The 60,948-nt window shown below is 32.9% G+C and overlaps 2 protein-coding genes across 2 annotated transcripts; one reads left to right on the forward strand and one right to left on the reverse strand.

Annotated features, from left to right (window-relative positions):
• Positions 1-32,213: 32,213 nt before the first annotated feature.
• LOC134710800 (collagen alpha-1(XIV) chain-like) lies at positions 32,214-41,053 on the forward strand. The gene is made up of 6 exons (XM_063571198.1): positions 32,214-32,283; positions 34,435-34,995; positions 37,642-37,758; positions 38,319-38,369; positions 40,002-40,115; positions 41,019-41,053. Exons 1-6 carry the CDS (start codon positions 32,217-32,219, stop codon positions 41,051-41,053), a joined length of 945 nt encoding a protein of 314 aa, XP_063427268.1. The 5' UTR covers positions 32,214-32,216.
• A 4,792-nt stretch (positions 41,054-45,845) lies between these two features.
• On the reverse strand, positions 45,846-57,674 carry LOC134711526 (acetylcholine receptor subunit delta-like). Its single transcript, XM_063572157.1, has 6 exons — positions 57,505-57,674; positions 55,590-55,765; positions 51,441-51,485; positions 49,928-50,052; positions 48,587-49,122; positions 45,846-47,962 (listed from the first exon to the last, which is right to left on the reverse strand). Exons 1-6 carry the CDS (start codon positions 57,542-57,544, stop codon positions 47,643-47,645), a joined length of 1,242 nt encoding a protein of 413 aa, XP_063428227.1. The 5' UTR covers positions 57,545-57,674; the 3' UTR covers positions 45,846-47,642.
• Between the last annotated feature and the right edge of the window lie 3,274 nt (positions 57,675-60,948).

Raw genomic sequence — 60,948 nt, forward strand, 5'->3', positions numbered from 1 at the left:
CCTAAATTTGGCCAAAGCATTTAAAGCTCGTTGATAAGCTTGAATTGTATTAGGAGCACGCGAACAATTAATTAATCTGTTTGTTTCAAACTCAATATCAAATCTCTGAACTCTTCTGGGTTGTTTTCTGGAATCGACTCGGCCCCGGGTGCTAGTTCCCGGAATCTCTTCAACTGAAAACGAGAAATCGAGTCTGCAATTTCTTTTTACAGCCATCAATATGTTGTGCTTTAAACTGAATATTGTGCTGCATTGTAAAAAGAACAAGGGGGCGAATAAATGCCATCACACGCTTCGACTTGGCAGTTCTTTTATTGATAAGGCTAACTAATGCCATATTGTCAATTCGAAATAAAATCTTTCGATTTTGGAAATTTGATGCCCATATAAACATAGCTAAATCAATTGGAACTAACTCTAAAAAAGTAATGTTCCTCATGATTGGCATATTTGACCATGCTTCCGGCCATTTATATTGTGCCCATTTACCATCAAAATATGCACCACAACCTAAATCAGAGTTACCACAGCTGTCAGTGTACAAATGCAACGTTTCATTTGTTATCCACGTGTTTTCTGATAGATAACAATCTCCGTTAAAATGTTCCAGAAAAATCAGCCAAATTTTTGCATCTTCTCTGAGATAATTATTTATTCTAATTGAATAAAAAAGCTTTTTATTTTTTATAGACCCTATGACATCATTAAACCTGCGAAGGAAAGCCAGAGACGAAGTAATCGCCCTTGAACAGAAAGCCATCAAACCCACTACTGATTCTAAGTCCTTGTGTGTAATCTTTTTATTCAAAAAAATCGGTTCAAGTAAGGACTTTAGCTTTAACAATTTGTCTTGTGGTATTCTGATAACCATTTCAACAGTGTCAATGACCAATCCTAAAAAATTCAAAGATGTTACAGGTCCAACTTATTTTTCCGAAGCAATCGGAACACCTAGTTCCTCACAAATATCTAAAAAAGTGTCTAGCATCATTTGACATACAGGTGTATCCTCAGGGCCTCCAAATAAAAAATCATCCAAATAATGCACAAGTGATTTCACTCCACTCCGTTCAACTAGTAACCAGTGTTAAAAAGTCGAAAACGTATTGAATACATTACATGAAATTGAACATCCCATAGCCATACTTTTATTTACAAAGAACTTTTCATCAAAATAAATCCCTAACAGTTCAAAATCTGATGGGTGCACTGGCAGCAAACGAAAAGCGGACTTTATGTCCCGTACCCCAATCAATGCAGACTTTCCGAGTGAGCTGACCATTTGTATAACTTCATCAAAAGATGCATATTGAACGGAACATTCATCGCGATCAATAAAATCGTTGACCCGGAACCTTCCGGATATGATAAATGAGATATTAACCTCCAACCTTTCTCTTTTGGTACTAGACCGATAGGAGAATTCCTAATAGTAGAAATCTGCTTTTCTAAAAAAAAAAAAAAAGGACCAGCCATCCTACCCGCTTTTACCTCCTGATCTAATTTATCCAACGTTTCAACTTTATGACAATTTGCCGACTGTAAATTTTTGGAAATAAAAGAAATTCTCGGACCTGAATATTTCAAACGAAAACAACATAAAAATCCTTCATATAATTCTTTTGCTACACCTGCATGCGGATATGCTCTCAGCATATTTTTCAAAACACCAATCTTATAGGGGTTCTACCAAGTCGCCATAGTTCTGATATTTGGTCTAGATCTTGCTTGTCTGAACTGTGTGGCATTTCTTGGGGGAAAATCTGACTCTTGACTCGGCGATCCTTGAGCGAAATTGAAACTGGGGCCCTGCTCTATACTGAGCCCCGGGTGCCCGAAACTGAAAGCCTGTGTTGTTTTGTGTATTACCAACATGTGGTCTCACATTTCCCAGTTGTCTTTGACAGTTTATAATTGGATGTGAACCATTACACCTTAAACACAAATGGCTATAAAAGCAAGGTGTTTTCCAACAGCTTCCCTCATAGTTATAACTATAGCATTTGTTCCCATGACCACTACTGTCCTGAATATTACTATTAGATACATTTAAGGACACATTTGAGATAGTATTCACTGGTTGCATATATAACAACCAAAGCTCATTGTCTATATTACTCCATAAACTGGATGGTTCATGAGCTTTTCTTAGTCTATATTGCTCATCGTAATTTTTCTAACCCATACCTTGGTTTCTTTGAGCCTCAAGGCGTATTGTGTGCATGTATTTTAACAATTCCTTAAATCGGTTAACGTGCACAGCACAATAAATATAAATAAAAATGATCAAAGCATCTGTCCACTTTTCAATATTTGTAATTTTTTATTGTTGAGGAATGGGTTGTAAAATGAATTCCCCTTGAGCCCATGTCAACTTTTGTTTCTCAGAACCCGTGTTGACTGAATTATTTAATAGACAAGCTAAATCTATGAATTCCCCTTTCAATATTTTTTCTTTAATTGACTGTGTTACATTTATGCCTAGATTCTCATGAACACTTTCAATTCTATTGGGAATTTGTACATAATCATTATTGGTCACATTACCTGTTTGTTACACAAACTGTGTGTTATCAACAGTTGCCAGGGGTCTATTGCTCGTCTTGGTTGCCATGGTTACATGTCCGGAATGTGGACGGAGTTGTCTGATTGCTAGAAAATGTTGGCATCAACATTCTTGTCGTTGATACTGTTGCAGTTGATGGTATGGCAGCGCCGTCATGTCCAGAAGTTGTATAGATAGCCTCAGGCCTTGTAACCGTCATAGATGATTGTACTGACGCTCGTGACGAAACCCCCTTCGACACCACCGGGGTCCTTCTTACTCCAGCTCTCGCTGATGCTGTACGCTTCCTGGTACCTCTTCTCAACATACTGAAACTCACAATTAGATTTATTTATTCATTTATTTTTATTAAATTTATTTATTTACTAATTTCAAATTTATTCGTTTTGTTTGTGTGTGTAACCAAAAGTCTTTAATCAATGACAATATATCTTAAAACTGTAGCCGTTCAAACGATGTATTATCGTTTTTGTTGAATTGATAGTATGTCGTGTTCTACGAAGTAATTACTTCCGCAGCAGAATCACTGGGTGAATTATTCACCAAATATAAAGTCACCACAAAAATATCATTTCTTTAACTTAAGTCGTATTGTGATTAAATAATTTTTCTTTTATTTCATATTTGGCACCACGTGGCGGCTACGCCGTCTCGAAATTCAACAATTTCTAACTATTTACAATTTTTTTATTAATTTTTTTTTTAGTATTATCCATATATCTCTCTTTGCCTATTATACATATATAAAATACCAACTTTAATATCCACTATAGTAATTCAACTTGATTTTCAAAATACTTCTCTCTGTATTGTAATTATACACGTCTGTTCACTTGCAGCTCAAATTTAAAAAGAACGCTAACGTCAAATTGACGTCACCACTATACATCTTATCGACAACATATGAATTTATAAAGGAAAGCACTGCAACGGACGAGATTAAAACTTACCACTAGAATAACCGAATTTATGTATATTACATAAATTCTATTGTGTTGTTGTGTTATTGTTAAACAGTTTGTACTCTTGTCTTTCATTTTCGCTAAAACGCTTTGTCTATTTGCCTTTAAGAGTTTCTTTAATACATATGACGTGGTTAGGTACTTACACATCCCGTCTTATGTAGTTAGTTTAAATATTCGTCTTTGTTACATATTAGAACACAAAATCTGCTATACCAGAAAGACATATCACTATCCTAAATAAGCTTGGATGTCCCATCATTGTCTGAACGCAGTCTCAACAGAGTCCCATTGATCCGGAATGAAGAGCATTAAGAACAAGACACTTTTTGAACAATTCCTGATTGTTGCTTTGATTACTTATTTGTTAATAAAAAAAAATCATAATTGTCCAGTTCAACGTCTAAAGTCCATATTTATCCGATTGTTTTAAGAAGTGTTTTTGTGGGAAGGATGATTACAAAAATTCTGAATGTAACGCAGTCTGTGCTTTTGTTAGATTCCTATTTCTATTTGTATCCTTCTAATTAATTAAGCCTTTTTCGACTGACTTTTATAGTTGGTTCTTATGCTGTACTGTTACACTACTGTCCCATTATAGGGGAGGGTTGGGATCCTTATAACATGTTCAACCCCGCGACATTCTGTATGTATGTGCCTGTCCCAAGTCAGAAGCCTGTAATTCAGGGGTAGTCGTTTGTTAATGTGTAACATATTTAATTTTCGGTCATTTTTTGTACATGAATAGGTCTAGTTTGAATTGTTTTACATTTGTAATTTCCGGGCCTTTTATAGCTTAGTATGCGCTTTGCTCACTGTTGAAGGTCGAACGATCGTTGTTAATTTCTGTGTTATTTGGTCTCTTTCGGATAGTTGTCTTATTTGCAATTATATCACATCTTCTTTTTTCTCATTAGAGATCAAACCGTATCGTTCAATTTTTTTTACTACATATTTTTTTCATATTTTAGCTAATTCCCCAAATGTTTAAGAAATGAGAAAAAGCGTTGTTAAAGTTGTTAAAAATGTCTGTTTTTTCAAAAGTTCCCGGATGTTGATCTTTAATTGTATCCATTTAAAACTGTATAAAATCGAATACCAAATAACATACATTATCATACCTAATTCTACCTAACCCCTCATATAAAAATACCCTGAGGCAAACATTTAGGTAAACAGACACAGCCAATTCAAATTAAGACTTTCTTTTTTTTCTAAAAGTACACTTCTAAAATTTTAAAACCAAAGGCAACTGATGCAATATCATAATGCCTTTGTACTTAAAGAATAGTGTACTCTTAAAGATAAAAAAAAAAAAGCTCAAAATAACCTGTAATAAAGATACAGGACATACATTTTCATTCATAAACAAAAAGTTAATTTATATTTACCTACTTACTTAGTCAATATTCAAATCGCAACTTACAAACACAACAATAAAAGCCCGATGCAAAAAGCTAAGAAAGTAAATTTTATGATTTGGTAAAGTAAAAGGTTTAAAAAAAATGACTAATTTGTGAATGCATTATTGTTATTATATTATGTTATTCTTTTATGTTTTAATTCTATTAACTAGACTTCAAACTTTAATGTTAGATATATAGATATTCTTTTGAAGTGAGTGCATGAATTCATACACTTACACGTATTGGTCACTGACGAATGTATTCGGTTAAACTCGATTGTTTATTACTTTACAGGATTTGATTTTTTTTTTACCGTTCCTGTTCTTTCATTGGTGGGTAAAAGTTGCAACTATACCTAAGATATCAATTAAGATAAGACATCACTTAAATGATTAAACCGCGCTTATTAATTTACACTTTTATGTTTTTCCAGACAAATAGGGAAAATGCGACACACTATGACGATGTTGCTCACAACAATGACCCTTTCTGTTTTCGTGGAGTCAGAAAGATATTTGACATGTGACTACAAAACTTATTTAAATAACAAACCTGATTCAGAGTATTGGACGTCTTGGAATAGTTCCGATCATGGACGTATGGATTTTATATCAGTACATATTAACCTGTCTAATATGGAATGTGTTTTGAATCCTGCAGTCATAACGGATGAGTTTATAAAACATCATGTTTTCCAAGGTGTAACATGGATGTTTTACTGTTTTGGTAATACAAAGATACATTTTACGTACCCTACAGAAGTAATTGTTCCTAGTAATACTTCTGGAAGTGTTTATATAGTGAATTGTACGTTTGATGAACGTCAAATAAATGTTTTGCTTGAGTTAACAAATGCTAGATATTTGTTTCTCCAGAACAACTTGCTTCCAAAGTTGAACATGGCAATGCAGATTCAGCATTTGCCTTTGGCTTTTTATAAATTGAAAGGTATTTTGATTTTTTATGTCAAGGAAAATATTCAGGAAACTTTAGGGCGTCTTTTTAACTTTCAAACTTCATTTCCTGAAATGAGAGAGTTTTTCCTGTCTGTGTGTACAAGTGGAACAGTAAATTTGACATATATACAAAACAAATTTCCAAATTTAACATTTCTTTCTGTAACTAATTGTAGTATAGTAAACCCTGTTGAACTGAATTTTTTCCACTCAGAGAAGACAAGTAAAAACTCACTGTGGAAACCTGGTTTGTATGAAAGTGTAGTTCAAAAGTATTTGATGATTTATCACACAAAAATACCTGATTATCAAGAATCTAGAGGGATAGAACTGCGATCAAATTCATTGCAAGATTCTGAAAAGATTCGTATTTCAGGTTATGTGAACTATGTTAAGATAACAAATAATTGTTTACCTAAAATAACAGCAAATATTTTAGTTGACGCAAACAGAATACAAGTCATAATCTTTACTCAGAACAGTATCATGGAAATTGAAAATGCAACATTTAAGGGTCAATTTATTGTTGAGCATCTCGATTTAAGCAAAAATTTGCTACATTCACTACCACATGAAATTTTCTTTGACACGCACAAATTAAAGTATCTTAGTATTGCTTATAACAAGCTTGAAATGCTACCAAAAAATATTTTTTCTACACTCAACCAACTTGATACTTTAGATTTGGAAGGAAACAGAATAACTAATATTATGGAATCTCATCTTCCCATGAACGGCTACGCATTAACCTATATAAACCTTAACTTAAATGCATTCATTGATTTACCAGTGTCAATATTTTATATAAGAGGATTAAAGAAAGTGGATTTAAAATACACCAACATTACATTTTCTGGACTTTTGAAAGTTTTAGAAAGTATAGATGACCTTCTGCTTATTCCTAGTATTTCTACAGGAACAGACTTTACCTACGGTGCAACCCTATATTCCTTGCCTCCGAAAAACTCAGAATATGTTTGGAAAATAGTCGATTTAACAGGATCTAAAGTATCTGGTTTTGATTGGGCGGAAGCACTGGCGGACGACAAAACAGAATCTAGTCTCCACAAAACTAGAAATCTTATAATTGTGTTATCTTACTTTCGCTTTGTTTTAACAGATAATCCAATATCGTGCTTTTCTAATGATATAAATTTACTTGTAATGCTGATAAATATTTATCAGGAGTACGGTATTTTTTCTGGGGATGAATACTTTTTTAAAGAATGGTTCTGTGATTATCCTATTGAGTTTCGAGGAAGATCAATTTTTGATATCAAACCAAACGAAACGTACTTTCAGATATCGGTGAATATGTGTCCAGCTCATTGTGTGTGTTTCTTGCGATTTTATCAGAGTGTTACAATAGTTGACTGTAGAAATTCCAATTTGTCAACCCTCCCATCTACATTACCGACAGGTGTGGTTGATTTGTGGTTACAAAACAATAACATATCAATTCTAGATTGCCGAATATATTTCAACAATGTCAGACAACTTTTCATAACCAATAATAGCTTAACTGAGATAGAAGATTGTGTATTTAGTAAAATGACAAAATTAGAATACTTGAAAGTGGACCACAATTTACTCAGTTATTTTCCGCAAAATATCGACTTTCTTGATTTAGATGTGATATATATAGACCATAATCCTTTACTTTGTGACTGCAATTCACTATGGCTCAAGCATTGGATGTTGAAAAATATTCTTACACTCCGAAGGCTCAAAGATATAACATGTAGAAGTACGAATGGAATAGAAAAGTTTTTGAAAGTTCCGGACAAGAGATTTATATGCATAAAAAGTGATGAAAACAACAGGTACTCATCGGAAATTTTAGGTGCAGTATTTGGTATGGCAGCAATGTGTTTGCTTACTTTAGCTATCGTTTTTAGGAATGCAATAAAAGTATTATTATATGTTAAGTGTGGCTTCCATCCTTTTGATCATAAAACTTGCGAAGACTACGAAACAATTGATATTACTTTCATTTACTCGAAGGAGTTTGAACGTTTTATATTTGAGAAGTCGAAAGTTCTTACTGAATGTAACATTTGTTACTCGAATAAAGATTTCATCCCTGGATATTCATGGGATGCTAATATAAGAAACGCAGTATATCATAGTAAATGCGTATTTATTTTACTGACAAATGACCTTGATGTTACTATCATAAATTCAACTTATGCGGCATGCGAACATAAACTGAAAAGAAGATTGGATTTTCTCATCGGGTTTCCAATGGCAGATACAAGAGTCGACGGAATGGAAATCGTCGAAGATTTGAAAAGGTATTTTAAACTACATCAGAAGTTAAAATCTGATAGCTTACTGTTTTGGGCGAACCTTAAATATAGACTTTCTTCGTACAAAATACCTTACCATAGAGAAAACAATATTGAACTAAGATCGAACATTAAAGAAAGTATATTTGGTATAAGCAATGTAAGTGATACTGAAAGCAGTTTTGATGTATTCGTAAGCTATTCTGATGAAGATCAACATTATTCTGAAAACAAATTGATAAAGAAGTTAAGAGAAATTGAAAACTTTAAGGTAATTTCTGTTGATCAAATTCGGCCTGGATCATCTGTGTTTTGTAGTGTTGAAACATGCGTAGATAAAGCAAGACACACTATTTTTGTTGCATCTAACTATAACAGTGTCAAGCAGGGAATACAACTAGTATTTGATAGGGCATTTGCAAAACAAAAACCTTTATCTGGAGATGACAGGCCTGAACATCAAGAATCATCTTTCAAAGAAACAGGAAAAAGAAGGAAATCACTTACAGTTGACCATCCTGAAGAACGAAAACGTGCATTTAGAATGGCGCGAATTAAGACTGATGAAAAAGGTTACAATCATCTTATAGTCGTTTTTCGAGGAAGGAAAAATAGGATTAAAATGGACCAAGACTTTGAACACTATTTTCAAAAGTACATATTTTTGGAACACGTGGAGGAAGATGAAACGGAAGACATAGACTTTTGGAAACGATTGCAAATAGCTCTTAAATCCAGACCGATTGCTAATTGTGCTTCCCTAGATATTGTCCTGGAAGACGACACTGATGAAGGTTTTAGAATCATCCAACAACACGAGAAAACAATATCAGTTGCTGACAATGCACAATTGATATAACTTAGAATGTATACATAACGCAATTTATAATCAAATAGACTTTTTTTCATTATGAAATAGAAAATATAGAAGTGACCATGATATTTCACATAGATGAGCTTTTCAATTTTTTCATCATTTTTTCATCAAGGCATATGACAATATTATTTTCTAATTAAGAAATGAGTGTAATATTTTTCTGTCTATGAAGAAATAATATAAAAAATATGGTGCACACTGAATTACCCGCTATATATACGCGGATTATTTTTAAAGTGTGCACCCCATTAGTTATGTTATTTTGAATAGACAGTTATTTCATGTTATTTAATTGTAAATTTCATTTCAATTGGAGTAAACCACAAAACACGATGATTACGTCACGGTCACATGACTAAATTATGTCTATGAGCTGATAAACAGAACGACACCAGCCAATCAGAAGATATTGCATCAAAAATTAAATCGTTGTGTAAACACATATTTATCAATATATTGGTCATTTATCTTTATACCTTTTTAATCTGTGTTATTCTATTCTGCATTCAAAATAAATAGAATAACATTTTCTTTCAAATTCAAAGATTTAACAAAAAGGTCATGGCTAACCGAGGCGAATATGAGGTGTGACTGGACTTGTTTTACATATTGGGTCAGTGTAAAAGAAAAACAGTGTAATGCCATGGATATTTTTAGTGGGATTGTCGTAATATGAAAGTGTAGCATCTACAAACTTTTAAAAGAGAGGTGAAGAATACCCAACTCACAAGTCGAAAATAAACTGACTAAAAAAGAAAAACCCAAACAAACAAACAACAGTACACAAAAAAACATAGAAAACTTAAGACTGAGCAACATAAACCCCACAAAAAACTGGGGGCACCAATCATGTTGTTCTTGTAAGTACAACCCCGGTGATATGTCTAACTCGGTAGTTAAATTTGGTTATTAAAGGAGTAATTTATTTGAGCGCTGATTTTCTAATGATGTAATTTGTCAATCGATCAAAGCAATCACATACTATGTCTTTGGAGAGCTACATAGATTAGCTCTGATCGTTATCAAACAGAGATATAGATTAAATTATGTTTTGAAATTATCCGCTTGGAAATAATATTAAAAACATCCAAGCTAGACGTCAATGTTTTCGTTTGCAGAATTTCATCAGACATTAACAATGCGACACGCCTCACTTCCTTGACACAGACAAAGTTTGGTGCAAATGACATTGTTAAAGCAACCACAACCTTTTGAAATCACTTACATATTCTGGTATAAAGTAAATTTTGCAATTAATCCGAGGAAAGGAGTAGGTCATGTATGGGTCGATTTTGGCCTAAAATTTGAGGATCATCTAACGAAAGTTTTTGGACACTTTTTAAACACTTAGGTGTCTATTTCACTTGATTCGAATAGTTGATGTGTAAAATTTTAACTGATTTAGTCATTAAAAACGTTCTGATTCAAGCGAAAACATGAAAAATCTATCAAAAATGCCTAAAACATTATGTTTGTTTTGAATTATCATCAAATACAACTAACATTTCAATATTATGAATGAACACGAATGCGGACACTTTCATTTTAGACGGAAACCGTCTAAACATTAACCAAAAAGCTAAAATTTTTAAGAAATCAGTAATTTAGCATGACTTAATGATGCTAGTACGCGATATTTGTGAATTGTATTGTTAAACAAAGGCCCATATTTATGTAGCAAAAGCATTTTACTTTCCAAAATATAGTTTGAAGATTACATTTTCACCATTTTGAATAACTGCTATATTTTTGGGGCCAATAGTGGGTCTCACTGAACCTACTCCTTTGCCCTTGAAAATAAACACATTATAAATACCAGGATTAAAAATATTGCACGCCTGATGCACGTTCTGTCTTCAAAAGATTCATGAGTTATGCTCATATAAAAAATTTACATAGGCCAAATAGTGAAATAAACATTTTGAAAAATATAATGGGTTTCTTCCAGGCCGAATCATCTTGTAATACAGCCTTGCAACAAACATTCTACGGCATTTAAATCTAGTAAACAGTTTTCTTCACTAAGATTGACGATGTAGTATCACTTCTTGTAAAAGCATAAAAAAGGTGAAGTTTCCACATGAAAATGATACCATAAGGTAGTTTGCATGTACAGAGAACACTCTACGGTCATCATTATTGTTGGCAATTGTCACTGTTTGGAAACACAGTTCTTTCTTGCCTTTTATTGTCGGGAATAAATTCACTCATATAATCTGTATATGAAATAAACTCATCATAGATACCATAATTAAGGTGGTACCTAACACTACAGGGAGATAACTCTGTAAAGTCAGCTAAACGTTTTAATTACGTTGTATTGTGAAGGGAATATTAAGCTTCTCAATGATCAAAATTGGTGTTTGTCAAATTGCTATATAACCAGTGTAATTTTTCTGACAAAATGGTTGGTTCAAAATTTTTGAAATTTTTGTATTTTTGTTTAAGGGTCAAAGTAAATACATTGTCCAATTTTTATGAAAATTAAACGAGCCAAATTAATTTTAGTGAAAGTGTTGGGTACCACCTTTATTTGTATTTAGGCCAAACACTCGTTTCTTTTAACAAAGACTCCTTAGTGTACCTCTGCAGAAGAGACCCCGTAATATCAATGCCCGCAAGATAAAGTGTATTCCCACTATTTTCGACTTGAGAATTGAAATCTTCCTTTGTACCTTTCGTCTTTCTTTATGTCAGGTTAACAACGAAAGATTGTCATGGAAATAAAACGAGATGAAACTTCAATCAAATAACTATACAAAGCAAAATAAAATTTCAAGAAAGTTCATTTTCCAGTTATTCAAATACTTCTTTTCGTCTTTAAATGATGAGATACGCTTAGACACATTTGTTGGTTAAATATTTTTATACGTTTTAGCTATTCATTATTTGATAGGACCAGTGTCACGACATTGTACGAATGTGGAAATTATTTAACATTTATAATATTATATTAATGAAAGGTATTACAAAAATGATAGAAGAGATATATCCTTTCCGACGATAATAAAACAGTAAGATTGTAAATAGTAATATTGGTATCGCCTGCAAAACAAAATCAAAAAAAGTAACTAGACTGTTTTGATTTCACTTAAACCATATGTACTACAAAATACACTTAATGATTGTTATCGAGAATTTAGTCAGGACCAGGTCATGATAAGGAGAGATAAATATTCCATTTAAAATGGCCGTAAAGCTGTTAAACTTTGTTGTTTTTCTATTTTCTTGTTTTTATTACTGTAACTGTCGTGAGTATTTATCTTTATATTCAATTATATTTAAATATTTCATCTAAGACATAGCTTACAGTATTCCACCGAGTTAACTCAAACTGTGAAATATGCATTTGTATGGAAAATTGTTGTTATACAATTTTAAAAGGTCCTGTAACAACAAAGAACAATCGTATCAACATTTTGGAGGTTGATGCAATCTGATTGTCTTACGACATGATCTTCGGAGATTGCAAATATGCATTTGAAGACGTTAAATTTTTAAAAGATAAATGTAAACGTATATATATGGAAGTGTTTAACGACCTTGACTGGCTTTTCAGCCCTCGCACGGTCGGCTCGGTGCCCGAAGGCGTTTGGTGAGCTTTAAATATTCCGGTGCCATGAGTCAGGAACAAGTAGTGGAGGTCGCAATATGGAGGCCGTCATCTTGGTTTTGGTGAGTAGATTTTGGTTTGTTTACTATTTTGGTCTTTATTCTTTACAACGGCTGCTTTCAGGGCCAGTTTGGTCAGCTTGGCAGCACGCTAGCCTCGATGATGGAGTATTGGTAGATGAATCGTGGACGTAGTTCTAAAGATGACAGGAAGCGTTATCAGGACCAAAGCCGTTAGGCAGTGAAATGAAGGTCGTATCACCAAACGCCTAGGATACAGCCCTCGGACGTTAATCGGCATAACACTCCCCATGATACAATGGTTTTGGAGTGCATGTTAACGCGGGTACGCCACGTCTCTCTGTACGGCATGGATTGGTTTCTGATATCTTAAGTAGTATGTCGTTGACCATTTAACAATAAACCCTCATCGAAGATAGCGGGTAAAGGAGAGCTGACCCAGCACGTCCGTTCATCTGTAATGACTGAGACGTGACTGGAAATGTAAACGGATACATTTAAGTCATATAAATAGGGCAGACACCTTATCGCTTTTTGGAAATATGTGTCGTTTGACCCGAGAATCTGTTACGCTTTCAAGAATACTATAGTACGTCATACAACAATCGGTGTTAAAATCAATAAAAAAATATTGTATTGCTTTGTTGGTCAATAGGATCAACAGTACCGGGTTTTTTCATTGGACCTTAGTTTCACTTTTCCAGGTTAGACTCGTACCAATTTTTTTAATTTTCCGAGTATATATGTAATCATTTCAAGCTGTGTCACATACAAGGTTGTAACCTTATGGTTTTTGTGGTTGTTTTGACAAAAAATGAACATTTACTTTTTAAATTGTTATTTGAATGGAGAGTTGTCTCATTGGCACTCACACCACATCTTCCTATATCTACAACTGACTTTTGATTATGAATAACTGTTTTTAATTCCGGTAACTGAACCATGTCCAGAAAGGAAGTCATCTGTATATACTAAAACTTATAAGAAGGTCGAAGAAAGCCAACAAAGTAAATAAGTAATATTCAAACTCAATAGTCAAAAACAATCTGTATTATTTGTAATAGAAGTTTAGGTATTGTTGACAGTTATCTCAGTTTTGGGTAAACTAATAAAGTGTTTGCGTCAAAACTAGAACACTTTGTAGGCTGCTTTGTTAGTGTTGTAAACAAACTGTACTTTCATTTGAAAGTATTCGATTTGTTCTTAATCCAGTCATTTAAAAATAAACATTATATGTGATCATCAACAAGAAATGTTCATTATCGTCAGAAAAACATTAAAGACATGGTCATCAGTTAACTATCTACCGCACATAAAGGGAACCAAACAACAAACCGATTAAGACATAGTGTGGTCTGGAAGGGCATATACTGTGGATTCATTTATTTTCGAAGGTATCAATGTTCATGGATTGCAGATAACTTGCATATTCGTAAATAACTGATTTCGTGATTTGATAATCTCTGCATACAAAGCCCATAAAAATGAATTAATCCTTTAAAATTTGAATTCGAAGTTCAACTGTACCCACGAAACCCACGAAAAATTGTATTCAACTAATAATAATGAAGCCACAACAGATGATTACTAAAGGAAGATTAACCAGGACTTTCGTCTAAACGGCTGCGTCCTTTAAATCGTGAGTTATTTTCATCGTTTGTTTGACTGTTTGTCCGTTAGTATTTTAAGGATGAATGATTAATCAAGATTGCTTCTATTTTATTTCTTGATTGGATTTTTGTTTCTGGTCTTTGACTTTTTTTCTTTGAAAAGTTGACAGAAAATCAGCAGTAAAACGTTTTTGCTGAATTATCACAAATAAGAAAATCATTTTGTGTTAAGATGAAAATGATATAGGTATCATATGATGTCCCAAAACTATTTTTGTATTTAGGGAACTATTATCCTAAAATGATTTAAAACATTTGCTGTTAAAATATATCTTATTTGATAAAAGTGAGAAACAACTTTGTTATGGCTTGTATTTCAACTTTTACATATTTATGAGGGTTTTTTTAATTCATTATTCTTGGGGTTCAGTTCTGCAAGCTTGATTTTTTTTGCATTAATAGTTATCAAAAGTACCAGGATTATAATTTCATACGCCAGACGCGCGTTTCGTCTACATAAGACGCATCAGTGACGCTCAGATCAAAATAGTTAAAAAGCCAAAACAAATATAAGTTGAGGAGCATTGAGGACTCAAAATTCCAAAAAGTTGTGCCAAATACGGCTAAGGTAATCTACTCCTGGGGTAAGAAAATCCTTAGTTTTTCGAAAAATTCAAAGTTTTGTAAACAGAAAATTTATAAAAATGACCATATAATTGATATTCATGTCAACACCGAAGTGCTGACTACTGGGTTGGTGATACCCTCGGGGACGAAACGTCCACCAGCAGTGGCATCGACCCAGTGGTGTAAATAGTTATATATTCAAAAGTTATTTGAAATAATGTCACTTAAGCACTAATAATATATTGTCTGAACTTGATTTATTCATAGGTACCAATTGTCCAAATCGTCCTAATTATATTCGCCACTACTCCACCTAAACTCGATCTCCGAATTTGACGAATTAAACCAATTTCATTCGGTTATTTTCTTGTGTAACCTCCTCGTCGTGGGTGTCGATGCGAGTTGTGGGAATAATTTGAACGTAAACTTTCAATTTGATTCTCGGCGACTGAGAGAGGGTTAGCGCTATAGAACCAGGTTTAATCCACCATTTTCTACATTTGAAAATGCCTGTACCAAGTCAGGAATATGACAGTTCTTGTCTACTCGTTTTTGATGCGTTTTGTTATTTGATTTTGCCATGTGATTATGGACTTTCCGTATTGATTTTCCTCTGAGTTCAGTATTTTTGTGATTTTACTTTTTCATGAAGTAAATCTTGACATTCACGTATATTGTCGGAATGTTTTGCTTTTGGTCGCTGAATTTCGTCTTTTTAAAGTGTTTTGATTAAATGACAGTCTTGCATCTCAGCATTTTTCAAATCCATTGTTAGTAAGCGTTATCTGGTGTTGGTAAAATTACGGGTTTCCTATTTCAACCTTACTTTTTTCTTTTTCAAAATTTTTAGTTCTACTAGTATGCTCAGCTTACACCTACTCGATCTCCTGAATTATCCGGCCATGTTGTACACGATCAGAATTTGATTTGTCCAAATGTTCTTTTATAACGGTATCCAATTTAGAACTTTCACACTTGAGAAAAGCGATTTCTTTGATGAAGTTTCGGTTAGACACTTTCAACTTGCTAATGTGCTGTTTCGCTGATTCGTCCTGTATGTAGCACGTAAAGGCTGGGAGTTCATTGTCTTCAAGTTCTTGGAATGGAAATTGAGATATTTGTTTCTTCTCAATAAACCTTTTTAATCGGTCGCTGTCTTATTGAATACTTGATTTAGATTTCTTCTTTGGTCTTGGGTTGCTGACAAATGACTTAACGTCAAAATTGCACATACGAACAAACAGTCCATGATGTCTACGATTGTAACAATAAGCGTTAACTGCATAACACCGATGGTATGTGAAAACGTTCAAAGTCTTACCGCAATATTTGCTTTACAAAAGTCCAAACAGGTATTTGCTTTTCTCATCGGAAACGGATGTCCATTTCTGCAAGGCTGGTAATTCCAATGTCCTTCCCAAGAGTTTCTGAAGGTATTCATATGCTAGTTTGAGGGAACTAGCTTAAGATCGTGCCGCGGGTACCTCAACCAATATGTAACTTGGCGTTTTCCGTGTTATAGTAATTCAAAGATGGTATAACAATACTTTAAACTTTATTAGCAAGGTCCGGACAGTACCAGACCTAAGACATAAACTGCCCACAACATAACAGTATCTATAGCAAAGGATTAGTTTCCAACGGATTAACTTGTCAGTGTCAGAGTGATTTCCATTACGACAAACATATATTTAACAATAGAATTAAATAAACACAAAGAAATTTAACAAGTAAGATAGACGGATTAACAAATTGTCACTTTAGCACTTGAAATATATTGTCTGAACTTGGTTAATTCTAAGTCCAAATTGTACAAATATTCTAGATATACATGTTTCACTTTCGGTTTAACCTCAGATCTCATCGACCTAGAGCTTCAAAATTGATCTAGACACTGTATATTGTTCAATTCCTTATGTTGATTTCTTTTACATCTGTTCTGTATTTTGTGTAAATGAATGTTGTTTTCCGGATTTTTGCTAAAATTAAACCAAATAGGAAAATATTGTTGGAAATATTAACTTTTGTTTCTAAAAGTTGTAAATTGGGTTCTACTCAAAACTTTTCTTCACTAAAGATCTTCAACCTCGTACTGTAGTTGACCTTTCTAACTTTTTTAATTGGAGCGTCATTGGTGACAAATTTGAAAACGAAACACAAGTCTTGAGTACAAAATTTGAATACTTGTATCAATGATGAGTATATTAATAACTTTTATTTACCTTTTACATGTAAAAACACAGTTACTAGCATTGCTCTATCTATTACAATTAAATATAATTTGTGTTCAATATAAACAAAAATCTCGACGTTACACATGTTCATGTGTATTTTCACATTTATGAAGTATTATAATGACTTGGCCAAGCGAAATTCCTGGGAAAACATGTGGATTTTCTTTCAAGCTACTTTTATCGGCTATGATTCGATTTTTGGCTATTTCAAAGTTTGACACCGGTTCTCACCTTTTTAATTCAGTTCTATAAAGGCAACAGTAGTATACCGCTGTTCAAAACTCATAAATTCATGGACCAAAAAACATAATCGGGGTAACAAAGTAAAATCGAGGGAAACGCTTTAAATATAAGAGGAGAACAACGACACAACACTAAAATGTAACATACACAGAAACGGACCAAGCTTCAGACAAAATCCCACGAGAATAACAATATAACCTCAAAACCAAATTCATGAATAAGGGATAGACAAGTACCGTGACACGTCTTATCGTAATGTGGATTTATACTAAAAAATAAGAGAAAACAAACGACGCAACGTTAAAAATGTAACACACACAGAAACGAACAATAATATAACAATGGCCATATTCCTGACTTGGTACTGGACATTTTTAAAGAACAAACTGGTGGGTTGAACCTTAATATTGTGGCATGCCAAACCTCGCACTTTAATGGCAATGTTAAATATAACATTGAAATGACAATATAATATTACAGGACTACAATACAAATAAATAGGATAACGTACGAGACAAAGAAACACATGGTTAAAAGATACCAAAAAGCATCAGGTTTAAAATTCAATACGCCAAAAACGAGCCTCGTCAACACAAGACTCACCAGTGACGCCCAGATATAAAAGATCGAAAGTGAAAAATAGTACAAAGTTGTACAGCACTGCAGATCAAAAGTTGAAAAAGGTTGTGTCAAATACGGCTTTGTATTTATGCTTGGGATAAGAACATCCGTATTATTAAGAACAATTAATGCTATTGCAAACAGTAAATTTTATCAAATGAATATAAAAGATATACATAATGAAACTGAAGTATTAACTAATTACAGAAAACAAAACCCGAATATATAATGCAAAGACCAACACAGAATAGTCACATCCTACTCTATCCAGGTCTCAACGCAATAAATCATAAAAATGACGTCACATACGAAGTGATGAAAAGGCACAAAATACGTCACATTTGAATTTATGAAATTTATGAAAAAGCACAAAAATGACGTCACATATGAAAAACTATATCTCAAAAGTAAGATAGAATTAGGATTGATTTAACATTGTAATAGAACTAAATACTGATATTACATTTAAACACAATGCATATTACAATACTTATTAATAGCAATTAACTATAATATATAAATATATATATATATATATATATATACGAGTCTAAATTGAAAACTACGTTCAAACCTATGATTGCGTTGGATAAAAACCGCAATTTTTATACGTGTGCATGTTAAACAAATTTCGTTGTAGAAGGGTCTAAAAACAGCACAAACAACATTTTCCTAAAGACCAAAAAGTGTAAAAGTATATTTAAACAAAACGCATTTGACTAACAGGTCGAACAACTGATGTTCTTTAACCCTGCTGACTGCCATTGGCGATTGCCAAATAAAATATATATATATATAAACGAGTCTAAATTGAAAACTACGTTCAAACCTATGACTGCGTTGGATAAAAACCGCAATTTTTATACGTGTGCATGTCAAACAAATTTCGTTGCAGAAGGGTCTAAAAACAGCACAAACAACATTTTCCAAAAGACCAAAAGAGTGAAAAAGTATATTTAAACAAAACGCATTTGACTAACAGGTCGAACAACTGATGTTCTTTAACCCTGCTGACTGCCATTGGCGATTGCCAAATAAAATTGATCACAAGATGTAACAAAATGGATCACAATATAAATTTAATACGTCACAGAAGAAAAAAAAAGTTGTTAACTTGTGGACAGGATGTTGTGCCACAAACATTCGGTGTCAATATTTCTTTAGTACACCATATCCGGATTTCGACAATAAATGTCTCTTCAGTGATGTTAGGGATCGAAACGGTATTTGGAAGGCCATATAAAAAGTACCCTCATTTTTAGAGAAAGTACCCTCATTTTTAGATTAACTCTTGAATTTTAAGAGTCAATATATAGGATGAACGGATCATATAAACCGGAGGGAAAATATGATACATGCCCAAACAAAAAATATAAACGAGACTAAATTGAAAACTACGTTCAAACCTATGAATGCGTTGGATAAAAACCATAACGTTGAACAAAATCAAATCTAATAAATGAAGGCGGTGATTAATTTTTCTTTCCATAACACATAAATATAATTAAAAAGACGTCAACGCATTTGACAAAATCCGATGAGAATTACCAATTTAACATTAAACATTTAAACTAAATACATGAATTTGGGATAGACAAGTACCGTAACAAGTCTCATAGTAATGCGAATTTACACTCAGCAAAACAGTCACAATCGAGAATAAGTCATTTTTGGTGATTAAAAGATTAGACATCATAATGACAAACCACAATATACGTAATAGTTATACACCAAGGGAAAGTTATGTCTGGATAAGAAACCCCGTCGGCCGGAGGCCGTAGGGGTTTCTTATCCAGACATGCCGTATCCCGAGGTGTATAACTAACTTACACCCCATTTTAAACTCTATATTGTTAACATTGATTATCAAATGGAAAAAAAACGATAGCATATATTTTATTGACAATATCAAACCATGATTTATAAGATTTTTTTGTTATTACATGAAAACCCACTAGTAACCTTTTTTGGTTATCTTCGTTCACACTTTGACAAGTGAGTATGCTTTACCAATGTCAAGGTTGTTTTGCATATTCCAAATAAATCCTTGGGTTGATATGGATCAGCAGGTCAAGGTTGACCGTATCGTGTATTCATATTAAAAAACAAAAAATGCGTCATGCTCCTTGTATGCAGTTGTCAATATGGAAGGGTATGAGACGGACGACATTTCTTGGTAAATGATACTTATTTGAAAGATAAAGGCAACATTATAACCCAAAGTACTTACCTGTATCAGTTTAATAAAGGTAATCGTAACTATATTATCTATCTTACGGTTGTATGGGGAAAAAGCCCCCCTCTTCTCGAGAATGAATAAACATTCATATTCGGACCTACATGTACAAAGGGATAAGTGTGTCTGCAATAGAAACCCGACTTCCTGGCACGCTCAGCATACAGAAATACAGATTTAATATTTCGTAACTCTCTCTTTTGTGGAAGAGGGGCTGATCCAGCTGGGGTTCCCAACTCAAAAGAAAGGGGCGGGGGTTCAAATAAGTCAAATACATTGATCTTTTAAATCTGGTCAAACCCGCGGAACTCCTACCCCGGATCGGCCACTGGATAACGGGGAGGGGGGTCGAGAGTTAGAACCCCCTTTTTATAATAGAAACATATGACTGGGATAAAACAAAATATTACTTTCAGCAAAGGAGTAATTGAAGGATTTTTTTAATTTAAAATAAATGCTTAATTTTTTTCGCTATTGGAATTTCCTTAAATATTTTTTTTTTTAAATCTTGAAACAATTTGTAGTGAACACTGTAAGTAATTTCTCGTGTTCATGCTATGTAAAGAATAATCAATTTCTATTGTTACGAATAACAATGGACTTTGTTTGCGGGATGTAGAAGCAGGGGTTTCCAGAAACCCCGCTTGTCACAGCCTGTGGTCAAAATCCATTGTTATTCGTAACAATAGATCTATTCAATTTACACGTGTTTCAAATATAGAAACTATGAAGTGTAACAATAGAGCTGGGGTGTAACATGTGGTAAAAATGTCCTTAGCTAGTTTGGTCAAAGACACATCGTATGGATCCACCAATTCATGATGGTGTCCATAAAATTTACGGAGACTCTCAGAGTCAATTTTAATCTGTCCTCCTCATAACCTTGTTGGAGCAGTTTCTGCGTTAGGAGCACACTCCTGTATAGGAGGTTCGTATAGTGTGAACAAGCACGTGAATAACGTATCAATTGTGTTATGTAAACACCATACGAAGTGGTAGAGGGTATGTTAGTGCTGAGAAATGGGAAATTGATAATTGGGAAGTTGAAATCGTCCCGTTTATCATAGATTCTCGTGTAAAGTCGTCCATCTACGTCAATATTGAGGAAAAGATCAAGGTATAAAGCAGTCCTTCTAGTATCAGTAGTATCCTCGATTTCAAGCTCACTGGGATATATGAGATGTAAGTTTTGGTTATTCAGTGATAGAACATCATCAATATATCGGAAAGTAAAAATTAAAGAATTTCGCAAGGTGCTTTTTCTTCTTGTCTTTTAGAAGGTTCTGAATGAATCCTGCTTCATACGAGTACAAAAACAAATCAGCCAGCAGAGGTGCTCAATTAGTATCAATTGGAATACCGTATTTTGAAATATAAATCCTCCAAACTCAACAAATATATTGTCGATCAAAAAGTCCAGCATTTTGATAATATCATTTTCAGTATATTTTCTTGAAGATTCAGTGCGATTCTTCACAAAATATGAATTATTTTAACCCAACACAAGAAATTTGTATCTACAATTTCCATTTTTATAGAAAAAGCTCTGTTTTATAAGATGGTGAAGTCGATCTTTCAACTGAGCATAGGGAATAGTAGTATATAGCGTAGAAAAATCAAAAGTTTTTATGTTGCTGCAAAATTGCATAGATTGTGATCTAAGGTTAAGCATTTTTGAGAATCCACATCTGGTTAACACCACTGGTAGAATATATCTCCTCACAAAATTTTTGAAGGCCATCTTTAACTGTAGAAAGAGTAGTAGTCGAACAGTGTTCAGTGTTCTATTTAATCCGTTTTCTTAGTGTAAAACCATTTTTATTGTTGTATAATTGAGATAACTTATGTAGTTAACTTTCACTTTCACTTGAGTCGCCATTACCGGCAAAATGATTTTTGTGAATTGATTATGCAAATGAGGTTGACTCTGTGTAACCTCAGGTGAACTTTATGTACCACTAGCGTAAAACAGTGTATGAATACTATAGCGGATGTAAATCGATTATTAATTATGATTGTAAATTGTACTAGGATGATTTTTATGTTCTGTAAACATGTTATTTACGTTTTTATGTACTTTATTCTAGCTATCGGGGATTCTTTTCGTACTTGTCATGCCCGTTCCTAGATACCCGTTTGTTCCCCCATTAAGAACCGTTCGTTACCCCGATAGCTTCGTCGGGTATAAAAAGCTTGCACCTGTTTGTCAGGGGCTCTTCTTCCTTAGTCAGACCTACAGATATGCTTCCAGATTTTCGGTTAGTTGATACTGTCGAATATTCAATATTCACTGAAGTTTAACATATTTTTATCATATATTTCATGAAATTTTAAGCAGTTTTACTGCATTTTAGAACATTTGGACGTTTTCTGTTCACTATAAGTCTAGTATTCTAGTAGTTAGATCATAATCAAAAATGGATTGAATTCAATTGTAAATATAAATAGCGAGTCTATTTATTCAGGCTTGTTTTCATTTGCTAACCTGTTTCTTTGAGGTAAAACAGATTAAATTAACATGCCTTCCCCCACTGTTTCCTTCCCCATTCCCCTTTACCCCAACCCATTTTGTTAAGAACATTTTGTTAAGTATCCTGTTTGCTGAGATTTTCCAGTATTCAGAGAGAATATATGTAAATCCTGTATATTTGTTAGGGTAAGAATTGTAAGAAGCTAGAATAATTACTGTTTAACTACTCTAAATCTCAGTGATTGAAGTTTGTCTTCCTGTGCTTACTACAGGAGGCTGAAGTCTATTAGATAATATAACAACGTACTGATATTTTAAATGTGTTATTTATTAGAAGATGGCATAGATATAATATATGTTAATGTTATAGCATATTTAATAGTTGATTGAATACTGTAGCAAATAATTTAGATAAAAATTGTGTAACATTGTTTACTGAACAACTCATGGATCTACTGATAAACATCATTATGCTCACGATTATCATACTTTTCCTTGCTGGAAACACATGATACTCCATATTTGTCCAACTGGTATCTGGTTGCTGTCATTACACTGTCTCATGAGAGAATAGATCTTCTTGTTAGACTGAGTCAAGAGACTATTCGATTGTCAGATAGATAATATTCATTTGTGGAATAGTCTGATGGTACGGTCCTGAAAGTTTTCACTTCTTGATTGTTAGTTTATATATGATTCCAGGTTAGATGTGCAGCCTCTATTTTACAGTATCATGCTGTTCTATAAACTACAAGATAGAAAGTGTGTTAAGATACACAGACTATTACGTATTTGAATATTCTTTATCCATATTGTTCTCCCTATTTGAGTTTCTTGTTAAATATGAAGTGAAGTTAATGTGTCAAAGTATTTTAACCCTGTTGGTCTAGTAATAAAAAAACACCCGTGTTTAAACCATTCTCTGTTTTATACTAGCTTATTCTAGTCTATTGATGTTCCCTAGCTGTGTACCTGTAAATACAGGTGGTGACAGCAAAGTAACAAGACACCCGTTTGGCCATTTATTACAGTATATCAGTTAACAGTTTGTTGTTAGGTGTGAGTCAAGGCTCCGTGTTGAAGGCCGTACATTGACCTGTAATGGTTTACTTTTATAAATTGTAATTTGGATGGAGAGTTGTCTCATTTGCACTAATACCACATCTTACTATATCCAGTTAGTATTGTAATGATGTCTATAATATAAGGTGTTCATAAATTAAGTTTTCAAAGGTTTTAACAACTTTTACGGTAAACAGTTAATTAAATTGTTTTGTTTCAGTACCATCTATATATGATTGTAACTTTGAGCATGGATTCTGTAACTGGTCCGAGATAATTTCAGACGATTTTGATTGGACACGTGCAGACGGTAGATATCAATCTGCTGAAACAGGTCCTACCACTGATCACACTACAGGCACAAGTGAGTTATGTTCTAAATGCATTTTGTTGCTGTGCATAAACTATAGTAATAAATTTGTTTGAAAAACTAGTGTGAGAATTCTCAATCAATTCTCAATCACAACAGTCCATCATATAGATCTATAAGATTCAGATTTTGGCTTTCCTGCTTCACACTATTTTGTTTTGATTAGTATAATGACATATATAAATTTGAATATATCTGTGTTTTTTTATACGTATAACAAAGCACTTAAAAAAACAATGAAAAACAACTGAAATTATTTAGTTTTTGATTACATGTATAGAGAGGTTATAACGATGATAGTTAATGTTTATGTTCTTCTGTTTTTAATTGTCTCTTGTTTACAATTAAGTGCCAGTCTTTGTAAGAATCAGGCAATTTTGAAAAAAATCAAAACATGGCTGAAAAAAAACCCACCTACCTTGTCATCCTATTTTGAAGTAACACGCATCATGAGTAAGAAACGGTAGGTCTTTAGTGTCTGCGTGTCTGGTAACTTGAGAAATCTTTAGATAAACTTTGGTTAGAAGGATATCAAATTACAGAGTTAGCTCCCTTAATTGTTAATTTCTGGTGCATTGCTACCAAATTTTATCTCTAAAATATAATGGTATATTTTTGCATCATTATACATTTTGAACATAAATTAATGTCAACCTGAGTGGGTTTGTGTTTCTCATATTTTCACCACTGCCTGATTCTTAGCTAGACTAGCACTTAATCGAATTACTTAAAAAAACATTCACTTTTGATAACACGCAGATGCTGGGTTTTATGTATACATTGTGTCATCTTTTCGACGAAAACCTGATCAAAAAGCTCAGATTGTCAGTGCCAACATTGTTACTACTACGACAAAATGTTTGAGATTCTGGTACTACATGTATGGTATACATATCGAAACACTGAACGTGTATCTAAAAAGACGTACAGCACCAGGAACTCTTATTTGGACTCGTAAAGGTTCCCTTAGCGACAAATGGTTCCAAGCACAGGTTGATATCCAGGAAAATTCTACATATAAGATCATGTTTGAAGCTGTCGTTGGTCATGGTGTGTGGGGATACATTGCTGTTGATGATATAACTGTTCAGGAAGGATCGTGTGCAGGTTTGTTATTTGATAAATTTTAATTAGGATTGAGCGTTTGTTTAACATCCAATGGCAAATAGTTCATTACGAATAACAAAAAAGCATGTATATTCTGAGATATAGATCGACAAGAACAACGAACGGTGTATGAAATAACACTTAAAAACGAGAGTAACTGTGTTGGATAAAAGACAAATCTATATTTGTCCTCCGACATGCCCCCTTTAAAATCCTCCAAGAGTTATTGTAATAGTTTGATAACGTGAACATCTCCATACATGGTGCAACAAATTCAATGTCACATGTTTTTCAAACAAGACTAGTCTGTAAGTATGCATTCATATATTATGTACCTTAGTCAACCTCTAGAAGGAGGGCGTTTTTATATAGGATGAAAAAAACTAATATAAGGCGATAGAAATCACATCATTGTTCGGTAAGTTTGTGTAAGTTTAGAATGAGGAATTCTTAGTAAAAAGGACGGACAATTAGATGTTTTAACCATCTTTACATCTACTATGTAATATTTATGCTATACTGTTTATTTCTCTTTCATTTTTGTTCTTGAAAAAAACCTCAGGGAGTCATTTGTCTCACACTCTAAATACAGGCTACACGTCTGTTCAAACAATATCTAAAAATATTTTTACAAAAGGGGTAAGTAGTTATCAAAGGTACCAGACTTATAATTTAATATAGTGCAGCGGCTACAAGCATATTTCAGACGAATCGTACACATCCTGCTACAAGCATGAAATTTAGCATAGACCTTCCTCAACTATTATTCTTTTATTTCTGATAGGGAAGCATTTGAAAGAAATGTACCACTTCCGTTAAAATCCAAAATAGCGGACATTATACCTAAAAACCTGATATCGAAGGGTAGGATGTGAAAATGTGTAATTATCATTCTACTATCATAATATTTGGTACAAACCTTTGTTGTGTACTTCTTTTGGATATAGATTATATGTCTTCAAAAATCATACTTCCGGTATAATCCATCATAGCAGACATTGCCCTAACATAAGCTTATTTTTAGGGAGGGTGATTGAAATGTGTTTTAACGTATTGCTACTATCATTACATTGTGCAGGAACCTTTCTTTGGCGGACATAGAAACATCTTTTTTTTTAATTTTATATTTAACTTTTTTTCAAAATGTAAAGAAAATGTGTTTTTTTTTGTTCTGGTCATTAGATTTTTTGCTTTAAGTTATCCTCAAAACCACTTATTATACTCTGTTGTAAATGCTTTAATACAAGTTAACACTTCCGTTAAAAAAAACAATATGGCGTAGATTTTAAAGATGAGTCCTCAATCCATATCTTCGATGTAAAGTTTTGGATAGATTGGTTAAACTTGAAAAACAAAAAAAGAATCACTAAAGTACTAGAACCTCATTAGAATTACTAGTTTATTGCCTCAAATACATGTTTATTCACAACCGGAGAGCTGATTTTCCACTTTATAAAGACCGTGGTACTGTTTCTTACATCCTTAATGTACAAACTCCTGATAAGATGAAGAGGCATCACTAAGAGTTGTCCAAAAAGGTTCATGTTTCCATGAACAATCTTTGTCTTTTCGCCATTCATAAGCGTCTGAACTAGTTACCAAAGGAACCGGAAATATAAAATTATCAACATTCTTATGTCCGGAAGTAGGAGTTTTAAAGACATTATAATGTTCTATAAATTGTATCCATGAAATGCACCATGGAAATGTTTTTGCACTATATAATGATAGTAGCAAAACTTTAAAAACATTTCCATTTAGTACAATGTCTGCCATGTTGGATTTTACCGGAAGTACAGATTTTTGAAAACATCTTGTCTATTAAATATATCCAAAGTAGTACATAACATGTGTTTGTACCAAATATTTTGATATTTGCATGATAATAACACCTTTTCACATACTAGCCCTCGATATTGGGCTAATTTAGGTATGATGTCCGCCATTTTAGACTTTGCTGGAAGTGAGACATTTTTTTCAAATGCCTCCCTATCTGAAATAAAAGAGTAATTGTTGTGGAAGGTCTATACTAAACTTCATGCTTGTAGCAGGATATGCACGATTCGTCTGAAATATGCTAGTATATCTGTCACAGGGTAATATGGCCACTTGGTCTTTATAATTAGGCGTTGAATATAGTGACGAAATAATGATGTAGTAAAACCATTTATTCACTAAAAGTACATAATTATAAAAAAACGTTAACTTGAAGTTTCCTTATAAATTGAACTACGAATTGGATATAAGTACATGCATGATAAGGCCTAAAAGAAAATGTGCTTACCTGAAAGTAGGGAATACAGTAAGATGTCCCTATGTAGCGTGCGTGCTAAAGTGTGTGAAACTCGCATTAGTGTGAGTTCACCGTACTTATAGTGCTAGAAAAAGTGGCGGGGTTGTAAGCATAATAACTTCGTGCAGAGTAGTATAGAATAAAGTCTGTCCGTCAATGAATGAATGAATGAACGTAGTAAATAAATAGTACAAACAACATATAGTGTAGTACTAGTATATAACTGTACTCTAGTAAATACCTACGGTGACATATATTTTTTAAGGGGCCAGCTTAAGGACATCTCCGGGTGCGGGAATTTCTCGCTACATTGAAGACCTGTTGGTGACCTTCTGATGTTGTTTTTATCTATGGTCGGGTTGTTGTCTCTTTGACACATTCCCCATTTCCATGCTAAATTTTATTTTAGCCGCACGTGAAAGGATGTGCATATTTTTTCACAAAGCCGCCGTACTAATCCGACCGACACGCAATTCGTATACATTTGTAAGACACTTCAGTGACGCTCAAATCAGAATAGTGAGAAAGCCAAACAAGTATAAAGTTTAAGAGCAAAAATTCTAAAATTTCAAAATATTGTGCCAAGTACAGCTGAGGTTATTCATACTTTGGATAGAAAATCCTTAGTATTTTGAATAATTCAAATTTATGCAAACGGTGTTATCCACGGTAGAAAATGCTGCAATTGTACGAAGTATGATAGAATGAACTACACGTAACATTATTTCAAAAATAAATTAAACATGAGACACACAACATATTGCAATTGTCGTTGCAGTAGATAGATTGGGACAATTGTTGAAAAAAAGTCAGCAATACTTTGTGTAAGAAAGGTGCAACCATGGAGCATGTTATCATGTTTATGCTAAGACATATATACTTTCTCTCTTTTATTTTGTTTTAAGGAGAATGAAGAACGGTTTTTTGAGATATTTATTCTTCATGAAATTTCACTTGCCGTTCGGTATAATTTTGAAATCTTTTATTTTTCCTGAATAGGACAAACTATTTTGTCCACGTTTTTTTGTGTCAATAAAAAAAATCACAATTTTTCGATAAAAAAAAACACTCCCCAAAAAAAAGTTATCAACGAACTTTTCTGTGTCGGAATATATTTTAGACTGTTCGCTATACTCAACAGGTGTACTCAAACACTAGAATTAAAACTTTGCTATCTATGTTTTCAACAGCAACAAACAAAAAACAAACAAGTTTCAAATTGTTTTTCTTTAATGCAATTATTGTAAAAAGATCTTGTGAATCATTCAGTATGAATGTTGTTTTTTTCTCGGTGTCGATAATTATCCCCCCATGAACATGGGTGGGACTGGTATGCTCAAAAAATTAGTTTTATTTAACCCCTATTCCGAGACTGGTACTATTATACAGAGTGAACTGACGTCACAGGGGTCGATCCAGCCATTTTCAAAAGGGGATTCCAACCCACGATAAAGAGGGGGTCCGATAATATGACACTATTCAAAATATTGAAAAGAAAAGGATGTTCAACTCCAGGACAGACCGTGATCTCTTTTTGAAGTTGTTTATAAATATTACTCCAGTGTTTAACTTTGCCTTCAAGGATCTGACAAAAAATCAAGTAAATGAACTTCCATACGTTATCTTTTTGAAGATGTTTATAAATTCGATCCCGAAAGGCCAATTTAGCAGAATGAAGAGCGACGCGCTTTCAGTTTTTTTGCATGCAAAGCATTGACTCAAGATCTTCATTTCTAAACTTCAGGTGTCAATTAGATCTTGCCGAATGTCTATCGTTTTTGTCTCTCCACTGTCTGATCTCTGTTTTATCGCTGTCAGAAAAGTCTATTGCTTTTAGGACAGATTCAGTAGTGTTTGTACCTTACTAAAATTACAAATCAGGTCGAATTCAGCAGGAGACGGCAGTTTCAAAAGGCTTCTTGAACAAAATCTCTTCGTTGTCAAAATTAATTAAACATTTTACCAAATATTTGAATTTACAACCAAGAATCACCTGTTCTTGAACCTACCTATGAATAGCTTTAATCAGGAATGGTGATATCAATGACTCAGTCAAAATCCTGACGGCTTTACCAACTGACTTTCGCGACCTTTGCAAGTAACTAAATAATGCGAAAAAAATAATATTCACGACCATGAAATTTTTATCTTCTATGATATACCAACATCAAACAAGAAAAGAATTAAAAGCAAGTAGAATCACCGCGCAGTCTGCTAGTAATGGCTTAAAGCAAAATAAAAACCTAAACATATAATCATTGATTTACATATTTCATTTTCAGCTCCATCGCAAACTGTGCCAGTTATTGGAAAGTAAGAAGAAAGCAATTTTACACAAACCACATGATAAACAGAGAGGTTGGATAAAAGATGAATAAGCATTTAAATTCGATAAAAGTTTCTAATTGCTATAAATGTGTTGTTAATAAACAGGGTGTGTGTGTGCGTGTGTGTGTAAAATTGCCTGTTTGCATGAAATTCTTAAAATCGAAATGTTTCCTGGCTCGAGCATTTGTGTTGCAACAACACATTACAAAAGTACACTAAGGTCGACATCGAAGACAGAATGAAAAAAATTAAGGATGCTTTTATCCCAGGCAGAAAACCTAGCCGTAATAGTCATAATTTTTTTGGAACTTTTGGTCCTCAATGCTTATCGACTTATTACTTGTTTTGGCTTTCGAACCTTTTTTCACTCGAGCGTCACTGGTTAGTCTTGTTTGGACGAAACGCACGTCTGGAGTATTAAATTTTAAACCTGGTTCCTTTTTTAAATATTATTCGTGTGTTTCTCTGTCCTGTATGTTCTCCCGTTTATATGTTTTGTTGTCCTGTCTACTAACAAAAAACCCATAATCAATAATCACAGTTCGTCATTTGTTGCAGAACAAAAACAATATAGTAATATCAGTTATAAAAAAAACGATAACAAGGAAAGGAAACAATTCAGTAGAAAAATTAATCGTCTGATAACGACTTAGAGCAGTAAACGCAAAATATAATCTGACAGACGGCATCCAACGTTAAATACAGTTACTTAACATTATGATATCTGCACGGAAAAGGAACATATATACTGCAGTTATTCATGGGCGTTGAACAGGGACAAAACAATTATTTTTAAATCAGTTCATAGAATGGCTTTATACTTTTACAACAGGTTGGACCTTTCATTTTTAAAAAGAAACATCCCCTCTCAAAAAAGAAAAGTAGTAAAATTAGTATTGATTAAGTTGTGACTAGCAAGTTTTAGAAAAGAAGAGTTCATCATGCCAGTAAGACAGTCCTGTGGATTCAGCGACCCTGATAAAGGTTTAAAAGGAAAGCGCCTGAATGTATACAATTTATTTTAAGTGTTGTTTTGGTGGGTATTTTCATATTGTCAAAGAGGTTTGTGACAGCACAGGGACATAGAACGAAAGAGATGATTCTAGTTCCCTAAAGCTGAATGTTTGAAGGCTCAAAGATTGAACAGTTGAAGACGTATATGAATAGAGAGGATCTAAAGATAATAGCCAATTTACTTGTGATTAGCAATTCGAAGAAGTCAATAGTTCATGAAAACTTGCTTGCCCTTTGGAGCAAAAGCGCTCACCACCAATTCTCAAATATGAATTTTGTTTATAGTGATTTGTGCACTTGTTTTCGTTTTTGGATTTTATTTTTTCATTAAAAAAAAACATATTCAAACAATGCCGAATCTTTAAAACACTGAATTGACTATGACCGTCTATATAATTATAGCATTATTCACAGGCCTGTCTTACTGGATGGTGAATGCGCTTTTCTTTTAATCCGCTAGTTACTTACACCTTTTAACAATAATAATCTAGAGCTCGTCGGTGAGGCTCGATTCCGAATAGACGAAAATCCATAAGCTAAAAACGAAGAGCTGAAAAATTGAAAACATAAAACATATGAGGAAACAAATTTCTTGAAAAGATAATAAAATCAAAAAGGGCTTAAATCATAACCAAATCCAAATAAGGAATTATATATATTCCTTAATACAAAATGATTTTTAAACAGTTATAATATCAAATTTCATTTTATCAATATCCAAATTTTCATGCCAGTACAGAAGTGCTGGCTACTGGGGTGCTGATACCCTCAAGGATTCGACTAGCTTTCATATATTCGTCTTTTGGCGTTTCTGATGAAAGTAAATCCAGGAATTCAAATCATTTTGGATGCAAGACATTTATAACGTATTGTTTTCATTTTTTAATAGAGTTTTAGGCAAAATACAAATACAGTTGTTTAAGGTTGAAGATATCAAAAGTAATATTTAGAGCACAGAAAGTAAGTATTCGATAGGGAATGCGGTGTGAGATACACTGACGGGGCTGTCGGTCCTATTATATGTACCTTATATTCACAATTATAAACGTTATACTTAATGCGTAAGAAAATTTCAGTGATTTAGGAGAGAGTCTTTTGTCAATTTGATCATATTTTATGTTAATCAAGACAAATGCAGTATATTCAATTAAATTAAATATATGTTCTGAGTGCTTGCTGATATCTTTGCATTTGATTGATTTCTTTGAAAAGGCTTTTCAATATTAAGTCTTTCATTAAATTAGTGATAGTATAGTCAAGATATCATAATATATATGGGTCACTGAGATAAAGGGGTTAGATAATATTACAAAATGTTGAACTTGTTAAGTAATATTCTACTGTCTCTGTTAGTCTGTGATTTTAAGTTTATTGAATGTGGTATGTATAAAACTCGCTGCTTTATTTTATATTTTGAGAAAACTTTGAAGATCAATTAGTTGTGTAAGCCTGAGAGCACAGTTATTTCGTTCTGTATTAATTTTTGCTTTAATTGTTCTAAATAATAAGGATGTTCTTATCCCAAGCATAAAAACATAGCCGTATTTGACACAACCTTTTTCAACTTTTGATCTCCAGTGCTGTACAACTTTATACTTTTTCACTTCCGATCTTTTATATCTGGGCGTCACTGGTGAGTCTTGTGTGGATGAGGCGTGTTTTTGGCGTATTGAATTTTAAACTTGTTGCTTTTTGTTATCTTTTAGTCATGTGTTTCTTTGTCTAATACGTTCTACTATTTATTTGTATTGTAGTCCTGTAATATTATGTTGTCATTTCAATGTTATATTTAATATTGCCATTACAGTGCGAGGCTTGGCATGCCACAAAACCAGGTTCAACCCACCATTTTTTCCTTTAAAAATGTCCTGTACCAAGTCAGGAATATGGCCATTGTTATATTATTACTTGTCTATCCCAAATTCATGTATTTGGTTTTGATGTTATATTTGTTATTCTCGTCGTGGGATTTTGTCTGATGCTTAGTCCCTTTCTGTGTGTATTACATTTCAGTGTTGTGTCGTTGTTCTCCTCTTATATTTAATGCGTTTTCCTCGGTTTTAGTTTGCTACCCAGATTTTGTTTTTTGTCCATGGATTTATGAGTTTTGAACAGCGGTATACTACTGTTGCCTTTATTCAGATATAATAAATAAATTCAAATTATAAACAATCGCATCATTTGTATCTCAAAAGATTTTTACAGTGTAGTGTACTACTATAATTGGGACAAGTAATAGCAAAATTATGGAAAAGAATACAAGCTCTAACTAAAATTATTGAAAAATCTATGTTAAGGAGGTCCAAAAATTCAGTTTTATAGCTTTATTCAAACTACTTTTTGACCTTTTTTCAAACTGGACCAAATCACTATTAATATAAAGATTCAGATTTTTTTAAGTTTGATTTCATCTACTTAGTCCATGCTTAAAATATCAAGAAATAAGTTGGGAAAGCGTAGGAAACACATTTTGCAAGTTATACATTGATCAGATTAGGAACTATATGCCAAAGCCTATACAACATTTCTATGTTTACATTTAAGAACTAAAGGCAAATTTGGAGAACCGTCCTCGTGACAGCAACCAAACTCGCTCGAGTATTAAAGAGTTGAGACAACCATACTACTACATCATTTTCCACAGATTAACTAATTGGATACAAAACATATATTTCATTAGGTGTATCATTGTTTATTACGATCACATGGCATTTGATGTACTAAAACCATCAATTCTGTCATTATGTGTATGGACACCATGTTTCTATCTATGAATATATTGACGGCAAATTTTTAAAATCTTGCAAAATAAAATGTAAAATACACAGAGAGAACATTAACGTGCATTTAACAAATACACTATTTACATGTGTTATATGTGAACTTCAACTCGGTATATATAATGGAATTTGATGCAACTGTTATACAAGTGAGATGTTAAGCGCTATAAAACCAGGTCCAATTCCCCATTTTCTTCATTTCAAAAAGCCTGTACCAAGTCAGAAATATGATAGTGTTTTCCATTAGTTTAATGTGTTTAATCATTTGATTTGGCCGTTTGATTAGGGATTTCAGTTTTGAATTTTCTTCGGAGTTCCGTTTTTTTATTAGTATTATTTACGCTTTAATTATTTTGACCTCGTCTAAGTCTAAAGTTGGTAAATGTATGAACAAAGAACAAAAGTACGTGTTGAAAAAGCACATACAACATGATGTCTGAAGTATATTGACGTAACAATAAACATGTTATATAACAATGCACACAGCTAACAATTGATCAACTCAGAAAGTATATGTGATTGACTCGGTGTGTTTTTTTTTATATGATATGGCAGAATTTACTAAAAACTAAGATTGACCGATTAAAACCGACAAAAATCTAAAGGGAAATATTTTTTTTTAAATTAAGAGTGTTTTCCACAAGTAATATGATCAACCATGAACGATAGTGATCAATGCTGATAAAATAAATTCATGATTTTTAATCATATCAATTCGTTTGAAAAAAAATCATGTTTTTTTATGTTTTAGCTTGTCATGACAAGGTAGACGTAGTTTATCTTGTCGATTCATCCGGTTCAGTAGGATCAACAAATTTCAATAAGGAAAAAGAATTCATCAACAATTCCCTTTCACAATTCGTTATTGGATATAATGATGCCCTGGTGGGTGTTGTTACGTTTTCAACGCGTCCATATGAACAGTTTAAACTCAACGCATTTCTTGACAAACCTGCTTTGAAATATGCAATTACAAAAATTCCATATTTGGCTGGAAACACCCACACAGCTGAGGCCATTAATTTTGTCAATAATAATATGTTTATACCTTCCTCCGGAGACAGACCAGATGCACAAAACGTATTGGTGGTTCTTACAGATGGACACTCAGGTGATCCTTCCAAAACACTTCAAGAGGCTAATCGTCTAAAACAAAGGAACACTGTTATTATAGCTGTAGGAATAGGGTCTGGCGTTTCAAAATCAGAATTAAATGGCCTGGTGTCCGATCCTTCAAATGTATTTTTTGTAAATGACTTTAATGCTTTGAAGCAAATTCATGATGTTGTCCACTCAGTAGCATGTAATCTTGGTAAGCATAACTTTATTTATTATTTTAGTCCAGATAAAGATACAGCTTGTATTTGAATCAATAGAATAATGATGATAATAGTAATAAAGATAACAATAATAAAACTATAAAACATGTATATACCGGTATATCATACATGTGCCCCAACAATATTTTATCTTTTAATTTTGACATTAGTTAATGGACTTTCCGTTACGAAATTTCCTTAAAGTTCGGTATTTTTGTTAATTACTTTATTTATATGAAACACAATGACGGTTATAACATATATACTCCTACAACGGTATATTTTTAATATAAAAAAGAAGATGTGGTATGATTGCCAATGAGACAACTATCCACAAAAGACCAAAATGACACAAACATTAACAACTATAGGTCACCGTACGGCCTTCAACAATGAGCAAAGCCCATACCGCATAGTCAGCTATAAAGGGCCCCGATAAGACAATGTAAAACAATTCAAACGAGAAAGCTAACGGTCTTATTTAAGTCAAAAATTGAACGAAAAACAAATATGTAACACATAAACAAACGACAACCATTGAATTATAGGCTCCTGACTTGGGACAGGCACGTACATAAATAATGTGGAGGGTTCAACATGTTAGCGGGATCCCAACCCTCCCCTAACCTGGGACAGTGGTATAACAGTACAACATAAGAACGAACTATAAAAATCAGTTGAAAAAAGCTGATACAACAATAATAACTATAAATTTACTTCTTCAACAGTATATCATTAAGGTACTCCTACAAAGGCATATCCTATACGCATCCTTGATACACTGTTGTAGGTGTACATATACAACGGTATATTTTATGTTTATTCTTCAACACTATATTTTGTATGAACCCCTACAACGGTATATCCTATGTGCAACCCTACAACGGCATAACCTAAATGTTATCCCTACAACGGTATATTGTATATGAACCATACAACGATATATCATATATGTTTCTCCATAATGATGTATCGTTTAGTTCCAAATGATGAAATTGAAATCATATCTTTGAAAATTTAACAGACGCCATCATGAGTTGGTTGGCCGCTATTGTATATTGTATATGAACCATACAACGATATATCATATATGTTTCTCCATAATGATGTATCGTTTAGTTCCAAATGATGAAATTGAAATCATATCTTTGAAAATTTTACAGACGCCATCATGAGTTGGTTGGCCGTTATTGTATATCCGTTTCACAATTTATATCGGTAAGGTGCCTTATGTCGTAACTACAATCCCGTTCCTTTTTCACGAATGTGACTTACCGAATTAGACTGTTTATGGGGTTTGTTATAACATACGCAACACGACGGATGCCAAGTGTGGAGCAGGATCTGCTTACCCTTCCGGAGCACCTGAGTTCATCTCCAGTTTTTTGGTAGGGGACGTGTTGCTTAGTCTATAGTTTTCTATGTTGTGTCTTGTGTGCTGTTTTTGTCTGTTTGTCTTCTTCTATTTTAGCCGTTGAGTTGTCAGTTTGTTTTCAATTCATGGGTTAGAATGAACTTCTGGTATCTTTCGCCCCTCTTCTATATACACCTCTACATTGGCAGATTCTGTATAGACACATAGAACGGTATACCATATACGTACCCATATCCTGGTTTATCATATATTTACTGTTTTAATAAGTTAGTAACCATATGTGGATTCTAAAATACTATGTCCAGTTTGTCTTATGAGAAATACTTAAAAAAATCCAAGGAATAGATTACCTTAACCGTATTCGGCACAACTTTTTCGGAATTTTGGATCATTAATGCTCTTCAACTTCGTACTTGTTTGGCTTCATAAATATTTTGATATGAGCGTCACTGATGAGTCTTTTGTCTTACGTAGACGAAACGCGCGTCTGGCGTACTAAATTGTAATCCTGGTACCTTTGATAACTATTTACACCACTGGGTCGATGCCACTGCTAGTTGACGTTTCGTCCCCGAGGGTATCACCAGCCCAGTAGTCAGCACTTCGATGATGACATGAATATCAATTATGTGGACATTTATATAAATTTTCTGTTTACAAAATTTTGAATTTATCTAGAAAGTAAGGATTTTCTTATCCCAGGAATAAATTACCTTAGCCGTATTTGGCACAACTTTTTTCGGAATTTTGGACCCTCGATGCTCTTCAACTTCGTACTTGTTTGGCTTTATAAATATTTTGATTTGAGCGTCACTGAAGAGTCTTATGTAGACGAAACGCGCGTCTTGCGTACTTAATTATAATCCTGGTGCTTTTGGCAACTTTTGTCATAAGACAAGTGCCATTTCAATATATTAATTTAGTAACTGTTTTGTCAGAATCAAGTAGTTTGCACGAAATACTAACTGTTCGATATCTATCAGTTATCTATCTGCAAATGAAACAACTGATCGTTTGACTACTGAAGGTTGACTGGTAGTTCCACAGCGTTACATAGAAATAATAATAAGAAATGGTATTAGAACAAATGACACAACTATCTATCTTATTCACAATGTGTGGAAAATAAACAAGTATAAGTGAAAGTAAAGTCTGTCAAACTTAAGTGATTTTCTATATGCATCTTATTAACTTACATCTGTCTTTGTTAGCAAGTTTGAACAGTTGAATAATATAATCAAAATATTTTAATATCTCATCACAGGACCTTGTGTGGATGTCGATCTCGCCTGTAGCGGATACGGACCGAATACATTTGTATGTACTACATACAAGGGATGGGCAACGATCAATTGTGCACATTACTGTGGATTTTGTCACGGTAAAAAAATTTGTTATCAATAAATCTAAACATCGATAACACTAGTTCGATTTTTTTCCTACTTTTCAACATACACAGATAAAACATTGATCATTGTACCCAACAAACCGTGTTTAAACGACTTTTAAATTAATTAAGAGATAACAAAAAAAATGAAGGAGAATCACCTATCACTTTACCCGGATTCTTTCACAATTTAAAAAAAAATGAATGTAAAACAGCTGAATCCAATACACCGAAAGCAACTAGCTGTTACCTATAGAATTCAGTATTTTGAGGCAAATTATTTGAAAAAATCTAAAGTACAGAGGTAAAGATATAACTGCATTTAGTTCACACCTACAAAATTGAAACCATAAAACCGCAATAGCAGTAAAATAAGATTAAGGCTAAATGTATCTATCAGTTAGCAAAACTCATTTTGACCAGCATCAAAGCAATTATCAATAACAGTACAACTAAATAATTTCGTAGAAATACTTATAAATTAAACATAAACTTGTAAAGGAAAGCTAAGTGTGCTTTTGATTACAATAATATCAACAACTTTATTTTTACAGCTAACACAGCAACAACTCATGGAGAAGACGTTACTAAGTTGGAAAACTTGTGTCTAATCCATTTGTCTCTTTTTGGAACAATAAAATATGTTTAAACTAACAACTCATCGTCCGCCTCCAGTGACAACAATTTTAAAAACGTTACCTCCTCCTACAACAACAACAACAACAACAACAACAACAACAACAACAGCGACAACGACAAGTAGGTTACTAGTATGTTCTATTCAAAATGATAGATCAACAAATATGACGGTGACCATTGTCACATATCTCTTAAATTCAAATGTATTTGATTTTTAAATTGACGCTGATTACATCATACAATATGCTGTCTGATGTTTTACTTCTATCGGTTGATATACAAAGTCACTAAAATATGGGCGAAAGATATCAGAGGGACATTTAAACTCATAAATCAAAAATAAACTGACAACAGCATGGATAAAAAAGAAAAAGACAAACAAAAGTACACAAAACACAACATAGAAAAATAAAGACTAAGCAACACGAATCTCGGTATGATCTCAGGTGATCTGGGAAGATAAGCAAATTTTACTCCACATGTGGTACCCGTCGTGTTGCTTGTGTAAGAACAAATCCGGTAATAAATCTAATTCGGTAGGTCATATTCGTGAAAAAAGGAATGGGATTGTAGTTTCGAGTCTTATGTATAAAACGGTATTCCATAATGGTCAACGAACCACTAACTGAGGTATTTCAAACATGATTTCTGCTTAGAAAGAACATATTACATTTGAATATTGAAAATTGAAAAATTCGTTTGTTTTACGTTCGCAATCTAGTATAAATTAGTTGACTGCAACACTCTACAGAATTGAAGGTTCCGGCATAGGTCAGTCTTTAGTAAACGAAAGTATTCGCGTCTGGTGTATTGAGATAAAGATCTGATAGGTTTTCACGAGATTTGATAAAAAAAAAAAAAAATCACAATATAATACATGTTCTTGTACTATCACTTTTGTTATTTTCCTGTTCTGGTACTTAAAAATAATATTAGTGGTATAATTATATGAAGATTGTTGAATTAGTTGCATGCTTTACATCTAGACTAGTTTTTGTGTTCCTCTGATTCTTGCCATATTCAACAAACAGCACAAAACGCAAAAGTGAAACCCTGACTTGATGTTTAAGTTTAAGTCGTATAAAGGCACACTTGTATCTTATAAAGATAGAATATATCGAAGCGTCGAAAAAGTTGTAACTTGGAATCAGTTGGACAATAAAAGTCCGAGATTTCTCGAAAAGGTGAAAGAATTCGGACATTTAAAAACTGCAAAACTTATCCTAAACAATACGAAATTTTATAAATCTATTTAACAAAAAAAATCCTATATAGTGCATTTTCTACCTCGGTAATAGATTACCTTAGCTGTAAGACTTTTAGGAGTATTTTTTTGTATAGACGTTATATAAAACAAAATTCCATCTTTTTATATCATAATGACGTCATATCAAGATATAAATACAATTAATATGATTCATGTTTTGGCATTGATAATCTTGAAATCAGTTTTATAAAATGATTTCCCAATAAGAACAGATTACATGTAAAAACCCAATCAAATCACACACTTGAATTAAAGTTTAATCATGTTTTCCAAGACAATTATTTGTTGAGTTTAGTTTTTGCTTTAAATATATGTGTTTTAATGTTTATAGGTTCCTGTGTTGACGTTATACCAAACTGTAACAAATATGGCCCAACAGTATGTGTAGGAACTTACAAGCCATGGGCATCCAGAAACTGTGCATATTATTGTAACTTATGTAACGGTATAGTAAACGGTTATCTTTTCTGATATATTTTCAAACATAAACATTTATAATATTTGGAAATAGCCATTAAATCATGTTCAACTCAACCTTTTTCTTTAGTCGTTTCTAAGTATGTTGGCGTTTGTTTTTGTTGCACTTTAATTACTGTTCCTGTTGTTACTTTGTTCTCAAAATATAGTGGATGTGTTTCCTCAGTTTTAGTTTGTATTTAGATTTTTTTTCTCTCAATCAAGAGGGTCGAAAGATACCAAAGGGACAGTCAAACTCATAAATCTAAAACAAACTGACAACGCAATGGCTAAAAAAGAAAAAAGATAAACAGAAAAACAATAGTACACATGACACAACATAGAAAACTAAAGAATAAACAACACGAACCCCAATTTCTGAATCAATTTATGCATTTTGATTACCGTTCTTTATAGTATAAAATTGATAAATAAGCAAAAAGTTTAAATATCAAATAATAATATGCATCTTCCAAGTAAGCATCTGTTGAGATTAAGAAATCCTGTATTGCAAGTAACACAGTTATAAAATTAAGATCGAATGCATTTTGTCTTGCAAAAAAATCGTAAAAGAAGGGATAGCAAGACTTGTGTCTTGTACAAAATGCAATGACCGAAATGAGAAGGGTTGAACTGTACAAGTTTCAGCAGCAGAGTTTGTAGATCTGTCGTATCGCCCGACATACCTTTCAATTGTTTTATTAAAATGAAAACTGACAATATACAAATTAAAGCAGCCTAGTAAACAAAATATTCTTTTATTTGTGTATGATTTTTTTTTATAATAAATACTTATTGTATTATTTCTTAAACACATTAAGCAATTTACAATTTAGTCAAATTATGTTTGAATTAAACATTGATTTTATTTTTAAATATGTTATATTTACAGCGCTATTCGCAGTAGTTCCAGTTGTTGGAAAGTAGAAAAGTACCGATTCTACATACAAAACAACGTGTGGATAAAATTGAAAATATATATAATTTATCAATATATTTGTTGTTATCATCGTTGAAGCTTCAAATAGCCTTTATTTTAATGTTTGAAGACAATTCAAGCAAAACATAGATTCACATGTTCTGACAGAAGTAAAATTTGAATATACAGATGATTTTGAAAGATAGATCACAAACTCCTACTGGATTGTGAAAAGAGGACGACAAAAGAGAACAATGTTTCTTACATAATTATATATTATCAAATAAATTTCCGGGATTCCTATAACTATACTTAAATGAGTGAATGTTTTCACTAAAGGAAAATCAATCTCCACTGAATCGATTACTGAAGAATATAATACACAACAATGGCTTTTACTTCTACTTTGAAAATTATCAAAATATAAAAAAGAAGATGTGATATGATTGCCAATGAGACAACTATCCACAAAAGACCAAAATGACACAAACATTAACAATTATAGGTCACTGTACGGCCTTCAACAATGAGCAAAGCCCATACCGCATATAGTCAGCTGACTACTTAATATACAGATGCTAGCTGCAGCTAATGACAAACGTATTGGATCTCAAAACTAAACATTAATCAAATTGAAGAACACGTACCTTGCCAAAATTCATGTGATGCTACAGGGGAGTAAGCAGTTCCTGCTCTATTTATTGCATTCAGTTGCTCGTAACAATTAAATATCTGGTTGAAAGCAGTATTTAGAAAAGAATGAAATAATTAGGACTACGACAAATGAGAGGGCTTTTATAGACATTTTATAAATTAATTAAATTGAATAGAATTAATGAACCTTTATTCAGCAGATTTCTTTTATGCGGCGATTCTGTCCGTAGGAATTTCTAAAAGTTTTGAATAGTTACAACTTAAGCATGAAAAATTATATGCAGGTAGTGTCTGAATGCTGCTATAGAACTTTAATTTATAACAATACAAGATAATTTAAAAACAAGTATACAGAAAGTCGGACACAGCAGAACCAATGCTGATTTTCAATAGAAAACCGGATGTTGTTAAAAACACGATCATAACGATATGAACAAATATTTTTACAAAACCACGCTACATTTTTAATGGGCTATCCAAAACACATAGTTCAGTGGCTGTCATTAATTATAGCCTGTATATTTGTTTTTAGGTTATTTCATGAAAAGTATAATAATTATATAAAAGAAGATGTGGTATGATTGCCAATGAGACAACTCTCCACAAGAGACCAAATGACAGAGAAATTAACAACTAACGGTAACTGTACGGTCTTCAACAATGAGCAAAGCCCATACCGCATATTCAGCTATAAAAAGCCCCGAAATTACAATGTAAAACAATTTAAACGAGAATACTAACGGCCTTATTTATTTAAAAAAAAAAGAACGAACACATAAACAAACGACAACAACTGAATTACAGGTTCGTGACTTGGGCCATGCCCCTTCCTTCATAATGTGGCAGGGCTAAACATGTTAGCGGGATCCCAACCCTCCCATAACGTGGAACAGTAATATAACAGTACAACATAAGAACGAACTATAAATATCAGTTGTAAAGGCTAAACTCATCAGATGGACAAAAATACAAGTGGACATGGCCGGGTACTTGTACATCACAACAACAAAAAGACACTAGGAACAGACCTAAGAGTACTCGCAGTTAATTGGCCACTTACAACTTATAAAAACAATCAGGTATTTACGACTAATGTTCATCCTCGATAGCCAGGGGTAACGATCTCCCTCTCTACCCTTGGTAGTTTAAGCCATTATTTGTGATAACAATGTTGCGCCATCTATCGATTGAAAGTACTCATACCATTCCAAATAAATTGTTCTTGACCAATGGTAGAACTTGAACTCTCTTCATATTGGAGGTGAATACATGGTAGAGTCTAGGTCACAAACTCGGTGTAGCAGGAAACGAAAATACATGTTGACATGTCTTCCAACAGTTCTGATTCAGGCGTACATGATGAGTTGTACACAAAAACGTGCGTTTGGAATATTGAATAATGAACTTGAAACATAATGCGTTTCGATATAGAAATTGAAGTATACCCTTTAACAATATTACTTTTGAATATCATTTTTTGTTAAATGTGAAGAAAAAAAGGTAAAACAGAATTTTATGAGACTGTCAAACAAGTGAAGGGTTAACTAGCTATAGAACCAGGTATACTCCACCATTTTCTACACCAGAAAATGCATGTAGTAAGTCAGTTAAATGACAGTTGTAACACTGCTTCTCCGTCTCATTTTAAGACATATACCTCGAATTTGACAAAAGCGGCCATCGCAGTACCAGAATCTATGACTAACGAGACGATTTTAATTTTTAAATTGTCAATTTCCCCGTCCTACCTGCAATATGCAAACTTCCAAAAAAACAAAAACAATCATCAGAAAATACAAATGTACAAATCCCTTGTAGATAAATACTCTGTATCGTCTGTGCAAATAATACACGATGGTCTTGAAGTATAAATTCTTAAATGCTAGGTACTGACGTTGTACATTGTCTTATTACGTGTTATAGTGTCCCTTTTATTGTCTTTGTAAATTATAATTTTTATTGTCTATTTTTGGTTATATCCATTTGACGCGGCTCGGTTCTTATTCGCCCTCTCATTGTACAATTGTGCCTTTGTAATTTCCAGTATTGTTTTCTTTCGGTTTTGCTATTGTGATTTGTCTACATGTTTTTTTTGATATTTTTCGTTGACATATTTGTTTGTTTTATAGTGATGAAGACTTTAACACCATGTTGACGGCTGTCCCCCATTTTTTGACATTTTTACATCTTATATCGGTTTGTTTCGATATCACAGTGTTGTCTATATTACAGAATGGTATGCAACTGTCATACAAGTGAGAGGTTTTGCAAGCTTTTAAACCAGGGTTGATTTATCATTTTCTACATACGAAAATGCCTGAATAAAGTCAGTAATATGTCAGTTATTATCCATTCGTGTGATGTGTTTGAGCTTTTGATTTTTGTGTTTAATAAGGTGCTTTCATTAAGAATTTACTAGCAATTCGGTATTTTTGTAATTTTACTTTTTGATATTTTTTTGTGATTTTTCCAACCATCTATTGTGTCAATGCTACTACTGGTGAACGTTTCGTTCTCGATTGTATTACTAGGCCGGTATTCCTATTATTTTGACAGTCATTCTTATCATGATTACTGATACCTCCCAAATAAACCAGCATCAGGTCAATTGGAAGTTGTATAAACAAAAACCTTAAATCTAAGGTCAAACAAATGAAAGAAGAATAAGAAACCCAAACAAATTTTAAACGTTTGACTATTTTAACCAACGGAATAGGAAATTGAAATCGTCATGTTTGAACATATTCTATTTGTTTTTGAAATCCAACAGCAAGAAAAGTAGCAAGATATGAAGTACACCTCCCAATTTAGGTAGTGTCGTTTGTGTTCGTTGTTATAAGCAGTCACTTGTAAGTGGGTTATTGAATGTCGATGCATCATCAATAAGCTTGCATATTTATCAAAAGAGTATTCTAGTATACTTATAATACAATACTCTATTGATAATATTACGCTAATTACAAGTGTAGTTTACACAAGATCCATCAATGGTTATCCAACAAATCACAAGAATATTGAATAGCAATAAAAGGTCGAACATTTTGAAAATGTATAAAAAATAGCTGAGGCCTTTAGTGGTTTGGGTTTAACAAACTTGGTGTTTCAAATAATGCAACATGATATTAAGATGTACACAGGACGTTATTAATTATCATCACTTTGTTTTCATCTTGTTTTGTTTGATCTTATTAATGTCATTATGATGAGGAGATTTGAAAGAATCGGTTTACTAATGAAAACTGTTATTATTGATTTTAGTATGTATGTTTTCCTCGTCTGTTTTTGTTTTCCCCATAGTGTTACCTTCCAGTCTTAACGGTTTTCGATTGACACCTTCTTGTGATATTATTCCAGATATACTTCGTTTCTGTCCACATCTTATCTCAAATTTTCTACGTAGAATGATGTATCAGATTATTATCCTGATACCTTTGATAACTATTTACAAAATTGGGTCGATGTTACTGCTGATTACGTTTCGTCCCCGAGGGTAGTGCAAGCCCAGTAGTCAGTACGTTGGTGTTGATATGAATATCATTTAATTTGTGGTCATTTTGATAAATTTACTGTAGGCAAAAGTATGAATTATTCGAAATACTCAGATTTTTTTTTATCCCAGGCATAGATTACCTTAGACGTGTCAAGCACAACCTGATTGGAATTATTGGGTCCTCAATGTTCTTCAACATTTGATCTGTTTCGGTTTTCTTACTATTTTTATATTAGCGTCACTGGTGAGTCTAATATAGACGAAACACGCGTCTGGCATATAAAATTATAAGCCTGGTACATTTGATTGAATTATCATTATATATTTCCCTGTTGCTTTCACAGGTTGGTATGAATATTTATTGAGTGTGTCCATGATGAGCTGAAAATGAAATCAAACGGAAAAACTCTAGTATTGCAAAACAAATCTTTCTACAATGACTTTTTGCATGCCTATTAGATGGATGAAACCATAATGGATTTATTCCAGACATTTTAGACATTCTAAATAATTTCAATCTGTATGTATATCTTATCACCTATATCAGTAATGACGACTTTCCTAATAAGCTACAATGTAAATGTATTGTTGTGCATGCAGCAGAATCGAAACAGGGTATTAAATGGCTGATTCACATTAATTGTCAATTGCACAATATAGTTTATTAATGTTCGCACATTTTAATATCGACAGATCAAGATACATACTCTTTTACTCTTGTATTGTATATCCTTAAGATTGTCATTTATATGCCGGAGCCGGCAAAATAGCCACTGCCTATGCCTACATTAACTATTTCATCATAAACAATAAATTGATATATTAACTACAAAAAATAAAAATGATAAAGTTATGAATTACATATTATTAATGTAATTTCTATAAAGAGGAAATGAAGATATGAATGAACGAGTAATGCTTACGAAAAAGTTACATGATTGATTGAATGATCGAGTCTTGCTGAAGAAATAGGTCACAATTGGTAATTTTTAGCATCAAAACTCGAAAGGTAATAGCCAAAGATTCGAATTATGGTGCATTTCTTTCTAACACAAAGGACGGACGCAAACAGCTCAGCCCGCACATATTTTGATCATTTGTTTCATGTAACATACGTTTGCAAAGTTTACATAAACTTTGACTAACTATGCAAACGCTAAAAATGCGTCTGCAGTTTGTCGTTTGTCGTTTGTTTGTACAAACGCTGCATTTGTTTCTAACTTCAACCTGATTAAACGAAGTATTTGTTTCTACGTTTGTAAAAAATTCTGAATATCAACAACATGTGCATGCTTTATTGAAAGTTCAAACAGGGTCATTACAGATTTATCAAACGATGTATTTGTTTCTACTCATGTAGCGTTTAGAAAACAGCATCAAACGCGACACAACGTTACAAAATTTTGGATAGAAAGAAATGCGGCCTTATTATGTATGTTTTGTTCACGCATCGTTGTAAATATAACGGAATTTGATGCGACTGTCATACAAGTGAGAGGTTTAGCGCTATAAAACCATGTTCAATCCACCATTTTCTACATTTGAAAATGCCTGTTCCAAATCAGTTATATGGCAGTTGTTGTTCATTCGTTTGATGTGTTTTTTAATTTGATTTTGTCATTTAGTTAGGGACTTTCCGATTAAATTTTCCTCGGAGTTCTGTGTTTTTTGTGATTTTACTTTTTAGTATATATGCGGAATATGTCCATTAATTTACTGAACGATACATTTTTAAGAAAATCGTTTCAAATGACTTAAGTTTTTTGTAAAAAAAAAAGGTCAAATTTCAATAATCAAATCACATCTATTCACAATTTTATGTGACATTTGTCTACTAGTATATTACATTAGAAGACAATAACAATAAAAACCAAGGAGTTAACAAAGACTCACAAAACCAAAGGACATTTACATCAATACTTATAAATGATAAATAAGAAACAACACGAACTCCACTAAAAACCGGGAGTGAAATCAGGTGCTCCGGAAGGGTAAGCATTTCCTGCACCGTATACGGCACCCGTCGTGTTATTTCTTTGTTCAGTTCGGTAATGATGGAAGAACTGAGATGTGTATATGCAGGCAAGTTACACATGTGACCACTGCCCTAGATGCAGGTGAGTTACACATGTGACCATTGCCCTAAATGCAGGTGAGTTACGCATGTGAACATTGCCTTAAATGCAGGTCAGTTACACATGTGACAATTGCACTAAATGCAGGCAATTTACACATGTGATCACTGCCTAAATGCAAGTAAGTTACACATGTGACCACTGCCCTTAATGCAGGTAAGTTACACATGTGACCACTGACCTAAATGCAAGTAGGTTATACATGTGACCACTGCCCTAAATGCAGGTAACTTACACATGTGAACACTGCCCTAAATACTACGATATAGTAGAACTTAGTTGAGTATATGCAGATAAGTTACACAAATGATCCCTTCCTTAAGTACTATGATAATGAATAATGTATGCTACAGTGAGAACAGAAGTAACAACAGATATTAAAACAACGTAAACAAAGAAAAACACAGTGTCCATTCCTTCAGCTACTATTTGCCATGTAAGTTTGCTGTCTTCGTGTTGGTATTCTCCTACATCTGTTTTTTCTAATATCTCAACATCAACTTTTGAACGTGATACACATTTGAATAAAATCTTGTACACTTTATGAATTTCACCAGTCGCGTAGTGCGCACGCAACACAAATATGGTCAAAACTACTGACATTGCAGCAAGAAATAAAACAAACGCCAGGTACAAGGCTGAAAAAGAAAGAAAAAAACACTTTCTTATATCAATATATTGAGACAGAGTTCAAAATGGTTGTTTATCAAATAATATCCTTGTTATTAACATTGGATTGTTGGATCAAAAAAGATGAAAGTTCGGTTGAATTTTTAAACTATCAGTTAACCGAGTATTATCCGTTACTGAAATTTCCAAATTGTGACCACATTATAAATGTTGAAAAGAACAAATCGAAAATATCATGGGAGCTATGAATAATTATATAGTTAAAAGAAAAACAAAAGAAATTTAAAAACTACATCACATTGTTTAAAATTATAAATCACGAGTTGTTTCATATTCCTATATTTTACTTCTATTGTAAGACTAACTTGCGCCAGGACAGCGATTAAAACATTGAATAAAAACTACTCCTTTGCATGAAGTAAACTTTTTTCAGCGTGGTTATGAATTTTTTTTTAAGTGGTTTACCTTATGTGAAATTATCGTGTACAAATAAATATTGCCCGGTCTTTGAGATCAGAAAAATTATGTATACTTAAATAGATAGCAAACGGAGACAAAAGAGTTGGGAATATTTAATGTGCCCGGTGTGACGGTTTGACGGTTTTGAGATCAGAAAAATTGTGTATACTTACACAGGTAGCAAACTGAAACAGAAGTGCTGGGAATATTTTCCGAAATGATTGACAGATATACAGCATAAGCGAGAAGCACTGTTAAAGCAAATCCGTTTCTCTCGCCAGAGTCGACAGGAAGTTTGAATACCATAGCAATCAAAATTGCCATCAAAACTACTGGAAACAACGTGTTTATAATGTGGAAGATTGGACGACGTCGAAGTTTGATATCGAAATCAACACTTGAAAACGAGGCCTGACCAATTGGGGTATCCCTGACTTCTAATCCTGATGCGGACACGAGGTCCCATTCTCCATTTTCTGAATAAAAATCTAAGATTACAGGATCCAAAACCAGCGTTAAAGATACCTCGTTGATTGTGTAGGCCTTCGAACTAACTTTTAGTTTGCAGTCTTGTGTATCTAATGGATAATACGTGGTGTCAGATTCACAGCTTACTACAAAAATGCTCGATGGGCTCCAAACAATTTTTCCCCGGTTTGTTATACGCATTGGTGTTGATTTGTCGCTGATTACTCCCATATCCTGTATCCTGTAAGTAAATATTAGATCATCATAATGTCATAATATAAAATTAACTCTATTATATCTAATAATAACTTCTATAAAGACTTGTGCAATACAGAAGACCAATGGTTGTCAAATGCTTGACGGTGTTTTACTTGATAAATGGATTTTTCTGCATAATTTTAGTAAGGAGATAATTGAATGATATCATTGAAACACCACTCCACCAGAGACTATTGACATAAACGCAAGGAACTATAGGTCGCCGTACGGCCTTCAAAAATTAGAAAAACCCATACCGGATAGATCCGGATACTAGTGGTCATTATAAAAGGCCCCGAAATGACAAAATCCACGGTAAAACAATTCAAACATGATAACTAGTAACGGCCTAGTTCGTGTAGATAAAAACAATGAACGAAATAAAAATATATATATCATATACAACAACTCAAACGACATGCAACCACTGAATTACAGTCTGCTGGCTTGAGACAGGAATAAAATACATAATGTAGCAGGGTTAAACATGTTGAAGGCACTATTAAATTATCACATGAGAATCTACCCGACAAATATCCTTTCATTTTATTTCAAAATGCACAAACTTTTAAAGTAATCATGCCTTGCAGAATGTATCAAAAAGTAAAATCACAAAAATACTGAACTTAGAAAAAAAATAATTCGGAAAATCCATAATCACGTGGCAAAATCAAAAAACAAAAAAAAAAGAACAATTTATATATATATAAGTTTCATAGATGTTAAAAGGCTGTTATACCAACTGAGGCAATTGATAGATTATTTGATAACATAGGTGCTCTACTTACGAATTTTCAATGATGATTGACGGTCTCCAAACATATTCTTCGGTACTGAATAAAAAGTCAACATTCCCATAATCCTGTGTGGTGTTAGTAGGATCCGACCAATCTAATCTAGGGTCTCCCCAAGTCTTCAGGTAAAATAAATTTAAAATCAGGTTAAATAATTTAAAAAAACGTGTTGGTAAGTTTTAAGTTCTCAATTAACTTGCGATAGCTTTTATCACACATTGATATCAGAGGCGGATTTAGGGGGGAGGGCAGGGGGCCCGGGTCCCCCCTTTTTGGGAAAAAAATTGGTTGCTTATATAGGGAATCATTGAAGCGATTGGATATGCAACATTTAGAGAGATGGAACAAGACGTGAAAGATCCACCGCAATTTTGCTCGAGTCCCAAGTAAAAAAGCCTCTGGCTTTTGTTAGACTTGTGTGATGTATTTAGTTTTGGTTCATGTCAATGATTCTTCGTTTAGTGTGACGTCTATTTTCGCTGTTATACATAATTGTTTATAGACAAACTAAACCCAGCCTCCAGGTGAGGGATTTTCTTGTTGCGTTGAAGATCCATTGGTGGCATTGGGGTGTTTTCTGCTCTAACATCGGGTAATCGCGTAATCCAGAGGCTTTGCCAAACCTGCATATAATTGAGAGAGACAGAGACAACATTTGAGAAGTGAACGAATTTATTACAACAGATAATAAAGGGCTGCGCTTAAGTGCATGATACGCCCGTTGCTTTTTTAACGAAAGTGATAGTTATTGTCCCAAAATTGGAAAATCCCCCTCTTTTTTAAGCATAAAAATTCATAACACGGAAATGTAAAATCTGAAATTTATAAAAATTGAAAGGGAGCTTACATCAATAGATATAATCAATTCACCAAAGTTTCATGGACATTGGTGAAAGCCTTTTTGAGTTATTGTCCGAAGTGTTGAAAATCCCCCCTTTTTTATGAATAAAGCCCCATAAATCCAAAACTTAAAATCTGAAATTAAAAAAACGAAAGGGAGCTTACGTCAATAGATATAAACAATTCACTAGAGTTTCATGGAAATTGGTGAAAGCGTTTTTGAGTTATTGTCCGAAGTGTGGACGACGGACGGACGGACGGACGGTACGACGGACGGACGGACAACGGTATACCATAATACGTTCCGTCTAAAAGATGGGCGTATAAAAAAGAGTGGATGCTACTCCAGTGTGTGTGGTGTTTTTTTTTAATAAAATAGAATACACAGGGACATGGGGTATCCAAATATCCGTACTTGCATACTCAGCAAAACAAAACACACAAAAAGTAAAAGAACAGCACTTGTATTACATCTCATTGTTACAATGAGACCTTCAACTCCTAGCACCGGTTATATTAGAGTTGTTTGCAATAATTTTTTTGCTTTTTGATGGGATGAGGGTGATTGTTGTTTTCTTACTTTGTCAAAACATTTGTGTTGTGTGTCTTCTTCAAATTCGTAGTTTATTTTATAATTTCAGTTCATTAAAGTAGTCAAACTACTTACAAATGTTAGATATCCTGATATAGACAGTGCCTGGTCTTTTATGTTCTGAAAGAATAAGCATATTTTCAGTACAGATTTAAACTGGTATCAATCATTACAACAATTCATTTACAATCTTAAATGTTTCAGCACCATTATATATCACTCCTTTTATTGTTCTGTATAACAATCTAGATTAAAAAAGGCAGTTTTGTTATTCGATACAATGAATGAACTTTTATCAGTAAATTGAAAATCAAAAGATGTATGAATATGCATATTACTACACACCAAAATAACATCATAGAAAAATGCCTTCATTATTAATTATTTCTATACATTACTGTGTCAATATATAATCTAAAGTTCACATTGAATATAGAGTATATTACAAAAGAAGTGAATTGTCATGCATTTATCATTACAAAAGTTCTCGAATAAGTTCCTTATAATAAAACAATAGCAGTACATTTTTTCATAAGGTTTGGTAAATGAAGGACACATGTTTTATTATAGTCAAATTAGCCGTTGAAGTATATAATATAAAACATTTTCTTTTTTATAGTTGACTTTGAAGGATCGTATGACGTTTAAAAATGAATTCAACTGAAAAAGTAAATATTTTCCCGTTACAAAAATATTTGTTATACTTATTGTAATGGTGTGGTCACGTTTCTCCAACATTTGGTAATTAGACTAAAACAACACTAGGGATTATGGGGTCCTCTTAAGGACTGGACATTGATATATACCTGTAATTCACCTGTTCTTAACCAAAATATTGTTAAAAAGGTATATATGTTTTAAAAATATATATTTTTCAATAGTCTCCCAACATTGTAAAAGTCGATTAAATTTTATTAAATTTAACACAGTGATGTAATTTTTTATTTTATATATAAAAAAAAGATGTAATAAAAAAGAAGATGTGGTATGATTGCCAATGAGACAACTATCCACAAAAGACCAAAATGACACAAACATTAACAACTATAGGTCACCGTACGGCCTTCAACAATGAGCAAAGCTCATACCGCATAGTCAGCAATAAAAGGCCCCGATAAAACAATGTAAATCAATTCAAACGAGAAAACTAATAAATGGCCTATTTCGTGTATAATATAATGAAAGAAAAACGAATATATTACACAGCAACGACAACCACTGAATTACAGGCTCCAACACTCCTCCTTATCTTGAGACATTGGTGCAACAGAACAATAAAAAGAACTGTGCAAAAACATAAAACAAGCAACAAATATTCTAAGACTAAATTATCAATCACTACACATTGATAATATAAGACTATGGTTTTTATGAATTCATGGTTCACTTAAACTCCGGTGTCCGCAACTTGCATTAATTGTTCAAATCGAAAATACATGTATGTACTAGTAGTGAACAATATTCACCAAGCCAGATCCGACAGTTATAAACACTATATAGATCACGACGCGACGTGATGTACCCAATTTATATCAACTCCGTTTTTGTGGAAAAAGTGGACAGATATACGACTGAGTGACTCTTTCATCTGTTAAGACAGCATACCATGAAAGCTGGCTTCGGCTCTTGTGATATATACAGACAAAACGACTTAGTAGATTATATGGTTCTTGGCACTAGAAGACAATAGCTTTCGGTGACTTGGCTGTTTTGCATCGGTTTACATTTTACATCTACATGTAGCACAAATGCAAAAATATATCAAGTAATAGAATAAATTACTAAAATGAGGAACAGTCAGTGAACATTTCCATTTTTCATATTACTTTTAATAAAAACAATCAAAAAAATTTCGAGATTATTTCGTGATATTTTTTTATGAAATTATCAGTTTGATTAGAATTTCCCTTGTTTATATAAGGATTTTGTTTGTTGAATAACCTTTTTAATTTTGTTAATCAAATACGGATGAAAATAATTACGTAACAGTTTCGGGTTATTCTCGACCAAAAATATATGGTTTGTAACAGTTAATGTTTTGATATAAATATTTTTTAACAATATCCCTTTTTACAATATTTTAGTTAAGACCTGATATAAGTGAATTACAGGTATTTATCATGATGCCAGTCCTTAAGAGGACCCCCTAATCCCTAATGTTGTTTTAGTCTAATTATCAAATGTTGGAGAAACGTGACTAAACCCAAAAAACATGTATAATAGCTCAGAGACATATCAATGGATTACAATGGTTTAGTCACGTTTCTGCAACATTTGATAATTAGACTAAAACAACGTTTTTTGTGTTTCTTTGAACTTGTGACTTTTAACTTCATATGTAAAGTACTATCCCTTATGTAAAAATATTTCAACAAACAATGTTTTGCTGTTTTCTCCATGGTTTATTTCGTCTTTTAATATTATACTAAATAAGCCACATAAATTGAGATATGATGTAAACTTTAATATAAACAAACATCTAGAGGTCAAACACATTTTTCAACAGTTGTAAGGTTTTACGACATCATATGCCTGGCACATGTACATGTCCTGATCAAGTTTATCAAAAGATCATCAAAAATCAAATCTTTAAAAAAAAAGTTCAAAAGAATAAACACTATATAATAGGGTGTCAGACTTGGAACATATACATGAAGCAAGATTTAACTTAGTTTTTAGTATTCCACCATAAACCTTCAATTTCGAACAATAGTCAATGAAATAACGGAAAATACAGAGCAGAGCGTACACGAAAGAAGGTCTAAAAGATTTTGATAACTATAACACAGATCCCAATAAAACACCTGTACTGAAGAAAACAATAAAATTTAGCGTTCAATTATAAATTGTACACGTGAGAACACTTACACTACAATTTTCCATATAATCAATGTTTCTAGGAGACATATCTTTTTATATAAATTGTCAATCGACTGTTATTTTCGAACTTGTCAAACTATATATATTTTTTTCTATAAAAATCAGGGAAGAATCGTACACGTGAGAACGCTAACAAGACAGACAGACGGACGGATGCCTGAACACAGACGGACGGATACTTACCAGACCGGTACTTCTATTTCTATTTCTATTTCAATGCACCCTGCCCGGGAAGGGAATAATTTCACAGTTTACCAGTATATGATATATGATACTATAAAACTACTAAGAATATGAAATAAATAAGTCATATGTGTTTTCGATAAAGGTATAATCAGGATTAATAATGCAAAAAAATAAAAAAGAGTCGTGGTGAATACGTCTCAGAGAAAACAACTCAAAAACACAGCAAACGATCTCATATCTGAGATCTAGAGGTCGATAAACGGTCTTCAACCATAAAAAGGATTCGAACAATAGTCATGATAGTTTATAAATCTTTAACATAATACAATATCAGCGTATCAATATAAAAATACAATATGTCCCTGAGGGCGTTTGGCCGATGGGGTATGTCTAATTCACACCATGATATTAAAGTTGATTCTTAACAAAAGCTTTTAATCATTTAGAAGACATGAAGAAGGTGTTTCATGCATTTGACCTTATTTTTGGATAATCATCAAAATGAGGAAACGAAGTGTTACTGCCAATGATACAATTATTTATAAAGATCAACAAATATGAGACATATAACCGGTCACAGTGCAGATTTTAACAACGAGCAAATACATATATCTTAAAGTGTAATTATATAAAGCTATAAAAGTTCTAGGTATGATAATTATAATGAATCAATTCGAAAGAGAAAACAAACAGTATGATTTATAGTACAACAATGAACGAAAAAAAAAACACAACATCATTAACAGTGGAAAACAACAACCATATATTCGACAAGTTCCTAGCAAAATAAACTAATCATAGATACCAGGACTAAAATTTGTATATACGTCAGACGCGCGTTTCGTCTACAAAAGACTCATCAGTGACGCTCGCATAGGACGTGATCTTTAGAATGTAGCGAAATTTTTCATGTTTATAAGCGCCCAAAACCTTCCTTCATCTGGGACAATGGTAGAAATAATTTCAGTTGGTAGGAGCTTGATAGGTACTAATCTAAAAGAAAAAAACACAAAAAAACCCATATAAAACATAACAAAAGAAACAAGGTGCCGATCTGAGATGATGATAGCAGGATGAAGGCAGATTTATCTAATTGCATGGTATGAATTTTACTGCAAAATAGGAGACAAAATCATATCATATAGTAATAATACTTACCAAATCGTTGATTGTAAGAATTGTAATACTTATTCTTACTACAACTTTTTGCTCGGGTCTTTGCAAAACTTCATAGTTATTAGTAGTGAATAACTCTGCTCTGAGTGCTGATTCTAAGCTAATGGAATAAGTTGGTCCACCAAAACTGGATGGTACAAATACTAGTGCAAGTAGTACTTTAAAAAAAAAGATATAAAATACTGAAACTAAATAGTTTATATATGTGAAAAACAAAAGTATGTAGATGTTTCTACAAAAAAGGAAACTATTTATAGATCTGCAAGTAACAAAAAGTAAAATCACAAAAATACTGAACTTAGAGGAAAATCAATTCGGAAAGTCCATAATCACATGGTAAAACCAAATAACAAAACGAATCAAAAACGAATGAACAAGAACTGTCATATTCCTGACTTGGTACAGGCATTTTCAAATGTAGAAAATGGTGGATTAAACCTGGTTCTATAGCGCTAACCGGCCTAACCCTCTCACTAACAAGGCATTACAAAATTTCTGCAAGTGGAAAACAGTAAAAAAAAAACGCCTACTTTTGATGTTTATAGCTGGCTCAGGCTGATACATTTTCAGCATTTTGAAAGATTTTCTATTTCAAATCTCTTAAAATTATAATTTTCAAACATGGAATATTGTATTATGTCTGTACCAAAATACTTAGTACAAATATAGTACTGTAAAATACAAGTACTTGAATATTACAATAATTTTAAAGTAAAGAAATAGTACTAATATTAAAAGTAAATTTCAAGTACTACATATTTTTAGTACAGAAATAGTACCTTTGCAAAAGTAGCTGTGTGCCATCTAATGATCATAAACAAACTTTCTATCAAAGTTTAGTAGAAATCGAGGATAGTATAAGAAAGTTATTAAAATTTCAAAAACTTTAACCATGGAGTGAATAATTGTGGTCGCCGACGACGACGGAATGTAGGATCGCTATATGTCTCGCTTTTTCGACATAAGTCGAAGGCTCGACAAAAAATGGAAATGTAAATTATGAAAAACATTCATATTTATATATATAGTGCAATCATTTACAATATAAAAAAATCGCAAAGGCTTTTAAAAAAAACTACAGGCTTTGGCACAAAATGACACATACTCGAATTTTATTATGATTCATGGATCAAAATACCAGTTTCTGACGGCTTGTCAAATTAAAAAAAAATTCCAATGATTTAAGATATAATCTTTGAAGACAAACCAGCAAAGGTTAATGTGCAACACGATGATTTTGATATTTAAAATAGTGAGAACAATTAGAAACAACAACTATAAATGACAAAGGGGTAGGTCCGGTAAAGACCGATTTTGGCCTCAATTTTCAAGTTCATCTAACGAAAGCTTTTAGACGCTTTTTAAAAACTTAAGATTATATTTGCACAATTTTGTAAAACTGCCATATTTTTGGGCCAAAAAAGGGTCTTACTGAACATACCCCTTCACAAATTTCTATAGTATTTTATTGCATCAAAATTCAATCAAAGTTCTTCCGTCTCTAAAATTCAAATTTTGTAAAACTGCCATATTTTTGGGCCAAAAAAGGGTCTTACTGAACAACAAATTTCTATAGTATTTTATTGCATCAAAATTCAATCAAAGTTCTTCCGTCTCTAAAATTCAACCAATAATATGTATATTCAAAGAGATATTAAACGTTTTGTTTCCTGGGTTTGAAAGATGCGACGATTTCAACTTACCAACAAGTAAAATCCCAAAAATACTGAACTCCGCAGAAAATTCAAACGGAAAGTTCCTAATCAAATGGCAAAATTAAAATCTCAAATTCATCAAACGAATGGACAACAACTGTCGTAGAGAATTTGTTGTAAGTACAAATTAAATAATAAATTTAGAAATTCTTAGAGACGATATAAAAAAATAATACACTTACCATATAATGTTAGGTGAAACGGTCTATATTTCCAATCCATTTAAAATTTAAAAACTCGTTCAAAAAGTAAGAAAATCTTGTCAACTTGTTTATATATTCCTTTTCGCAGATATATAATGATATTTAGTATTTGTCATAAGCTTATGTAGTAAGCTGATCGTTATTACAGCCAGGTCATTAAATGGATTAAGCTGATTTTTTAAAATCTATTTACGTGCTATTTAAATTATTTCTGAAGAACGTAATCAAATACCTTTATGTAGAGCAAATGTACGATTTCTGGTTCTTGTCAATACCCTCTTGGCATCATTTAACAACCTGCTTTCTAGAGACAAGATTTGCTTCCCGAAAAATTAAAACGGAAGAGCATATATTATAAAGCAGTAGACTTGGCAAGATTTTCGTTTTTAAAATAAGACAGTTGGATTCCACTGTATTTGTTATATTTGATTATTGAAAATGATTTAAGATAAATAACCATAGCATTGGTCACTATCATGACCTAAATGCTAACTTCGTTAGGGGAATATAAGAAAACATATAGTAACGATAATAGATGAAAGTTGTGTCCTTTTATATATTCTGTATGCACTTATATGCTTATATATAAGGCCAACTACAGACAGTTGTTGTCTACTTTTATTTTGTCATGTAATTTACTTCATCTCATTGTTTTATGTCGGTGCCTAATTTGATATGCTGAAATGGCCATGTTTCTGATTTCTATAAAAAGTGTACTTACCATATACAATAATAAGCTAATTGTATTTCTAAGGACAAAAAATAACTATTCCGTGTTTGTATTTGTTAAATTCAGGACTAAAATATCTTGCAGCCGTTGCAAAAGCCTTTATTCAAAATTGTTTTATTATATGTGTAATTATAATTAATACTGAGAGCGAATTGCTTACTTATTTTCTGCGATCGTAGGCACTATAGTCAACTTGTAACTAAATTCATTTTTTGTTACACTCCGGTTAGCGCACTTTCTATAGTAAAAAATGTTTTTTCTTGATCCAGTAAATGACCTGCGTTATTATATTAAAACTGGTTCCTACTTAACTTATACTTTTTGCATTTAGTTATCTTTATATCCGATTATGGTGCATAGTATTTGGGAATTATGCCAATAAGTTGAATGGAAATAACTATTTCTCGATCGATTGAGTTTTTGTTTCGAAATACATATTCTGCATGATATATATGGGTCCATTTTCTGTATGATTTATGGGTCCTTGATCTCTGAAACTATGACTCCTTGTTACACACATGTCTCTTCCTACACGAAACTTAGGATTACACGTCTCCGTTAAGAAACTTTTTACTATCGAATCTGGAAAAGTCCAGGTGAACATATACCTATACCAGAGTAAAAAAAATCAGTATTCTCCCTGGAACTATTTACTTGTCCAAGATTCTCCGAAAAAAAAATGACTACTTCTAAGTCACTATATCATAAAAATATGCTCAAAGTGATTTAAATTAGTATGCAATGTTATTTGTAGCTACATGTCACAACAAATCTTCTTCCTTGCTATGGACTGCATTTCTATCAGAATGTAACAAGTCGGACTATCCACAAAACGGAGAATGAGACAGCAATTCTAATGTAACATTACAAATAAAACATTCCGAGAATTTACATTTAAAACTATGTACAAGAATAGTTTGACAGTCGAATGTTGGACTAATTGTGGTAAGTCATTAATGAATACTTAGAAGAGTCTGAGTTAGTGACCTAACACAGTACCTTGTGGAGCCCCTGATAGTGCATATCCCAGTGATGACTGTTAGCCCCTTGTAGTTTATGGTCTTCTGAGAAACATTTTTATCCATTTTATGTTTCGTCTCTAATGCCTTAGTGGTTCATTTTTATTAAGTCTTAGAAATCTGCAGCGTGGGACTTGTTAAAAGACTTTGCATTATTACGTCCACTTGATCTTTCCCTGATTTCAGTTGTTTGGAAATTCCTTCGATTGTTAAAATCAGCTGTGTCTCACACGATCTACGAGCTCTAAATCAATGCGGGTTGTCTTTCAAGATATAAGTATGTTCCAAAAATGTGACGATTGAGCTGCACATGATGTGTTCGAGAACTTCGCATGAAATAGAAGTGAAACTGGTCGTTTGTCAATGGAGGTTTGATAAAGATAGGAAATGATGGTAGTCATTTCATTTACTACTTCTTTAAGTATAAGTGATGGTATGTTATCAGGTCCTGTGGTTTTGTGTTGTTTAAGGTTCTTTCATAGCTTGGTTACACCAATTCTGTTTACTTTAATTTTCCCCATGGTGGGATATGGGCTTGGTCCTTTGTCTGATATGCCGCTCGTTTCCTCTTTAGAAGACTGATTGAAATAGGTCGTTTAAAATTTGAACCTTTTGTTTTTTTGAGAGCTTTCACCATGCAAAAATCAATCATGATTGTTGGTAAGGACAGAAACACTCATGTTTCTTATTGTTTATGGTTGTGTAGATCGCTTAGAATATTCTGTAAAATTGCTGCCGACAACATCTTGGATGTACTTTCTATGAGTTTTTTGTGTCTCCTTTTGAGTGTTGGTTTTCAGTCTTTTGTAATTTTCCCAGTCGATAGAGTTGTAGGTTCGTTTAGCTTTAGAGTGGTCTCTTTGTTCTTCTTGCCTGTGTTTTATCCATGGATGTGAGCGATTTAATTGAATTCCATATTGCCTCAACTGTCTGTTCTTTTGATTTATAGAATTGTTCACCGAAGGCATTAAGGAAAATTTTAATTGCTTTCATGTTAGCCTTTCATTTTTGCCACAAGAAAATCTATTTTCGCGTTGGCTTAACTCGGTTTGGTTGTATAGCTGTCACACAGTACTATATCATGATCACTTTTTAGTCCAATAGACGGAAGTGGTTTACAACGTATCATAAAGGAAGAATGACTTGTAAGTATAAGGTTGAGTTTGTTTTAGAGTCTCGTAAATTTTACCGTTACACTGCCTATCCACATACAATTATCTTGTAAACCTGTCATGCAGAAGTTCTGAGGATCACAAACTCAAACTAAAACTGAGTTTTATAGCATGAACATGGGGTCAAAGTCATATGGAATTTGTCAAGATTTAGATCATGGACTCACTAACCAATTTACAAATGAATATCTCATACCTGTGTTGCATATAAACTTTGTATCAGATCCAATCCTGAATATTTTAAGTAAACCTGCCGTTGGGAGCATGAAAATGAGGTCAAGGTTAAGGTCATGAGAAATGTGTCAGGATTCAGATGGACATATACTAACAATAAAAAATCTCATATACTTGTCTTGCATATAATATATACTAAGGAATATACCCAATCCTCACACAGAAAGGACTTATGAGCATGAGATCCAAGGTCAAAGGAATGGAGGAGATTCAGAGGGACTTATACTTTCATCAAATTTGATAATTTCTCCTGCATAGCAGTATCCTG

The sequence above is a fragment of the Mytilus trossulus genome, chromosome 3, assembly GCF_036588685.1.
Source record: "Mytilus trossulus isolate FHL-02 chromosome 3, PNRI_Mtr1.1.1.hap1, whole genome shotgun sequence".
In the NCBI taxonomy this organism is placed as follows: Eukaryota; Metazoa; Mollusca; class Bivalvia; order Mytilida; family Mytilidae; genus Mytilus; species Mytilus trossulus.

Excerpts from the sequence above, each read along its gene's own strand:
- LOC134710800 (XM_063571198.1), top strand. The coding sequence starts at position 32,217 with ATGTTGAACTTGTTAAGTAATATTCTACTGTCTCTGTTAGTCTGTGAT. Across the intron at positions 37,759-38,318 it reads TTACTGTGGATTTTGTCACG|CTAACACAGCAACAACTCAT; the intron begins GTAAAAAAATTT and ends TTATTTTTACAG. Across the intron at positions 40,116-41,018 it reads TTATTGTAACTTATGTAACG|CGCTATTCGCAGTAGTTCCA; the intron begins GTATAGTAAACG and ends TTATATTTACAG.
- LOC134711526 (XM_063572157.1), bottom strand. The coding sequence starts at position 57,544 with ATGGATTGGAAATATAGACCGTTTCACCTAACATTATATG. Across the intron at positions 50,053-51,440 it reads TATCAGGATATCTAACATTT|ACTTGGGGAGACCCTAGATT; the intron begins GTAAGTAGTTTG and ends TTTTACCTGAAG. Across the intron at positions 49,123-49,927 it reads TCAATCATCATTGAAAATTC|GATACAGGATATGGGAGTAA; the intron begins GTAAGTAGAGCA and ends ATTTACTTACAG.